The following is a 72,089-nucleotide window of genomic DNA, read 5'->3' on the forward strand; positions in this document are numbered from 1 at the left end:
AATCTAAAAAAAAAAACATTAAGGACCTTTTGATTCAATAAGTGGAGGAAAGATATTTTTAAAACATTCCTAATAGGTTAAAAGACATTTTAGAGCATTTTTGAATAAAAAAAAAATTGAAATAAGTCATAATTTATCATAGAATTTTCTTGTTTAATATTATTCACATAGAAATACTTTATAGAAATTTGTAATATTAAATTCAAATTAAATTATTCAAATATTATGCTACTATATAGAAGTGTATAGAAGCAAGCATCCCTTCACGTACCTCTTTTAATTGAGTGTATTTATGAAGTTTTTGTATTTTCTTTATTTTAGCTTGTTTAATTTATTTTTTTTAGTCTTTTCTATATTTAAAAATCACATAAAAAATACTATAAATTATAATAATTAATAATTTAGAATATTTTTTAAATACATATAAAAAATTCGATTGACTTTTGAAATTTTATCTATACTATATAAATTAAAATAAAAAATAATATATATTATTTAAAAATTATATAAAAAATAATATAAATTTAAAAAATTAATATTTTAAAATTATATAAAAAATTGAATGACTCTTTAAATTTTATTTGCATCACAAAGAAAAATCGAGTAACATTGGGCCTCTCAAGAAACTTCTTCAACTTTTTAAAAATCTTTTTAAGCAAATAAATAAAGAAAAAAAAATTCAAATTAAAGAAAATACATGTTTTGGAAATTCGAAAACTTTTTCTTGTGTTTGGTTGAAAAGAAGTTGGGAAATTGTACATCATCAGGTCTTTCCAAAATACAAAGCACCTACCACCTTTAACCTCTCTATAATCGCTCCTCGAGCGACGAGCATAACAAATTCATTTCTTCCACCTTTCTGCGCCTCCACCTTCTCCTCTTCGCCACACCGATTTAGCACTCTTCTATTGATCTGTTAACAATGGCGGTATCTGCTTCTTCCGCTATCAATCTCTCCATCAAACCCTCACGCACCTCTCTCTCATGGAAAACTCACCTCTCTTCCACCTCCGCCTTCGCCGTTTCTCCTCTCTCTGGCCACCGTCAGTATCCGCGGTTCGTTATCTTCGCCATGGGCGCTAAACCGAAGGTCCTCGTAGCTGAAAAACTTGGCGAGGCCGGGGTCCATCTTCTTAAGGAATTTGCCGATGTTGATTGTTCCTATAACCTGACTCCTCAGGAGCTCTGCTCTAAGATCTCATTGTGTGATGCGTTGATTGTACGTAGTGGAACCAAGGTGAACAGAGAGGTATTCGAGTCATCCGGTGGACGGCTCAAAGTTGTTGGACGAGCTGGTGTTGGTATTGATAATGTCGATCTTGCAGCCGCGACTGAGCATGGATGCCTTGTTGTAAATGCCCCGACTGCTAACACTATTGCTGCTGCTGAGCATGGCATCGCCTTACTAACCGCTATGGCTCGAAATGTTGCTCAAGCCGATGCTTCCGTCAAAGCTGGTTAGTATATTCTACGCCTAATTTGGTTTATATCTATATAAATGACGGTGTATGTAGATTTTCCCTGAATATAATTTGTTTCATAAGTGCGAAACTCATGTAGTTTGAATGTGAGATTGTCTTTACGAGATTCTGATTAAAAAATCATTGCTATGGTCTTGTAGAGTAGATCAGATCTATGTTAAATTGGTCAAACTATTTAGTTCCTATTTTAATGAGAATATCCGCTGATCTGTTTTTCATAGTACTTGTGTTAATGGCTTGGTCAGGCGTACTCAAACTAGTACAGGCTTGCAACTCAACCTTGCTTAGGCGGGCTGTGCTTCATTTCTGAGCACTAAAATGCTTAGAGCATTTCACTGCGCATGAACTCTTATCTAGGAGAAGGAAACAGTAAATAGCTGGCAAAAATGGTGTAATTATTGCTGACAAAGTGATATATCAAACGAAGGAAATAATTTGACTAAATTTTGTTATTGTTAGAAATAGGAAATTGGCGATTTTAGATGAGTAAACTAGTCACTAAACCTTTATTAGATCCTCAGCTACATCTTTGATGTGAATAAAATATTCAGAATGGTTTTGGACTTATTACATGATCTTGTTTTCAAATATTTCACTAAATTGTAGTTTAATCAGTTCTTTCCATATAATATTTTTTCGTGCTTATAGCTATTCTTCTGAATCGTTGTATGTTTTTTTTTTAAAAATAAATAAATTCATTTCATCTTTCTTTACTCATGTTTTAATTTACACTTTTCTAGGCTTTTCATCTTTGACAACACTGTGTATCACTTGTTGCAGTTACTTTGTGTTAATACTGCCTTCTTAATCTCATTAACTTTTTTATTGGGAGACTGAAATGTTTAGTAAGTGTGGTAAATGATGAAGATTTATGTGGACATCATCACATTGCTACTGATAATGTGTCTTAAAGAAACAGGAAGGTCTGAGATAATCAGCAGCAACCTCTTTTTGGTCTCATTGTTGTTGTATCACATCTATGGCTGATTTTTCTTACACCATCCTTTTTCCTTTCTAGATGTACATCATATTTGGATTACAAAGGGTAACAAATCCTCAAGTTAGACTTGCTGGGTAGCTGCCTAGGCAAGACCATGCCACCAATTCTGTCTTTATCTTGCTACTTTGTTCATATGTTTATTGATGTAGGTTGATAATAGTGATTGCAATTATAACAGTTTTATGGCTGCTAATAGTTCCTCAATTATCCTAGTTGCTTTAGCATCTGAAGATCATAACCTTTGAAACTTTACCATGATTTGGTTTCCAGGGAAATGGCTGAGAAACAAATATGTTGGTGTCTCATTAGTTGGCAAAACACTTGCTGTGATGGGTTTTGGAAAGGTTGGATCAGAAGTTGCCAGGCGAGCTAAGGGGCTTGGCATGCATGTCATTGCTCATGATCCATATGCCCCTGCTGATCGTGCACGTGCCATTGGGGTGGAGCTCGTTAGCTTTGATAAAGCCATTACTTCTGCAGATTTTATCTCACTTCACATGCCCCTTACTCCTGCAACTAACAAGGTCCTAAATGATGAAACTTTTGCAAAGATGAAAAAGGGAGTACGGATTGTAAACGTTGCTCGTGGGGGAGTGATTGATGAAGATGCTTTGGTCAGGGCACTTGATGCAGGAATTGTGGCACAGGTTACATGATGCACTAATTTTTCAAACTGCTTCTTTCTGTGTGTTTTGCTGATATTCATGTCTGTCTAACAGTTGGGAGTCTAAAATCAATATTTACTTTCTTTCATTCCTGGATTAAAATATAAAATAGGCTTTCTCCATAGCTTATCTGTATTGATGTAAAAATAGATTTGCAGGCGGCACTTGATGTTTTCACTGTGGAGCCACCAAAGGATAGTAAGTTGGTTCAACATGAGAATGTAACTGCAACTCCTCATCTTGGTGCTAGTACTATGGAAGCTCAGGTCTGTGCTTGATGTCCGCTTTTGTTTCACACTTTTTGTACCAGTTTATACATGTCTTAGTACTGTCTGAACTTCTTGTTCAGGAAGGGGTGGCCATAGAGATAGCAGAAGCTGTTGTTGGAGCTTTGAGTGGAGAGCTTGCAGCTACTGCTGTCAATGCTCCAATGGTGCCTGCTGAGGTAAATCTGCAGAATATTTGTTGGTTATAATCCCTTTTTTTTTTATATTTGTTCAAATAAGGAAGGCTCAATACAGTGCCTTCAACTAGATTAGACTGCTCACTTAGTTAATTGTTGCCTGTTTCAATTTAACCAGTTATTTGTAATTGAAGAAGAGTCTCCTCCCAAAGTGTTGATAAAATGCATTGTTCTTTTTCATTTGTTTTTTGAGGAAGGGGGCTTGGAAGATTAGTTTGGAGTTGTGGTTAAAGGAAATATCATTTCTGCCTCTCCATAATGCAGGTGCTTTCTGAGCTGAAGCCTTTTGTTGCACTGGCTGAAAAACTTGGTAGACTTGCTGTCCAACTAGTAGCAGGTGGAAGTGGTGTGAAATCAGTGAAAGTAACTTATGGTTCAGCTAGAGCACCTGATGATCTTGACACAAGATTGCTTCGGGCCATGATAACTAAGGGATTGATTGAGCCTATTTCCAGTGCTTTTGTGAACTTGGTAAATGCAGATTTCACTGCTAAACAGAGGGGTCTGAGAATAACTGAAGAAAAATGTCTTCTAAATGGTTCTCCAGAAAGTCCACTCGAATTCATTCAGGTTCAGATTTCTAGTGTGGAGTCCATGTTTGCCAGTGCTCTTTCTGACTCTGGAGAGATAAGAGTGGAGGGCAGGGTTAAAGATGGAATCCCTCATTTGACAAAGGTTGGATCTTTTGAAGTCGATGTGAGCTTGGAGGGCAGCATCATTCTGTGCAGACAGGTTGATCAGCCAGGAATGATTGGAAAGGTGGGTAGCATCTTGTCTGAGGGGAATGTAAACGTAAGCTTCATGAGTGTTGGAAGGGTTGCTCCAAGGAAGCATGCTGTTATGGCTATTGGGGTGGATGACCAACCAAGCAAGGAGACATTGAAGAGGATTGGGGAAATTCCTGCTGTTGAGGAGTTTGTTTACCTCAAGATATAGGCACTATCAGATTTTCTGTCTGAATTATCTATGAAGCCAATTTTGGTATTGTTGTTTTGTCTACAAGTAGGATAATGTGGGATAGAAAAATAATTTGGATGTGAAATTATAAGTTTACTACGTTGAGTTTGTCAATTTGACAGTTTTTTGGGCTTCACGGGTGTTGAGCATTGGATTTTTCCTGTGTCAAACTTGTCTTTGGTGATTTGTTTTATCAGTTATTAGATACTCTAGGGCACCATATTTGTTCTAGGGGAATTTGATATGAACACAATTTGAAATCTTATGGAAATACTTGAACACGAACACGAATACTATAGGAAAATCACGAAAGCTTGAGACATGTCAAGAGTCAGACAATGTGCTAAGGATATTTCATTCGGTATAGGTGTGTCCTTTATTTTAGGATTTAGCAAGTTCTTCTAGCGTAAAACTAGGAATCAGAATTTAAGAAAGATTAAATATAGAAGAAAATCCAGCACAATATATATCAGAGAAAGAATTAGTTTTCCAGCTTTCCTAAGTAAAAGAAAGGACGTGAGTATATATAGAAATGGACATTTGGTTGTATGCTACCTAACGTTCAAATATGAAGATACTGGCAAAAGTCATTTCATTCTATTGAAAAACTATTAAGGATATTTAATAGTCAGTTATCATTTGTCAAATATAATGATTTGAAACCATCAATATATTCTCGTAAGGAAGGTTATTAAGGCTAATCAAAGGCTACATCATTGAATGAGAAGAAATATTATTATTGGTTACAAATTCTTTGAATATTGATCTCTATTTCGTAACTTCTCTTGACAATTTGAGTATCCATTTTTGGTTATTCATTTGCAAAAAAAATGAAGTCATCCATTCTTATATTTGAGAAGACATTTTGTAAACTATAAATCGATGATTATTATTTAGTGAAAGACGCAATTCAAAATACAAAAGAAAGCAACAAGAATTACATTCTCTCTGATATCTTTTGTCTTCATCGCTTGTTCAATAATTGTGTATTTTTCTCCCATTTGATGCCACATTATTAGCACAATTGAGTTATATACATCTACAAATTTGTTCTACATCAAATTAGTAGGTTTCCATTTTTTGGTACAGACATCAAGTGAGAAATAAAGATCATAAATGATGAATGACAAAGTTTTGCAATGATTAGGTCAAAGCTGCAACGAATGGAGGTCAATTACTATCCTGATTAAGTACATGAAAAAGGGCTAGTTGTTCTAAGGCCTAAGAATATATATAAACTAATCAAGAAAAACGATATGAGAGATATCACTGCGAGGTTTTATAAAGTCATACAACAGTAGATCTTGATAAATATTTTCAAGATCACCAAATACATATTAAGCGATGACACCAACATGCAACAATTTGCATTATGGTAGGTTTTCTAATTAAAATGGGATCTTTCTTTTTCTCGAGATCCATGGTGGATTGGTGGTATAATAAGATTTATGAAATAATAATTTGTATATCCATTTGATGCCGTCACATCTCATTTATATTGTAAGGAAAATTAATATGTTACTTTTGTAACTCATGTGAAAACGCAAGTAGTCATTAAAGTAACTTTTTAGCAAATCTACAAATAACTACATAAACGTTGGTTTACAAAGACAAGCAGATGTTTGCGATAATATTTATGGTTTCCTCATTCAATTCAAAAACCACAGCTTTAACCTCTTTCAAAGAAGGAATTTTATTAATCTTCTCATTAAACTCGACAAAAAATGTTATTCCTACTGTATTAAGATTAGTAAATCAGAAACTATAAAGATGAAAATAAAAAAATAGTATCCGAGTCCACAGAATTCATTGTGTGTCCTTAAGAAATTTAATCCCTCACTGTACCCAAGTTTATGGATTATTTTCTCCAAAGATAAAACGGATAAACTATTAAAGAAGTAGAGTTGTTCCTCAAACTTCAATAATTTCAGCGAACTCAAAAGCCAGCAACAAAATCACACAAAGACTCAACTTTGTTTGTAAGAAAATATATGCAGAAGAGGGAGAAATTCAATGTTTAAAAATGAGAGGAAAATCCTCTATTTATAGACAACAAAGGTAGTGTGAACAGATGCTTATTGTAGCTTATCAGAAAAGTCACAACCCTTCATAAAAGTCACAACCTTTCAGAATGGTCACAACACTTTAAAAGGTCACAACCTTTCATTTCTCATTCATATCTTTAAAACCCAACAAAAATCCTATTAGGAATATGATCCAGGAGTGTCAACTCCACCCTATCCCTACTGTCTGAAAACTGATCATGAAAGAAATGCACATCCTCTGCTGCAACCAGCTCAGAACCCTCCACCCACATGCCATCATATTCCTGGGTTTTTTTTACCTGTAGCCTTCTTCTTCTTCTTCTGTCATTTACAAGATTGTGAAAAAACCTTGTATTTCTTTCTCCTTCAACAAACCATTGGATCCCAACTTTCTTCCTCTAAAACACTTCCTCATAATGAACATATAATTTCAATTCTGCCTGAGCCCTTTGAAGTACCATTCTATTACTGGCAGAAGGGTCTTCTTCAAATAACTATTTCTTCAACCTGAATATTTCTCCCCTAATAGAGAGTTGGAAAATGTCTCCAAACCTTTTTCTACTCCATTTAGATAGAGCAGTCTTAGTCTTCTTCAATTTCTGCTTCAAATTAATGAACACATCACTCTCTGCTGACACCTAATTGCTCCTTACCACATCCAAAAAGTCCTTCATTTCTGTCCAAAATTTTATGAATCTGAAAGATTTTTTGACCACCATATTTAGAGCACCACAAGAAAGGAGAAGTTGAGCATGATCAGACACAAATTTGGATAAATGTTCCACCTCAGTCACCCAAAGCTACTAAGAAAATAAGCATTTACCAAATATCTATGCAGCCTCTTGAAATACATTCTTGGTTAATTCTACCATTTCACCAAGTACAAGGACTTCCTTTAAAATTGATATCTAGAAGATTACAAGAGTTCACACAAAAAGAAAAATCCTCATATTCTTGAGGATATACAAGTAGACCTCCAATCTTTTCCTCCTCATGCAATATAACATTAAAATCACCACCAACCAACCAACGGAGGGTCATAGATGAACTGTAAGCCCCCAGAAGTTGAAAAGTCAGAAAATGGAATTTGAAAAGGAAAACCATGGAAATTGGATCTTTTTGGGCACCAGGTGTCACTATCTGAATCGGGGTCATGATGGAACCTACTATAAACCCCGAGTAGGCAAGCTAGACCAACCCAAAAAGCAAAAATCAAACATCAATTCAAATAAATAAGTAATAACATAAAAAGGTGGAAGCAGAAATTATATAACAAAAGAGATCGAGCCATAGTATAAATGTGTAAATACGATACAAAATATACAGAAAGGCCTGAAAGTGATCGAAATAACAAACTGATGCTACACCAAACTTCGGACCTGGTGTCACCTATACAAAAGCTGCTAAGTACAAAAGCAGACAAAATATACAATACAAAACTGACTATCCAAAAGTACAAGTGCAAGTTAGTACAAAAGAAGAAAAACAGCAAGTCTCTGAACGCTCACCACTATCCAAATCTAGAATAGTAACGGATGATCAGACGCACGTTGAGGGTGACTCGAACTGGGAGCTGCATCAAAAAATGTAGAAGTGCAGTATGAGTACCAAAACATGGGGTACTCAGTAGACATCATAGTCCGATCGAGCTCATGAACTACAACTATGGTTGCATTGGGGTAAAGGGGGAACATACAAGGCCAAATAACCCAACAACAACAGATAATCACAATAATTGGCTTAGCTCACAGAATACTGGAAGAGTATGTAAGATATAACATAGTCAAAATGTAACAATAATTCTGAAAATATTACGGAACACTTGGAATAACCCTCAAGCTCAACAATATCAAGGTAATAACCCAGAATGCATATCAACGGGCAGTTTGAAATTCACACCTCGAACTTATCAACAGTGTATATAGCTATGTAGCCCAAAGTCAATAAAAGGGGCCGTCCAGAATTATACCTCGAGCTCATCAAAAATATGAAGTGCTATAAATAATGGGATTACCCGTATTTTTAGATCCTTATATTTATTCATTTACCAAAATCCCAGTCCTTTCATTTATTCATCCATTTAAATGATTTTAAACATCGGTGAAGCAACCAAGGCAAGTAGCATATCAATAATTATGTATCACTCAAAAATGGGAAAAACTCCCACCAAGGGCATCAATTTACTAACGTGGAAATCCAGTGTACCAAAAGCATGGTCTCGAACCCAATGTTTCAATAACACAAGCAAGCAAAACATAATTATAACCCGAATTCACACCAAAACGGAAACCAAAATCAAACAAGTCAAATGAGTGGCATCTTAAGTTCAAGTCACCTAGAAGCAATTTCTAAGGATACTAAGCGATGCAAACAAATTAAGAAAGAACCTAAACTAAGGCTTCAACGGCTAAAGATCCAAACTAGAACCAACGATGGCCATCGACCTCTAATTTACTCAAAATGGCTACCAAAACCTAGACCAACCTAATTAGGAAATACTACTCATAATATATCAATTCTAACCGAGTCAAGTCTAAAGAGAAGAAATCATAACCTACGTCAAGGCCGAAATAACACACGAACAGCTAAATCAAAGTTTTTCCTTTTCGAGCCACCTCCGAATGATCCCAATCTACCAAATTATCGAAGAACAAATCAAAACAAAGCCAATGATACCCATATTACTAAAAATAAAAAATGGAACCAAAATCAGGTCAAAATTTGACATTGGAACCCATGCACAAAATTGAAAAACTAACTCCTTCACAAGGTCCAAAATAGCTCAAGGAACATGTGTCCCAAAAATGAGCACATTTCGAGCACCGAAAGGGCCTAAATTAGTCCCACCAAAATCAAGTCCTAAGAATTGGCGAATACAACCAACTATCATTAAGAATTTCACCTTTGGACCCAAAACACTGACTTCATAATGGCACCAGTCAATTAACCATTACTGGTGAAAAGATCCAGATGGTAAAAATGGAAGATTTCAACTAAATTACCCAAGACATACAAGATTTTTGAGACGAGAAAGGGTTTCGGAATGTTCCTGTAAGAGTTTCCAACACAATGCAATAAAAATTATCGAAAAAGGCGAAGAATTGCTTACCTTTCATGATCGCAACACTCATCCTCGCGATCGTGATGACCAATGACCTTGTCCTTCATGACCGCGTCTCCTGGCTCGCGAATGTGAAGAGTAAAGTGGCCTGTACCAGCAGTTTAATAGGTGCTGAACTTTGAGGGATTGAGATTTCCCCTAATACAAACACTATGATACCCAATTGAAAATGATATTACAGACTCAAATAAAATTGATGAAATGACCAACGGAGATCGTCTCATCAAAATATTGACCAAAGTCAACATTTTCAAAGAAAATACATAAGACACCCCCAAACAGCCAAAAGCTCATTTTGAGCACCTCGAGAATCGAATCAAAGGTTGTTCTAGACCAAACATAGCATTTTAAAACTAACTGCGCTGACGGAATTTTCATCCAAGTGCGTTTACTCAAAATATTGACCGAAGTCAAACTTGGCCAAAACCTTAAAGTTATAATGGTAAATCGCACAAACTCAAAATGAAGGCTCCAAAATCTGAATCAACCTTCATTCTAGACCAAAAAGGACCTTCCGGAGCTTTTGGAATTGTCAAAATTTCCATACGATGACCGAATCTCCAAATATTGACTAAATTCAACTCTTTTCACTTTAAACCTCTAAAAGGGGAAAACTAGCACCAAGCTCACCCAACCACTTTGAGGAGCATGTCACCCATCCCAAATCACACAAAGACTATAAAGAATCTATGAAAATGGCTAAAATGGTAAAAATATACAAAAGAACTTAAATGACCTTGGAGGTCATTATTCAAGGTGAACTTCATGGAGTCCTTCACGGGTCGTGAAGGGGCGGTGTGGTCTAGCCCTGGTGCATTTAGAAATTTGGGTGAGTACCATGAGGGGGACTACGAATCGTGGTGCCCTCTGTGGGAGCCACCCCTCAAACCTAAGTCCAAATCCCCTCACCACGACCACCACCAAGGCCTTCACGGGCTGTGCCGACCCTTTCATCCAGGCGACTTTGTTTAGTTAAGTTATGGGTGTTTTGGTCTTTTCTCCATTATTACATTAATGTATTTGGACATTTTTGCAGATTGATTCCTAGCCTATAATAATTCCTAACCCTCCAAACTCTCTCATTCTCACCCCAACACGCAAATCGCAAAATCTTCTCTCTAAAGCTCTCCCTCTCAAGGATTTTCTTCTTCCTCAAGCAAATTCCAAGAAAAATAAAGGTCAAGACTGCAATTCATTGTAATTTAAGGTTTCTAAGGATTAAGGTATGTGAGAATTCATACATGGGTTCTTTCACCCATGGAGTCCCAAGGCTCTTCTCAAATTCTCTTTATGATTTCTTCTTCTAAAGCCCTAGTTTTCATGAAATTTCATTGAGTCTTCTTAATTATGATTTATCTTATGGTTATTGATTATATTATGCATAAATTTCATTACATTGCATGATTTCAAGTTGAATTTGTCGCGCGCCCCATATTTCTCAAAACGAGATTGCAACAACGTGACAACTCTTTTTAGGATTTAAAAAGAGAAGAGTCGCCACCTAATAAATTAAAGGTGTGTTAGGGCCCCATTCTATTCTATACAAAAATAAATAAGATTAAAAGGGTCAAACGCAATCAAAGATCGGGTAAGAGTTTAAATTACCTCAAAGGAAGGTGTTAGGCACCTTTCGAGGTCCACAAAGGTGGTTTCGGCCAAATTTTATAAATTATGTGGGGGTTAAAAATATAGCAAATAAAATTCTCTATTTATTTAATTAACTAATAAAGGAATAAGGTGATAAATAAAGTGTCAAGAAAAAAATAGAATTAATTATTTAACTAAATATAATAGACAAGCAAGAAGATAGAATTTGCACACTTAAATATTTAATAAGATAACATTATGTTATTAAATTACCCCAACTAAAACATACAACAATGAAAGAAAAAGGAAAAGACCTATTAAAACTAATTAAACTATTACTTGAATCAACGCTCAACTCATTAATCGGAAGATAAATCAAAGTTTATTATTTTTCTGTTCGGGTCAACTTACATCATTTTCGAGGGGCCTATCTACTCCTACCCCTCCTAAGTTTATTTATTATTATGATTCTAAAGCAATCTAAAAAGAAATAATAACTAACGTCCTAGAGGTGCCTATCGTCCAACTTAGTATCCAAGAGGTATTGTATTTACTAATTAGGTAGATTCTAGACCAAAAGAAATTATGGGGCTCTTAATTAGAAACATCATCAAACAAAATGAATAGGACAACGTTTAGCATATAAAGTCTCAAATAAGCCTCTAATTTAATTATTAGCATGCTTGAAAACACATACAAATTATGAAGGTCATGCAAAATTATTGTGTGTGTACACAATCAGAAACATATCATAATACAAAACTTGACTAACATGGATACAAAGTTTTATTATTTAGGCATATGAGAGGAATTTTAATTATTAGGCTAATTGAAATAAAGGAAGAGCATATTTTTTATCAGCTTTAACATGCTGAAATATTTATAACATTTTATGGGCATGATTTCTAATTAAAACAATATGTTGAAATTTATTAAAATTACTAGGAATGTTTTTCTATATAAAATGATATGCTGAAAATTTATTAAACCCTATAGGCATGGTCACTACATAAAAATAACATCATGAAAGTATTTATTACATCCAAACAACATGCTAAAAGTATTAATAAGGCCTATGAACATGATGCTAAATATTTAACATGTTGGAATTACTATATTAGTACCTATAAACATGATTTCTACATATAGTATCATGCCAAATTATTAAATTAAATACTATGAAGATGATATCTAAATGATTAACATGCCGAGACTATTATCTAAAAATCTATAGACTTGACTTTCTATATAGAATGACCTATTGCAAATATATATAAAGGCCTAAGAACATGATTTCTACTTAATTATCATACTAGAAATTATTTATGAGGACTTATGAACAAAAAATCACAGATATACCAGAATATTTATGTCACGATCAGACCTAAGACCTAGTCGTAATACGATAATAGGAATCCCAAAGGACCCCAACCAAGCCTCTTAGCAAACATTCATGAGCATACATAAGGTAAATAAGCATAAAACTAATTTAAGATATGGAAGCAAAATCTCAAATAGAGCATAAGTCTCAAAACGAGAAAATGACAACAAAGACCCTTTACTATCTATCATGCCTCTAATAACTCGATTGGGGAATAAGACAAGCTCCTAGCTCACCCAAATAGACAACATAAGAGAACTGAAGTATCAACTGTCAAAGATGAAATAAGTGTCATGTCCACGAACTGTGAGGACTCACCAACAATAAACTAATAGCAAGTACTAGCCATGAGCGGGAGAAGGATGAGCGTGATCGTCGTTCTCTATATTATGATATAATGTAGGCAAAAGTATGCGTAGTTTATGGAATGCACTAAGTACGTGAGAAGATGCTTGAACAATAAACATAGGGCATAATCAATATGAATCATGGGATGCAAGACCAATATCTTTAAAACATGAATAAAACCATGAAAACATTAAAACAGTTATCTCATTGGTCAATGCATCAAAATCTCATAACTATCATAAGAACTCATAACTCAACTAAAAATATTGTGGGATAGGACCTTTAACTGACATATAAGACTATGCGAGCTAATAAATGGAATCTGATGACTCCCGCATCGAGATGGGGAGGCTACCTTGCCAGGGCATACTCCATTAATAACTAATCTAACTGTGCTATGTAGATCCACTAGCTTCGATCTATTGACATCTGTAAAACTATGCAGGCAATGTAATTGTGGGACAATAGGATCTTACTACGGATCTCTTTCCTCAACTACGGGAAAGAAAGTCTATCGCAAGGTCCACTCAGTCTTAGTCAATATTTCAATGAAACTTTCATAAAACATGATCATAAACATCATAGCAAAGATAATACTAAATTTCAATCCATCTTTATAAAATCACATAAGAATAGCTTATCTATCAACATCATAGTAAAATCATAGGATTAATTCATCTATCATATAAGTCATGTAATGTGGGTGTAGACCTTCCATCGTTACATATTTTTACTCATAAAAATATGTTTAGGGTCTAACTTGCCCTATTATTAACTTGCTTAAAACATCATTCATAAGCTTCTTTGCATAAAGCATCTTTAAACTCATTCAAAAAGCTTTCATTGAAATAACTTGAAAATCATGATCATATCTCACAAATCATACTTGAAACTAGCATATAACTTGGGTCATTGAAATTTATCTTGATATCATGTAATATGATGTGAATTATGCATAACTAGGATAATAACATTGATACATAACATAATCATGAATACCCAATGAAGATCATGAAATTAGGGATTTTAATTGAAGAAATCATAAGAGAATTTGAGAAGAAATATTTGGGATTCCATGGATGAAAGGTACCCATGGATGAAGTTCCACATACCTTGACCTCTTTGAACCCTAAATTCAAGAGAATGAAAGCTTTAACTTGAAGAAATCCTTTGAATTGCTTGAGGGAGAAGAAGACTCTTGAGAAAAAACTTGGGAGAGAAGATTTTATGATTTTGGGAATTAAGATAACAATGAGAGGGTTAAGAGAATTTATGTTAGTTAATAAATAAGAATCTAGTCTCAAAAACTGTCCACATTCATTAATGAAATATAGGGAAATGACCAAAATAACCCCAACTTAAAACTAAATCTAGAACCCAGGACCGACCATCACCACAGACCGTTATGGACAATACGGTCCATGATACCCTTCGTGGTGAGGGACTTAGAATTTTGGAAAAATGGGTTTTGAAAGGTTGCCCAACACGATACCTACCACGATCCATTATGGGCTCTATGGTTCATGCTAGTCGTTCGTGATGCTGGACATGGGCTAAAGTCTTAGGGTCTCTAGGGAGGTGTCCACCACAAAGGGCACTACAACTCATTGTGACTACCACGACCCATAGTCTCTATCGTGGACCCTTCCCTGTAGGGTCTAATTTTCTGAATCTTTACCATGGCAGCACACCACGAATCGTGGTGAGGAACACGACTGGTGATGGCCTTTATGGTCATCATCTGGTGCCAAAAGCTATATTTTTTGAGAATTCATCTTTTGAACCTCATGTTAGGACTTTTCAACTTTTGGGGTCTTATAATATCTCCCCTTTGAGAATATTCGTCCTTAAATGGGACTCAAGCTAGCATAAATAGAATAGGAAAGGAACATAGCAGCCCAACATGAATGCGAAACATCTTGAAAATGCATAGATCATGAAATCTTTAATCTCAAGCTAAAACATGACTTTAAAACTCATTTCATGAACATGAATGCATATGAAATCATTAGAACAACTGAAACACATGATTTGAGTTGATTGGACTATAAAGAAACTAAATACCTCGACTAGGAATGAAAGGAAAGAGATGAGGATATCAGGACATTATATTGGCTTCGACTTTCCATGTAGCACCCTCAATATCTTGGATCCTACATAACACTTTAACTGAATCTACTTCCTTGTTCCTCAACTTTCTAACTTGCCAGTCTAAGGTCTCAACTGGAACCTCCTCATAAGAGAGACTCTCATTTACCTCAATATTTCTCTAATGAGTCTAACCTTCTCCATAGACTCAAATACCAACTCGGGTCCTATCAACGCAACTTCACCGACCTCGAATCAATCGATAGGAAATACACACCTCCTACCATACAAAGCCTCAAAGAGAGCCATCTCAATACTAGAGTGACAACTGTTATTATAGGCAAACTCGATCAATGGTAAATGATCATCCCAATTTCTTTTAAAATCAATAACACATGCTTTCAACATGTCCTCTAATGTTTGAATAGTACGCTCGACCTGACTATCCATATATGGGTGAAAAGTTGTACTAAGCTTCACTTGAGTATCAAGACCCTTTTGGAAAGATCTCCAAAATTGAGATGTAAACTGAGTACATCAATCCGAGATAATAGATAATGGAACTCCATGAAGCTTGACCATCCATTGGATATACAATCTAGCATAGTCCTCGACTGAATATAAAGTCTTAACAAGGAAAAAATGATTTGATTTAGTCATTAGGTCAACAATCACCCAAATACAATAATAACAACAACCCAGTGAAATCCCATAACGTGGGGTTTGAGGAGGGTAAAGTGTACGTAGACCTTACTTTTACCAAGGCAGGACGGCTATTTTCGAGAGACCCTCAGCTTAATAGAAGCATAAAAAGAGGTCAGATAAGGCTAAGAAGTACAAGAAGTTCAAAGCGTTATATGAAAGCAAATAAAGCAAAGAAAATAACGAAAGCATAACAAATAAAATAGAGTAATTAAAGTACAAAGAGTCAACAATCACCCCAATAGAATCATATTTCCTACGAGTATGAGGGAAACCAGTAACGAGGTTCATATTTAAAGCTTCCCACTTCCAAGTAGGAATCTCAATGTCTTGAGTCAAATCTTCCAATTTTTGATTCTCAATCTTCACTTGTTGACAATTTGAAAACTTAGCTACAAATTCCTCATATCTCTTTTCATGCCTTCCACCAATACACTGCCCTTAAATCTCGATACATCTTTGTGGAATGGAATGTATAGAATACCGCGAACTATGAGCTACGGACAATATCACCTATTTTAAGCCATCAATATTCGGAATACACAATCGGCCTTGATATCTCAAAACATCATCTCCCCCTTAGGAGAAAGCCTCAATGGCTTTTTCGGCAACCACTTACTTCAATTCAACCAAAGAGGGATCACTATCTTGTTTTGCCTTTACATTCGCCACAAGAGATGATTCAAAACTTTTTTACACAATAACACCACCATCTTCAAAATCAACCAATCGAACACCCAAATGGGCTAATCTGTGCACATCCTGAACTAGCTCTTTCTTCTTATTCTCTATATGGGAAACACTGTTCATGGAAAACCTACTAAGAGCATTAGCAACCATATTTGCCTTACCCGGATGTATAGCACACTCATATAATAATCTTTCAACAACTCAAGCCATCTCCTTTGCCGAAGGTTCAAGTCATTTTGAGTGAACATATATTGCAAACTCTTGTGGTCGGTGAAAACATCTACATGGAGACCATAGAAATAGTGTCTCCACAACTTCAAAGCAAATACCATCGCCGCCAACTCCAAGTCGTGAGTTGGGTAATTCTTATCATGTTCCTTGAGTTGCCTTGAAGCATAAGCTATCATTTTACCATTTTGCATAACCAAGACCAAGTCATGAAGCATCACAATAGACAATAACCCCATCAAAACCTTCCAATAAAGTCAACACTGGTGCGGAGGTAAGCCTATCCTTCAACTCTTGGAAGCTTTTCTCACATACCTTGGACCATTGGAACTTCACCTTCTTTTGATTCAAAGTAGTCAAGGGTGATGCAATGGAAAACAAACCTTCCATAAACCATTTATAATAACATGCTAAGCCCAAGAAACTCCAAATATCAAAGGAGTCAATGGTCTAGGTCAATTCTTAACTACATCGGTCTTCTTTGGATCAACCATAATTCCTTCACTGGAGACGATGTGGCCAAGGAAAGCAACTGACATTTACACTTACTAAAATTTGCACACAACTGAAAACCCTTGAGAATTTGCAACACAATCCTTAAATGATCGGCATGCTCTTCCTCACTCCGAAAGTATTTCAAAATATCATCAATGAATAGAACCACAAACATATCCAAGTATGCATTGAACACCCTGTTCATCAAATTCATAAAAGCTACAAGGGCATTCGTTAGTCCAAAATACATAACCATGAATTCAAAATGACCATACCGAGTTCTAAAAGCCATCTTCAGAATGTCACATTCCCTTACTCAAAGTTGAAGATAACTCGATCGAAGATCAATCTTTGAAAAGTAATTTTCTCCTTGAAGTTGATCAAATAAGTCATCAATCCTTTGGATGGAATACTTATTTTTAATTGTGACCTTTTTCAATTGACGATAGTCAATACACATACGAAGAGAACTATCCTTTTTTCTGACAAAGAGAACTGGAGCACCACATGAAGTGATACTCTGCCTAATGAAATCATTATCTAGCAAATCCTTCAACTGATCCTTTAACTCTTTCAATTCTGTCGAAGTCATTCGATAAGGAAGAATAGAGATAGACTGAGTATTAGAAAGGAGATAAATATCAAAGTCTATTTCCTTTTGATAGGAATTCCTGGCAGATCATTAGGGAACAGTTTCAAAAAATCATTAACAACTGAAACTGACTCAAGAGTAGGAGTTTCGAAATTAATATATCTAACCCAAACTAGATGATAGATGCAATCTTTGGAAATTATTTTCTGAGCTTTAAGGCATGAAATGAATTGATCCTTAAATAGACAATTACTGCATTTTCACTCTAGGATCGGCTTATTAGAAAACTAAAACTTAACCACATGGGTTCTACAACATATAGAGGCATAACACGCATGAAGCTAATTCATACCGAGAATAATATCAAAATTGGTCATATCGAGCTCTACAAGATCAACTGAGGTAATTTTATGAAAAACTAAAAGTAGACAATTTCTATAAACTCTTTTAGCCACAACTGAATCACCAACAAGAGTATAGACCGAAAAAAGCTCTAGCAAGATCTTAGGACTAATAATGAATCTCATAGCAAAATAGGAGTAACAAATGATAGGGTAGCACCCGGATCTAATAATGCATGAACATCAAAGTCAAAGACTTTCAACATACCAGTCACAACATCGGGAGAATCTCTAAATCCTGACTAGTCTGAAGAGCATAAAATCTGTTTTGGAGTTGACCACCACCCAAAGTAGTAGCACACTGATCCGAATGATTGGTAGCCTGAGTCTGAACTTGGGGTCTAGTCCCACCCCTACACTCTTTTGCATGATGACCCAACTTTCCATACTTTTAGCTAACATCTAATCCCGCTAAACATTCTCTCCTATGATTTCTCCCACACTTTTTGCATGGAGGGATGCCTTGATCACCTACAGCTCCTCCTTGTGTCTCAGAATTTGGCACACTTTCCTTCTCAAATTTCAGAGCCGGAGTGTTTTAAGAACCTTAGCCTTGAAACTTTTGACCCTATCGAAAATGACTATTACTACCACCAGATTTGTTATGAGAAAACCCATATTCAAATTGAGCCCTCTTAGACTCTCTTACATTCCTCTCCTTAAGCTTCTCCTCTTCAATTTGCTCAGCATAAGTCATAAGTCTAGAGATATCCATCTCCTTGATAAGTATAGCGGTTCGGCATTCTTTCATAACCAAGTTCGACACTCCCAAAATAAACTTGTTTATTTAGACATGAGAGTCGGCTACCAAAGAAGGAGCATACTTGAATAACTTTGTGAACTTGCGGGTATATTCCCTCACACTCACGTTTCCTTGCTTAAGATTGATAAATTCCAACACTTTCGCCTCACTTAAATCAAGTGGGAAGAAGTGATCAAGAAATGCAACTTTGAACTTTTTCCAACCTTTGGGACCCTCTTCAACCCTTTTGGCTATCCATTGATTATATCATACTTGAGCGACACCTTTGAGTTGATAGGTCGTCAATTTCACTTTCTCTTCTAAATACACTCCCATAATACCAACAATTTTCAACAATTCATCAACAAAGTCTTGGGGATCCTCATCAACCTTTGATTCATGAAACTCAAGAGGGTTCATCCTCGTGAAGTCTCTAACCCTTGAAGCCGGAGTAGATACATTGGGAGGAACAACTATGCCTTGGTTCACTTGAGTAGTCACAAATTAGGATAGCATCTAAAGAGTGGCTTGAACTCCAAATTAGTTACTTGTTCATTCAAAAGAAAATTCGGAGCTTGTGGCTCCTCTTCCACGTTCCTTCGAATGGGAGCTCTTCGTGAAGGCATGATTTTGTTATCGCAAAGAGAAAGCATTAAAGGAGGAAACCTTAGAGTTTCACTCTATAGAACGATGAGATCATGAAAGAAATGAAGTGTTTTCTAAGATGCCTTATAGTCTCCTATTCATAGATATGGAGAATTTCACACCGACAACCAAGACTCTACTTAACGCAACATGTTAGACTCCCTAAGACACTTGAACCTTATGATCTGATACCAAGTTTGTCACGACCCGACCTAGGGCCTAGTCGTAACACGATGATTAGAATCTCGAAGGACCCTAATGAAGCCACTTAGAATAACATTCATGAGCATACATAAGGTAAATAGGCAATAAAAATAATTCAAGATACGAAAAAAAATCTCAAATGGAACATAAGTCTCAAAATGAGAAAATGACAACATAGATCCTTTACTATCTAACATGTCTTTAATAACTTAATGAGGGAATAAGACAAGCTCCTAGCTCAACCAAATAGACAATATAAAAGAAATGTAGAATCAACTTTCAAATATGAAACAAGTGTCATGTCCTCGAGTTGTGAGGACTTACCAATAATAAGCTAATAGCAAGCACTAGCCACGAGCAGCAGGAGGAAGAGCGTGATCATCGATCCCTATATTATGACACAATGTAAACAAAAGTATACGTTAGTACATGAAATGCACGAAGTATGTGAGAAGATGATGAATAATAAACATAAGTCATAATCAATATAAATCATGGGATGCAAGACCAATATCTTTAAAACATGAATAAAAACATAAAAATATTAAAACATTTATCTCATTGGTAAATGAATCAAAATTTCATAACTATCATAAGAACTCATAACTCAACTGAAACTGTTGTGGAATAGGACCTTTAACTGACATATAAGATCATCGAGCTAATACATAGAATTCGATGACTCCCGCATCGAGATTGAGGAGGCTACCTTGCTAGGGAATACTCCATTAATAACTCATCTAACTGTGCTATGTGGATCCACTAGCTTCACCATATTGGCATCTATAAACCTATGCAGGCAACATAGTTATGGGACAATGGGCTTACTATGGGTCTCTTGCCTCAACTACGAAAGAGAATGCCTATTCCATGGTCCACTCGGTGCTTAGTCAATATTTTAATGGAACTTTCATAAAACATGATCATAAATATCATAGGAAAGGTAATAATAAATATCAAACCATCTTTATAAAATTACATAAGAATAGCTCATCTATCAACATCATAGTAAAATCATAGGATTGGCTCATCTATCATATAACTCATGTAATGTGGGTGTATACCTTCCATCATTGCATATCTTTACTCATAAAAATATCATTAGGGTCTAACTTTACCTATCATTAACTTGTTTGCGACATCATAAAATCATCATTCATAAACTTCTTTACATAAAACATCTTTACACTCATTCATAAAGCTTTCATTGAAATAACTTAAAACTCATGATCACATCTCATAAATCATACTCGAATCTAGCATATAGCTTGGGTCATTGAAATTCAACTTGAAATCATGAAATATAATGTGAATTGTGCATAATTAGGCTAATAGTATTGATACATAACATAATCATGAAGACCCAGTGAAGATCATGAAATTAGGGGTTTTAATTGAAGAAATCATAAGAAAATTTGAGAAAAGAATCTTTGGGATTCCATGGGTAAAAAGTAACCATGGATGAAGTCCCACATACCTTGACCTTTTTGAGCCCTAAATTGAAGAGAATAGAAGATTTACCTTGAAAAGAAATCCTTTGAATTGCTTGATGAAGAAGAAGACTCTTGAGAGAAAACTTGGGAGTGAAAATTTTGTGATTTTGGGAATTATGGTGAGAATGAGAGGATTAGGGAATTAAGCTTAGTTAATAGGTAAGAATCTAGTCTCAAACACCGTCCACATTCATTAATGAAATATAGAAATGACCAAAATAACCCCCACTTAAAACTGAATCCGAAACTTAGGACGAACCATCACCACAGACCGTTATGGACAATACGATCCATGATACCCTCCGTGGTGAGGGACATAGCATTTTGAAAAAAGAGGTTTTGAAAGGTTTCCCACCATGATCTGTTATGGACAATACAACCCGTGGTGATCGTCCGTGATGTTGGACATGGGCTAAAGTCTGAAGGTCTCTGGGGAGGTGTCCACCACGAAGGGCACTACAGCTCGTGGTGCCCAACACGGCCCATAGTACCTATCATAGACCCTTCCCTACAGGGTCTAAATTTCTAAATCTTCACCACGGCAACATGCCACGAACCTTGGTGAGGAATACGATCTGTGATGGCCGTCATGGTCATCACCTGGTGCCAGAAATTACATTTTTCTGAGAATTCATCTTTTGAACCTCGTGTTAGCTTACAATTTATTTCTAAACCTATGTACATAGTTTCTATACCCCATATTGCATTCCTCAAGGATGAAATAACATGCTGGAACGTATTATATTGATTTTAACATGCTAAAACTATAACACCTATAGACATGATTTCTATTAATATGGTATGTTGAATAATATATCAATCATATAAGCATGATTTCTGATTAAAGAACATTTTGAAATATTTGTTAAAAAACTGTAAGCATGATTCCTAACTGAATAACATGCTGAATTATTAAAAAATCATATGAACTTGTTTACTGTAATTTTTTTTTGATATGCTGAATATATTAAAGTAAGTAAATCTTATAGACATGACCCTTTATTAATGTATTAAAAATATTTATCAAGCTTATGTACGTAATACTGAGTGATTAACAATCTATATCTATATATCTATCTATATATATATAGAGAGAGAATAACTGATCATTTTAAATTAGTAACATAATTAGATTTTAGCAAGACAAATATGAACACATAAAAAGTTAGGCAGATTATTAACAACTATTTAAGCCACTAAAAAGAATTAGATTTACCCCTTTTAAAGAATGCATGACAATGATAGATGATCAGTCGAATACTTATGAACTAGGCCTATTAAATCACACTTAAATTATTATTTAAGCCTAATTTCGAGTGCGAAGATAAAGGCATGATTTTAATAACTAGGATTAGTTAACTCTTATAAGCGTATTTATCTAGCACACACACATAAATTACATCAAAATAAAAAAAAATACAAGTAGCACGTACGTTTTCCTCGCTTCTAGTCAGTTCCCAAGTTATTTATTATATATATAACAAAGTTTGTATACGGATTATTAGAAAAACCAAAAGAGGCAAGTAAATAAAAGTATACATAAGATTTTCAGAAATCCAAAATGAAACTAAATGAATCCAGAAAGCCCCCTCCCCAGCAAACTCTTCTCATCTTGAATTTCATGGTCAAAACCTGACAAACATAAAGAAAACATAGACGAGCCCTATACGAGATAACAAGACATAGATATATACTATGATATTTAGAAGAAAAGAGAGAAGAGAATACAAACAACTATCACATATAGAGGGAGATTGAGAATTGACCTGGACGCTTCTATATAACAATTAAAGTAAGAATGTATGCATGAACTAAAATTAATATGTTAAGTAACACTAGCCAGTCAGCAGAAGTTTATTAATAAGAAATCCATATGTAGTAGTGAGCGAAGTTAGCAGTGATGCACAAAATCCAGTAGCAAAGCAAAGTAGACAGGAGGCAGAAAAATAGAACTCAAGAGTGTAAAGGTTGTGTCCAGTGATCAAGTATGTATAAAATGTCCCAATAATGACTAAGAAACCTTTCTTATATAGGAATGAATAGAAGGCATTGTAAGAGGGAATAGAATCAATTAAGCATGATTCATGGGAAGTCTTTTTCCTTAATCCCATAAAGAAAATCAATTAGGCAGAAATTAAGCAACATTTACTATAGTGGGAACAAGTAAGAAATCAAAGAAATCAAAATTAGAGTTGTAACAAATATCAATTATATATGCTTTGAAAAGAAAAATTGATCAAGGAATATTACATCTTTCCATAATTATTTTCGGAATCATGTAATCAATTAATAAATTAAATTATACATAGAATTAGGCCAAACACATCAGTTGCTCTAATTCAAAAGAATAGTAGGATCAATTAAGAGCATGAAATATGCAGAAATCAATGGATGATCAATATCATACTACAATTACTCAACATATTGCAGTAGCAACAAGGTCCATTTGGTCTTAAAACCAATCAGGCCCATAAATAAACTAATAATGCTAAAAACTATTTACAGGTATGTTCCTAATCTTTGGGATGATATCCTGCCTGGCTACTTATTTATTTTCTTGTTAATAAGCTCTGTCTCCCTAAAAACTATTTTGCACCAAATGATATAAACCTTATTATTGCTCGCCCTTTTGTTTGTCAGCTGAAGTTATGAGGTCATTGAACATACCTCGGGGAGTGAAACGTGTTCTTTTGCGAACATTAAACACAGACAGGTGCTTGTTGTGTGTCCATTGAAGGCATTAACTTGTTTCAAGCCTGCTAAAACTACGTACATAAGTTGTTTATTATGTCATGTCATTTGGTGTTGAATGTATATTGTGAACATAAACAGGAGGCTCATGTACAAGAAAGAATTTGATTCCTCCTATGCTGCATTAACCTCAGATGGAGCAGAGTATTTGGTCCAGAATACTGACATCAAACTCGTCGGTGTTGATTACTTATCTGTTGCCATTAATCCGAAGGATGAGCTCGTTAAAGTTCATCAATTACTTCTGGATCCTAAAGTAAGTCCATATGCCTAATTTGATTGAGTTTTAAGTTTTGTGCACCTCCACGAGATAGTTTTAAGGGCTATGTACACTCTACCCTCCCTAAACCACACTTGTGAGATTTTACAGGGTATGTTATTGCGCTGGTCGTAATAGATCGACTTTCATGCTAGTTCTTGCTCCAGCATGAAAGTTCCATTTCAGGGCTGTTGTTGTTGTTGTTATTAAGTATATATAAATTCATTTTATATTATCAGTTTAAGTTGACCTATATAAAAATAACTCTATATAGCAAACCTAATCTATAATTTGGAAAATTGAGTAATATCCTATTTGAGTGTCTGTTAGTAGGAGTGTACAAAAATTGAACCGACCAATAAATCTAACCGAAAAAAATGCTATTGAGTTATTGGGTTCTTGATGGTTTTATGAAAAAAAATTATCAAGTTATCGGTTCATTATTGGTTTTAGTATTCGATTATTGGGTAAATCGATAATCCATTAAGACATTAGTATTGTACTACTTTACTCTTCATAAATATTAAATATTACTAATAATTTAACATAATAGTATGCTACAGTCTTCACAGTACTTCTACTTCACACTAGACCGCTTTAGTCTTTACACAAAACCTAAAGATTAAAGTAAGAACTAAGATTGTTCAAGATTGTCTTGTTTGACTGCTTGGTTTTAGTTTTAGTTTTACTTTATAATTGTAGCTTTTGCAAGTTCGTGAACGTATATAATTTGGTTAACATTAGAAATTCCATATTATGTTTTGGTCGTAAACTGTAATTGTAGCCTTCGTACTACATATGCTCTTATTGATGCAATTTCTTATTATCTTTTTTGTTTCAGTATATCAAAGCATTTACAGGCTTACCGGAAACTATTAGAGAAGTGTGAACTCATATATTTATTTTATGAGCATTTTTTTATTGGGTAAACCAAAAATCGAACCGTTAACGATCAAAAACTGATAAAAAATATCTTATTGATTTAGCGTATTTAAAAACCGAAAATAGATAAATCGAACCGATAATATATAAAACCGAACCGATCGATGCACACCCTATTGTCTGTAGTCGGTTAAATTGAACAGATGGAGTGAAAATCTTTTACATTTTTGGTGTATAAAACCTAAAAGTTGATGTGGTTACCTGTAAGATTCAAAACCCATTTGTTAAAGATTGTCAATAAGTTGCTTGTTAGTACCAGCTGCATATTATCTACTAAGTTAACTTGCTACATTTCCTTGAGCACCAACTCTTACTTTCTTAGAATTCTTAATGGGGACTTCCTTTGTTGTGTTTGTTTATCTATGTTCTTACTTGGTCACTAACTGTAAGGATTCTTTAAATATGCATCAGGATATTATTCCAGTGGAAGGCCTCAAGCTCGATGATGCAGTCCCGGGAGTTTACACAAGTCACTGTCTACCCTTTAGGCTGGTTCATGGAGATGGTTCACCTACCAGGTGCATCCTCTTCCAGTGATGATGTCAAGACAACTGATAGTTTCATCGAAAAAGGAAAATTCCAAAAATTTCGACCGGTTACGTTAACTTAGAATTTCCAAGAAACTGCTAAGGGGAATTCGATTCCTTTAGCTTGTCTACCCATGGGCTTATGTAAATTTCTTTCAGGGTACTAACAAAAATGAATGAAGAGATGGTTCTGATGTTTATTCACATTACATGGCTGCACTGCTAGAGTGGATTCACAAAAAGTTATGGATTTACTTCTACAAGAGTGACATTCACAAATAGTGTAAGTAGTACTATTTTGGCTTAGCAGCATTTTAAGTCATAATAAAGCTGAGAATGCGGAGTCAATCTCTTCCTCACTTGGCGTGGATTTTGCACATTCTAAAATTTATGAGGATAAGAGAAAGGGCACTAACAGCAAGAATCGAATCCAAAAATATAGTGGAAATAAGCAATAAATGAAAAAGTATAAGAGATTAGAAGGGGAGAAGAAGGACAATTTTATTATTAATCCTAGTAGCACCATATTTCCAATATCAGAATTTAAAACTGTTCTTAAAATTAAAAAATGAGGTGCTAAAATTGTGTGAGAGAGGCTCGAACTCTCGACCTCAGGATTACTATGCATGCATACATACATACATACATACATACATACTTGCCTATCAAATTAACCAACAAAAACTTACAGCTATTAGCTAACAGAGCCTTTTGCCTTTTAATATGTGATGGTAACCTAAATAGTCTTACTGTTAATTGCTTTTGTAAATTGCGACAAGTGAGAATGGCAATGTAGGGTTGTTGAAAATCGAATCGAAATTAATAATTTAAATCGAAAAAAGTTTTAGTTATTGGCTATGGATTATTGATGTAGCAATTTTGATAATGATTTTGATTTTTTTGTATACTGGGTTATCGGTTCTTAATAATTTGAGGTTTTTCATAAGGGGTTCACTGATAATCCGATAGTAATATTTATACCAATTCGGTATATAAAGTCCTTGACTTAGGGTTTCGTTTCATACTTTTTTTTTCTGATTGTCTCAAATTCTCGGTTATTCTACAAGGTGACATTGTTTTCTTTTGAGCAAGATGCAATCTATCGACTGATTTGCATGATTCATTTGGTTTTTCACTTTGTTTCTAAGTGATTTTCAATGATTTTTTTTAATTTTCAAATCTTAATGGTTAAATTGATAACCAAATTGATAATGATCAATAAACGATAGTCAATATCTTAATGGTTCTATAATGGTTTAGCATGTCTACAAACTAATAATCGATAAGTTAAATCGATAAACTTCAAAATCAAAACAAACCGATCGATACACAACCTTATGCCAATGTAGTCATATTTTGGAGTGACAAATGGGCATGTTAAGTTGGATATGGGCTGATCGAAAATGAGTCAAGTGAAAATGGATAAATTTATGTTTTAAAACTGCCTTTGATAAAAGTGATTAACCTATAAACTTATGTTTTAAAACTGCCATTTTTAAATAGTGATTAACCTATAAACTTATGTTTTAAAACTGCCTTTTTGAAACAGTGATTAACCAATGCAAAAAAAAGAAGAAGGAATTTTTAATGGAAAAAAAAAACAGTTTAATCGAAATATTGACTTTCCTTGTAAGAGGTGTACAACAGGACTTTAGGGACGTTTGGTTTGAAAATAAATTATATTGGGATAAGTAATGATGAAATAAGTTATGATGAGATTAATTATAATGAATTTATTTTTTTTATTAGTTGTTTGGTTTGTCATATTGAAATAATATGCATGACATAATTTTTAAGAATAAGTCAGAAATAACTCTGTACAAGGCAAAGAGCCAGTAAAAAAAAGAAAAGAAGATATTACATGAACATATCTGAGATGAACGTGTATCTTCAATCAAGGAAACATTACAAATCTTTGATTGACAGGAAATCCCTTGAGTTTTCCTTTTAGAGTTGATATGGCGACCGCATCCATTGCCATATATACAGTCATCCTCATTTAGAGGCCGTTTGAATTGGTTTATAAGTTGCTTATAAGCTGTTTTCAGCTTTTTTTGAGTGTTTGACTGGCCAACTTTATTTTGTGCTTAAAATAAACTCCAATAAATAGTTGGGTTTATTTGAATGAACTTATTTTAAACAGTTTATAAGTTGAAAATAGCTTATAAGTAAAAAAAAAAAATTGGCCTGCATCTACTTTTTTAAAAAAACTTATAAACACTTTTCAACTTATAAGCTGCTTAAAAATAAGTCAATCCAAACAGGCTACTAGTTAGATAGTCACCCACTTCACTTGAACTTGTACTATTGTTTTTCTCTCATCTTTCAAAAAGTCTTATTTTCTTTCAAAGTCTACAATTGTAATAGTAAACAGAAAGAACTATCTCGGTGACGACGTGTCAAGAAGTCTGATTTGCATATTAGACAAGGTTCAAATAGTTTCATCATAGTTGTATCCCTAAGAATTCCAACAAGCTCTAAAGAAAACCCTTGTAACCCAAGAGGACTGGACTAGGCACCATATCGGTGATTCGAACCAGAATAAAATATCTGTCTCTTTTACTTCCCTGCATTATATATTATTCTTGCAGGCAATCAGTTCTCAATCTTGAATAGTTGACTAAGGAATTAAATTTCAATTTACCCCCTCGACTAGTGAGAAAAAATGTTTGGCCGAAGCCAAAAAGAGGGTGACCTACTTTATTCGCCAAACGAATGATTTTCTTTGACTTTCAGTTTTAAAGGGTGCAATTCTCTTGTAAATCTTTGTTAAAGCACAACATAAATCATTCTGACCCGACCTATTGGAAAGAAGTATCTTCTTTCATGACTAGTCTCCGCATATCCCCATTCCTCACTGTCCATGGTAAAAAAACCCAGCAGCTCTGTGTTGTTTCCGGCCATGGGTACCGATCCCAGTCAACTTCCCAAAGAAAACACATGGAAACAATGTGGTGAGATTTATAATATCAAAAAGAAAACTTTGGAGCTCATTGATGTCGATTACAACGATATTCATAGCCACAATACTTTCAATGAAATTGCTCCAGATGTTGACACGCCAACAAAAAATGTGCTTTATTCCTTGAGGCACGGTTCTATCGTGATCTGGACCTAACTAATAATTCCAAAGGTCTTGATTATACCTTCCTCGATTTGATTTGTTGAAGCACTACCTTCATCCAAAGGTTTCATAGATATTGAAGAACTTTCTATGCTAAAAGTTGTTGCCACCAATGCACTGCACTGTGTTGACTGACGGGACATTCTATTGGAGCACCCATGTTGACTTACACTTGTATGGATATGATACTAACGAAGAAAAATGACTCCGCTCACCCTATCATAAAGATCATTTCCCCAAAACAGATTTCGACAACGAGGCTCCTCAATACCCCATATTGCTCCGTTTGGGAAATGGAAAGTTCGTGTTGGTTCTTGCTATCGGGTTGGACGTTCAATAATTGCCTTAATCACAGTAGTCAAAAGAGTGGACAAAAGAGGAAACTCCTTTAAGTGTGTCTGTGGATCAATTCATATGTATACTTTGATGAGGCTGCTTTCTTCTCTTCGATGTCAAGTCAATGTGAGTGCTCTTTCCATTCCCTTCCCTTATCTATTTATGGTTAACTCCTTTTTGTTAGCTTTGCTAGTCGCTTTTTGTTGAAAGTTTCAAGATAAGTTATGAAATGTTTTTTTTTGTCCCATATTTGCTGCAACTACTTTATTCCGGGATTGTGGTATACCACAACTATGTTCTTATTTTTATACATTACTAATGTTGGATTTAAGTGAATTGCGAATGAGAAAGAATAAGAGAAAAGAATTAAAAAATATAGAAGAATCAAATAAAGGAAAAATGAAAAGTCATTTCTCTCTCATTGGTTGAAGAAAGAAAATGTTTTATTCTTATATAAGGAAACACTTCCTTTAACTCATAAAAGGGTTAAGTAGAGGGTTCCCCTCACGCCGTCGTCGGCTTCGGCTTTAGCTTTGGAAAATGATATGATTGATTGATAATTTTTTAGACAAAATTTATTTATCAATCTCATTAATTAATTTTCTTTTTCTTTAATATTAATCCATTGATTATTTATTTATTAATTAATTCATAGAATTAATTTGAATTAATTATATAGTGAAATTAATAATGGAATTAACTAATTCATGAAATGGTATTAATTTGAAATCGCGGATTCAAAAAGGACCTGTTCCTTTCGAACAAATATTTTCCTTCGCAAAAAGGATCTGTTCCTTCTGAACAGACACTTTCCTTCCTAAAAGAAACTTTGCACCCTTGTTGGCTATAAATAGAGAAGTCTCCTCTCAGTTTTGAACATCGAAATTTCTCTCTCTTCTGCATATATTTTCTTACAAACAAAGTTGTGTATTTTTGTGATTACTTTACTGCTTTCTGAGTTTGCTGAAATTGAAGAAGTTTGCGGTACCCCTACTTCTTTAATGTTCTATCTGTTTTATCGTAGGAGGAAATAATCCATAACCTTGGGTACAGGGAGGGGATTAAATTCTTTAAGGACATACACTGAATTCTGTGGACTTGGATACTGTTTTTCCTTTACATCGTTACTGTTTTTGGTTACTAACTTTAATAGAAGAGATAACAAGCTTAAGGAATTTAAATATTTTTTCTTGTATCTAACGGTTCTAGAGATTAAAACTTTAATGGTTTTCTACTTTGTCTGACGATATCTACTGTTTTTTGGTGCTTTGATTATACTATTGTTTGGAACTCTTCTGTTATCTACTTTCCTACTTTTAATATTCTTATCTGACCTTTTTTCTATGCTTCTATTGAGTCGAGGATCTTTCGGAAACAGCCATCCTACATTGGTAGGAGTCATGTCTGCGTACACTTTACCCTCCCCAGACCCCACGATGTGGGATTTTACTGGGTTGTTGTTGTTGTTGTACTTTGTCTGAATCTAATACTGATTTGAAGAATATAAAAACTTCATCAGTATTCAAGATTCATTTGGTTAACGATTGGAAGAATATAAAAACTTCATCGTTAAACTAAAAAAAAGTTGTATATCTCTGCTTCATCTTATATTCTGTTTGGGGGCTGAGAATAAAATCGAAAGAATTTCTACTCCAGTGATTAACTTGGTTCAAAGAAATAAAATCGTCATCAAGTTAATTAAGTTTTTATTTTTCTCGGTTTGAAGAATATGAAAACATCATCTAGTTAAAAAAAAATTCATATTTGGTTATTCTATTATTTAACACTACTTTTATTTTATCAAACGAATGAGAGATACAAATATATCAAGTTTTGAAGCAAACACAATGTCTTCAACTAGTAGAACACCAGATTCTACAGCTATGGCTACTGCAGAAAAGGCTGAAAAGTTTACTGGTATTGACTTCAAATGTTGGCAGCAGAAGATGTTCTACTATCTGATTACACTCGGTCTATAACGGTTTATCAATAAAAATGTTCCTATGGTAGAGGAGGGAAATCCTGAAAATGAAAAGTTTATTGTGACTGAGGCATGGACACATTCTGATTTTCTTTGCAAGAACTACATACTCAATGGATTGAAAGATAACTTGTATAACGTCTTTAGTGTTTGTAAAACCTCTAAAGAACTTGGTATGCTCTTGAGAAGAAATACAAAACTGAAGATGCAGGCTTAAAGAAGTTTGTGGATGGAAAATTTTTGGACTATAAGATAGATGATAGCAAGACTGTCATGTCTCAAGTCCAAGAACTACAAGTCATTATTCACGATCTCTTGGCAGAAGGTATAATCAAATTCAATAGTTTTATTATTAAAATTATTGAATGTGTTATTGATTTTAAATTATTCATTATAGGTATGATCATAAACGGAATATTTCAAGTAACGGCATTAATCGAGAAACTGTCTCCTTTATGGAAAGACTTTAAAAATTATTTGAAGCACAAGCGAAAAGAGATGACTCTTGAAGACTTGATTGTTCGTCTCAGAATCAAGGAAGACAACAAGGCTGCCGAGAAGAAGGCTAGAGGAAACTCAACAATTATGGGAGCAAATATTATTGAGGATGGTCCACATAAATCAAAAAAGAGGAAGAAACCTTTTGGACCGAAGAACTATCCTAGTAAAAAGAAGTTCAAAAGAGACTGTCACAACTGTGGAAAAACTGAACATAAGGCTGTGGAATGTTGTGCTCCAAAGAAGGAAAAGAAGAAAGGTCAAGCCAATATGGTTGATACAAATGGAGATGTGGAAAACTTGTGTGCCATGCTGACTGATGCAAACTGGTAGGAAATTCTAAAGAATGGTAGCTTGATTCAGGAGCCATGTTACATATTTGTGCGGTCCGAGAAGCCTTCTCTACTTATTCCCCTATTGCTTATGATGAGACTATTTATATGAGATATTCTGCAACGCTAAGGTTGAAGGATATGGTAGAGTATTCCTGAAAATGACATCCGACAAGGTAGTGATGCTGAATAAAGTTTGTCACATTCCAGAAATAAGAAAGAACTTGGTTTTGGCCGATCTTCTAATCAAAAATGGATTCGAGTGCGTTCTAATTTCAAACAAAGTAGTAATTAATAAGAATGAAATGTATTTAGGAAAAGGCTACCTTACTGAGGACCTTTTCAAATTGAATGTAATGGTTGTTGATAATAATAAGTTCAAACTTCTTCTTACTTACATGAGTCAAATAATTTATGGCATTCACGCTTAGGACATGTCAATTATAAAACCTTGTGAAAACTGATTAACTTAAATGTATTGCCTAACTTTGAGTGCAATAAATCAAAATATCAAGTGTGTGTTGAATCTAAGTATGCTAAGCATTCTTATAAATCTAGTGAAAAGAATTTTAGTCCCTTAGAGTTTGTTCACACAGACATTTTCACTACTAAAAAACTGTTAAAAACGATGCAAAAATGTGACGAATTGTGTTGATTTTTGGGTCAAACTCGACAAAAAAGCGACGCAGTTATTTTCGTCACTTTTTTGCTCGACGTTTTTTAAAAAGCGATGGATAGGGTCGCAAAATGTGATGGACTGCATCGCCCCTAATATTTTTTAATTAAAAAAATATAAATAAAAAAATGATGGACTCCATCGGTTTAATTTATAAAAAAATTATTTAATATAAAGCGACGGACTGTGTTGTTTTTTTGTTAAATTTTTAAGTTTTTTAAAAAAATCGATGGATAAATGGTTTCCGTCCGCCGCTTTTGTTCTTGATGTTCTTAAAAATTTCTAGAACAGCAACGGACATAGAGTCCCTGTCCGTCGTTTGTCTGGAAATTTTTGACAGCAGAAACGGCACCTGCAATATTTTTGACAGCAAAAACCTACAATTTCTATTGCCCACTTGCAATCAAAATTTAATTCACTTCATATTAACCCATTCCAACACAACTAATAACAAATAAAATATGCAAAATTCATAAAACAAACACAATTAAACACTTAAAACGAATAAAGTCATTATTTAGAACAATTTAAAGTCTTTCAAAGTTAACAAAAAAATTCAAAATTTTCATAAACTAACATAGGGAACCTAAGGACTATTTGCTATGCATTCATCACTATCGTCGGAGTCATCCGGAGTGAACCCTCTTGAATAACGGAGCGGAGGATGATGGAAAAGGTTGAACACTTGTTCTTTGATCTTCTCAACTTGTTTATTCATAATTTTTTGCCCCTCAACCATTTTTGCCTCAGATTTTGCCAATGCGCATGTATGTTCTGCAATTTACTGAGACATAACATCTATCTGAACTCTGTCAACGGCCTTGGCTTGAGGTGATGATTCAATACCTTCTAAACTTGATTGGAGTTATCGTACATCATTCCTTGAGCCCATTCCATATATTTGGCCCTTATGTCTCCCTCCAACTACTTTTTTTGTCCCAATTTGAGTGGACTGTTCAGGCGTTAGCTGGATCGAATCTCCCATCTAACTTATGTGCCGCTCATAATCTTACTGCATATTAGAAAAATAAATGTTATAGTCAATATATATATATATATATATATATATAAGTTGGAATCAAAATATATTATACATTATGTTAAATAACTTACATAGGCTCGTTCGGCTCTTTCCACCATCAACTCATCTGGATCCGACGAATTAGTCTTTTTTTCACATGAAAGACTTCATGACGATAGGAAATGAGTCCCAATTCTTTTTTTTTATAAATAAAAATACAATTAATGAAATATTTTGTCAAATAATTTATTTAAGAAAATAAATTTAAACTTAAAATTTAGAAACCTTACCATCTCCCTTTGAATCATACCAACACTCTTTGCACCTCCGGTGTGCAACGAGACACCCTTTAGGCTGACTCTCGCTTTTTTTCCTTGATCGGACAAAGCTTTGAATTCTTTGGTATTCCAATACCGGCATAATTCTTCAAATGTATGAGGCAGCATCCAAATCGAAGGTGCCCGGTCATTCTTAACTTTCTTTAGCCAGCTAAACATTCTGATGCTCGCTTTTTTTTCAAAAGTGGTCACAATGACCATATTGTACCTTAGTTTCAGGTACATAAAGTCTGAAAAAAATGAGTAGAGTTAAGTAATTAGTTAAGTAAAATATAGTAAAAATATTAAACTTAACTTAAAAAAAATAGATTTAAACATATATATACTTTGAATTCATTAAACATTGCCTGTCGGATACTGTTTGAAATCTCCCGCCAAGAGTGATAGGGCTCAGTATATAGCCTTCTAACACTCTCCTGAACAGCCCTAGCAGCCTCTTTCGAAGGATACCACCTACAAGACACATAATAAACATATAATTAGTTTATGAATAATTTATTAATGTAGAATAAATAAATAAATAAATAAAATATTAAACTTACGAGAATCCATCAGGCTCAATCATGACTCTCTCAAGTCTGTCTCTCTACCCAGGAACTAACCCAAGCACATCATGTGCTGCCTCTGGTCTAGCAGCAGAAGAAGGTGAAGCTGATGCTTTAGAAGTGTCAGTCTCAACATTAGAATCTCTAAGTCTCACAGTAGATATGTGAGAAGACTGAGATCCGAGAGATGGAATTATGGGAGATGGAGTAGACGAAGATTCTACTCTCGGAGGTCAAGAAATAACCTCTGTGAGTAGCTGATAGGTCTGATCATATAAAGTATATCTGACCTGTGAAGGAGAACAAGCGTCACGTGGTTGGTGGAATTGACTATGGTAAGTCACTACGCCTTCAAACCACAGTTGTTTAAGCTCATCTATCAATGGATGTAGATAGACATCAATCAAACTTTTAGGATTACGAGGATCCGAAATAACACAGCTTAGAAAAATATACGGACTTGTCATGTACATTTCAAGAGGAAGATTGTACGGGGCAACAAAATACAGGTCAACAAAAATAAGGTGAGGCAGCCATTAACACAACAATGAATTGTATCATACGGCAATTCTAACTTGGAAACCAATATTTTTGCCTGATAGAAGTTTTGAGGTATGTTAAACTCAGGATTAACTAGTTCACCCAAAAGATCAACCATTGAGTCCATAGCCGCATGTGAAATAGTCCAATCTGATTCAATATTCATTAACCTAACTGCAACTGATAAAGCAGAAAGCAGACTTCCTTCACATAGTGGACGATTAGCCTCTTCTAATATTTGATAGAAGCGTCTTGCTTCTTCATTAGGAGTTTCATCAAAATATTATTCGGGTTCCATCCCACCTTGACCCCCGAAAGCATCATTGACCATTTCATGAACTCTATCATGTTGAAATGTATCATGTTGAACTCTATCATGTAGAACCCTATCATGTTCAACCCTAATTTGACCATGTGATGCAAGCATATTATATTCATCCACGGGCAGTAAATTATAAAATATATTATTCAATCCATCTCTTTCTCCATGATCAATTCATACAAAATATCTAGGCTTAAATCCATTACCATACAAATGAACCATAACTATATCTGGATTAAAAAAAATTTCAAGCACCTACATTCACGACAATGACACCTAACCAATCCATTTCTCTTTAAAAAATTAAGTGTCATTGCATGATCGATGAAAATTCTTACACCGTCAATAAATTCAGGTTTTAAACCACCACCAACTTCATAATGCATGTTATACATCCACAAATGATAATCCATCTACAAAATTATATATATTCAAGCTTAATTAGTTCATAAACACTACAATTCATCGAGACTACAAGTGTCATTAATTCAAGTTATAATTAATTAATTTATATAATAATTAAGTTTAAGTTATAATTAATTAATTCATATAATAATTAAGTTCAAATTATAATTAATTCATATAATAATTAATTCAAGTTATAATTAAATTCAAGTTCTAATTAATTCAAGTTATAATTAAGTTTAAGTCCTAATTAATTCAAATTATAATTAAGTTCAAGTTCAAATTAATTTCAAGTTATAATTAAGTTCATATTCTAATTAATTCAAGTTATAATTAATTTCATGTTCTAATTAATTCAAGTTATAATTAATTTCAATTTCTAATTAATTCAAGTTATAATTAAGTTAATGTTCTAATTAATTCAAGTAAAAATTAAGTTCAAAGCTCATGACATTCAAGTTGAAGTTCTAAATTCAAATATCCTAAAATTCAAGTATCTAAGTTATTAAAATTAGTTATAAAGTCTAAAGAGTTCAAAATTTATACAAACCTAAAAAATTTTAAGTTTAAATTCAAAAGTCCTAAAGTTCAACTTCATGACTTTAAATATCTAACTCTACTTAGCTTAATTAGTTCTAAAGTCTAAAGATTTCAAAAATTATACAAACCTAAAGTTCAAAATTAGTATCCAAGTTATTCTAATTATAAGTTCTAAATTAAAGTCCTATAATTCAAGTATCCAATTTTCAATATTTTTCTAAGTTTCAAACTTCAAAATTTCCTATATTCAAGTATCTAAGTTATTCTAAAGTTCAACATTAGCTTAATTAGTTCAAAAGGAAGCTTAACTTCAACAAGTTTCTAAAAGTTAACAAAAAATTCAACTTCAAAGTTCTAATTAAATTCAATATCTAAATTTCAGTATCTTAAAATTCAAGTATCTAAATTATTCTAATTATAAGTTCTAAAGTCCTAAACCTCAAGCCTCTAAGTTCCAATATTTTTCTCTAAGTTTCAAACTTCAAAACTTCTAATCCAATATACAAAAAAACTACAACAAACTAAATGGAATAAATTAATTAACTAACTAATAAACCATAAATTACTATCCAATTTACAATCCAATTCAAAAATCCCAAATCTAACTTAAAGCTTAAAATCAAAACTATAACTAGATTCACTAATTTTACAATCCAATATACAAATAAACTATAATAAACTAAATGGCATAAACTAATTAACTAACATCACAAATTACTAAAATATTTACAAGCTAATTCAACAACTCAAAAATCTAACTTAAGCCCTAAAATCAAAACTCTAACTACATTCACTAATTTCACAATCCAATATACAAATGAACTACAACAAACTAAATGTAATCAACTAATTAACTAACTAACAAATGCTTGAATTTTTTTTATAAGATTTAAGCCCTAACCTCTTAAAGATGAATAAACACTCCTAAAGCACCACTGGACGGCGGCGACACAGCGGTGGAGGCGGGGGACTGACAGGGGACAACGATGGGGGTGGGGGAAGGGCGGTGGGATGAGGGCCGGCGACTGAGGTGGTAGATTTGTAGAGAGAAGGGAGAGAGAAAAGAGAGTTTAGAGAGAGACAAAATAGAAAAAAATACAATTTGCCTCCCAAATATTTTAATAAATGCGACGGACAGCGTCTCTAAGTCTGTCGCTTTTTTAAAAAATAATTGACAGCCATTTTGACCAAAAAGCGACGGACAAAGCGACCCAGTCCGCCACTATTTTAAATTGGTTGACCAACTCTTTTGACTAATAGCGACGGACTTAGCGACCTTGTCTGTTGCTATTTAAAAAAAATTAATAAATAAAAATTAACTACTTACGACGGAGGGCGTCGTATATTTAATTTATAAATAATTATTTTTATCAAAATATATAAAATATTTATATAAAAATAATATTTATTTTTGACGCAAAGAACCGCCAAAATAAGCAATGGACTAAGCCTCCCGTCCTTCTCTTTTAATTAAAAAAAATAAAAATAAATAAAAACGATGGACAACGTTATTTTATCCGTCATAGTTTTATTGCGACTCTATCCATCGCTTTTGTTTCTGTCGCTTTTTGACCTCTCTTTAGTAGTGAATTTTGATATGACGTCAACACCAACTCTTGGTAGGAAAAAGTATTTTATAACTTTTATTAACGATTGCACTAGATACTATTATGTCTATTTGTTGAATAGTAGGGATGAAGCAATAGAAACATTTAGATAATACAAAACTGAAGTTGAGAATCAGTTGGATTAAAAGATAAAAATGATAAGAAGTGATAGAGGTGGAGAGTATGAATCTCGTTTTGCAGAAATATGTTTGGAAAATGGAATCATCCATCAGACTACTGCCCCTTACTCACCTCAATCTAACAGAATGGCAGAAAGGAAAAAACGAACTTTAAAGGAAATGATGAATGTTTTATTTATAAGTTCAGGTTTACCACAAAACTTATGGGGGGAAACCATCCTTACAGCAAATCGAATACTCAATAGAGTTCCCCATAGCAAAACACAGTCTATTCCATATAAGAAATGGAAAGAAAGAAAACCAAATTTGAAATATTTTAAAGTGTGGCGGTGTCTAGCCAAAATCTAAGTTGCTAAACCTAAAAGGATAACAATAGGACCTAAGACTATGGACTGTGTTTTCATTGGATATGCTACAAATAGTAAATTATGTCGATTTTTGGTTCACAAATTCGAACATCCCGATATTCATGATAATACGGTAATAGAATCAGATAACGCTAAGTTCTTTGAATATATCTATTCATATAAAACTAGACTTGAATTGTCTAGTGAAGGGTCTAAACGACCTCGAAAAGAATCAAAGGAGAATTTACCTAATAATGATAATCCAACACGTTGTAAACGCCAAATGACATCTACTTCATTTGGAACTAATTTTGTAACATTTCTTCCTGAAGAAGAGCCTCAAAACATTCAAAGAAGCTATGTCTGCTGCGGACTCATCTTTTTGGAAAGAGGCTGTCAATAGTGAAAATTGATTCAATCTTGAGTAACCATAATTGAGAATTGGTTGATCTTCCTCCAGGAAACAAATCTTTGGGTTCAAAATGAATTTTTAAAATGAAAGCTGATGGAACTATTGACAAATACAAGGCAAGACTTGTCGTCAAAGGATTTAGACAAAAAGAAGGCCTTGATTATTTTGATACATACTCACCTTTAACTAGGATTACATCCATTCGAATATTAATTGCACTAGCTATGGTATATGATCTTGAAATCCATCAAATGGATATAAAAAAAGCTTTCTTAAATGAAGAATTAGAGGAAGAAATTTATATGGAATAACCCGAGGGTTTTGTGGTTCCTGGTAAAGAAACAAAGTGTGCAAACTTGTTAAGTCACTATATGAACTAAAATAAGTTTCCAAATAATGGTATGCGAAATTTGATCAAACCATGTTAGCAAATGGATTTAAGATTAATGAGTGATAAATATGTTTACATTAAAGAAACTCTAAACAAAGTTGTTATTGTTTGTTTATATGTGGATGATATGCTAATAATGAGTAACGACATTGCAAACATATTATGCTTTATAGTAAATTTAATATGAAAGATCTAGGAGTTTCCATTTTGATATTGGGAATTAAGATTCACAAAACTCCTCAAGGTCTAGCATTATCTCAAACTCATTATATCCAAAAGGTACTTGAAAAATAGAAATACTTAAACTTCAAAAGTGCAAAAACACCAATTGATGTGAACCTTGATCTTCCTAAGAATAAAGGTGAAAGATAGGCTCAATTATATTATACAAGAGTGTTGGAAAGTTTGATGTACATCATGAGCTGTACACAGCCAGACATAGCTTGTGTTATAAGTAAATTGAGTCGATACACAAGTAATCACAACCAAAATTATTGCATGGCAATGAAATGAGTTTTGGGTATTTAGAACACACTCAAAACTTTGCTTTGCATTATAATAAGTATCCATCAGTTGTTGAAAGATATAGTGATGCAAATTGGATTACTGGTCAACTGAAACTAAGTCCACAAGTGGATACGTTTTCACCATTTGAGGAGGAGCGACATCTTGGAAATATCCAAACAAACATGTATAACACGTGGAGTTCATTGCCTTAGACAATGCCGGTGAAGAAGCTGAATGACTTCGAAATTTCTTAAAATATATTCCATTGTGGCCTAAACCAATGGCTCCTCTATGCATACATTGTGATAGTTAAGTTCCAATAGGAAGAGCTGGGAGAGTTATGTATAAAGGTAAGTCTCGTCACATATGATAAAGATATAATACCGTTAGACAACTACTCTCTAGTGGAATTATCACAATTGACTATGTAAAGTCAAAGGATAATGTGTCGGATCCACTTAAAAAAGGCCTAACTAGAGAGGGAGTTAAGAGATCATCAAAGAGAATGAGACTATGGTTGAGAACAAATCATCATGGCAGTAACTCTACCTAGAAGACTGGAGATCCCAAGATCTAGGATTAAGTAGATCAAACAAAGTCATTGATGGCGATTCAACATTGTCAAAATAATTTTTTATGATCCATTCTCATGACGCGACAATGTTCAGTAAAAAGGATAAGACATTAGGACCTTTTAATGATATCTAAATTTGATACAGGGCATATCAAATGGTGTTTCTATGGGATAACACATTTAGATATTACCTATGTAATTGTGAAGTGTAAGCTGCTTCAAGGAAAATCCGGTAAGACTAGTTTTCTACGCACTTATGAACCAGGAAGTGTTCATGGCTGAAACGAACAAAACAATGAGAAACAGAAACAGTTAAAGGGTTAATTGTGTGACTTATGTTGTCTAAATATACACCAAAGCTCGATGGTTCAAAGATATTGAATCTACTGATTGACCAAGTATATCCAATATACGTTCACTATGGAAAGTTCAAAGAAAAACCTACTTATCCAAATGTAATTAATCCTTAGTTACGAATAACGTAGTTTTCATGCATATGTTTTTAACAATATTCATTCCCCATTCATGTGGGGGATTGTTCGGTTTAAGTAAAGAGTGAATGAGAAAGAATGAGAAAGAAAAATTGGAAAATGTAGGGGAACCAAATGAAGGGAAAATGAAAAGTCATTTCTCCCTCATTGGTTGAAGAAAGGAAATGTTTTGTCCTTATATTAGAAAACACTTCCTTTAACTCATAAAGGGTTAAGTAGAGGGTGCACCCTTGTGCCATCTTCGTCGGCTTCGGTTTCAACTTTGGCTTTGGCAAATGATGTGATTGATTGATAATTTTTTAGACAAAATTTATTTATCAATCTCATTAATTAATTTTCTTTTTCTTCAATATTAATCTGAGGACATGACCTTAGATAGAAAGGTGTGAAGGACCCATATTAGGGTAGAAGGCTAGTTCATAGTATCATTGTTCTTCCTTTTTAGTAGGCGTATTAGCGTACTATAATTTCTTGTGGTCTGATTTCTATTATTATCTATTACTTTCTGTACTATGATTGCTTTATTTTATCTGGGTTGCTTTCATTATTTTCTTTGCCATATCGCTTTAAACTTCTTATTCTTATCTGACTTCTTTTATAATTTTACTGAGTCGAGGGTCTTTTGGAAATAGCCATCCTACCTTGATAGGAGTTAGGTTTGCGTATATTTTACCCTCCCTAGAACCCACATTGTGAAATTTCACTGGGTTGTTGTTGTTTGTAATGACCCGTTAGGTCATTTTGAGAACGAGTCCTCCTCCTTTCATACGAGACTCTTTCCGTAAAATTTTAATGGGTTATTTGGACTATTCGGTAACTTTAGTTAATTAGTTGAGGGATAATTTTAGAGAATTCATTTAGTTAGTGGGCTAAAGTGTTAATTTATTTAATATTTATACCACTTTTCTTATATTTAATAAATTAGGTTAGTAGGGTTTGTCATTTTAGTACATAATTAATTTAGAAAAGAAAAAGAAGGGAATAAATAATAATAATAATAATTATAATAAATTATATATATATATATACAATCTGATAGCCATCAGATGTGCGGCGGCAAACAAGAAAAAAAAACCCCGCAGAAACAAGAAAAAAAAATACGGAGGAAGAAAGAAAAGAAAGGGGAAAAGAAAAATAAAGGAGAAGAGAAAAATAGAGATTTTCATTCCAAAGCATCAAGGTAATTATTCTCATCCTTTCCATTAAATTTTCATGTGATTATGAATATATTTTTACGGTATATTGGTGGAGAAACAATGTTGAAATAAGAAAATATGACCCTAGGGTTCTTCATATAAAATCTTGACTTGGGGGTCGAATAACGATCCGTTTTAGCTGAAATTTGACATGTGAGTTTATTTTATCATGAGTGAACATAATCGAAAAGAAAATTTTATATTTGACTTCAAAGACATAGAATGAGTTAGTTCCTAAATTTTGATATATTAAAATAGATAATTAAATATTAGGTATATTATATTTTATGAATTACATTAAATTTATGATATTAGGGAAATTAGAACCTAACCCTAGGCTTAAAATTTGGAAATATGAGAGTTGACATGTTATTTGACGTCAACATTAAGAACTTGATTATAGATTTGGGTAGGTTTTGGATCTAGGCTAGACATATAATAATATGGGTGTTGTTAGATTCGAAATTTTATTGTGGTTATTTATTTGACTAGATTACATTGATTTGGAGACCCAATGAAAAGGGAAGGCTCAAGTACCGATGTAATTGCTTGATTAATTAAGGCAAGTGAATTTCTAAACCTTAGTTTAAGCTTATAGATGCTTGTATTTCTGTGTTATGTGTATTAGGAAGTAATGAGAATTAGACTGGATTATTGACTATATGATTGACCTTAAAAAAATAGAGATGAGGGGTAGAAAATGGTGATCTAATGACATGTATTGGTGGAATTGATATGTTATGATTGTGGATTTATTTTGGACATGTGAAATGACTATATTGATGTGAGATAGGAAAAATTATGGTTGTTGTCATATTATTATCGTGAATTATATGAACATGAATTGATTGCATTGGTTCTGACATATTGTGTTGAGATTAAAAATGATATGAAACAAAAGGGGTCGGGCCACACGCTCCGTGGCAGGTATTATGAAATAAAGAGGTCGGGCCACACGCTTCGTGACAGGTATTATGAAATAAAGGGGTCGGGGCACACACTCCGTAGCAGGATATATGTATTAAGGGGATGGGCCACACGCTCCGTGGCAGGTTATATGGACAGAAATGTCCCCCATGGGTTCCGGACTGTGATTCAGCGGATGTGTACCGATAGGACAGACATGCATCATTTCATTGCACTGCATTGCACCTTTCTGATATTTGTGACTTTGTGTTTACCCCCATATTGCTCTGTGTGCTGAACTTGACTTGGTATGATTCATTGACGAGACTATTGATGAGTATTTGTGGACTGTATTACTATTGTTATTGTACAAGTGTAGAGTTGGGCTGATTTTATGCAGGTTGTAGTTAAGGAGGTTCGGTTGGGAGGACAAGAGTACTTGTATCTATTAAGCTTTTCTTAGTTTTAGCTATCCACTTGCTGAATACCGTGTTGTTTGGTACTCACCCCTTGCTTCCACACTTGTGTAGATTGTGAGCCCGGACCTGCTTGATCTTCTACTATTTTCCACTACAATCGAGGTTATCAATTCCGAGTGTTGAGGTAGCTATTACATCTATCTAACAAACACCTCTTACTCTTTTATTATGTTTTAGTCCTATTCTAGAGACGAAGACATTGTGACTGTATTTCTTTTCGTACTTCGATAATACATTAGTGGCTTGTATATGTGACAACCAGTCTTGGGGGATTTTGAGATTATTTATTTATTTTTGACTAAGTTAAACCTTGCTTTATCTCAATTACTTCCGTATTTACTTTCCATTGAGTTTTAGGCTGACTTATCTCGGTGGGTTGAGATGAGTGCCATCACACCCGAATTTGGGTCGTGACAAAATGGTGTCAGAGCCCTAGGTTCATAGGTCTCACGTGTATACAAGCCGAGTCTAAGTAGAGTCTTGAGGATCGGTACGAAGACGTTTGTACTTATCTTCGAGAGGCTATGAGGACTTTTAGGAAATATCTTCACCTTTTGATTCTCTATCATGTGTCCTTGATCCGATCTATTTTCTATTGCCTCACTCCGTTCTCTCACATATAGTGGTGACTCTTGCCTGATTTTATGTGCGTGTAGTTGAAATGTCATCACGTGGTTTAGATCTAATTTGGAGGTAGAAGTAATAAACTTATGAAAAGGGTGTATGGTGAGATTTGTAATGCACGGCGATTTTAAAAGAGTAAGTAAGGTTATGGTTCAATAATGTAATTTGAGGATATGGTATAGAAAGAGGAACAATGGTATGGAGGATTATATGAGTGTTATATTTCTGGATAGTGGTTAAGAATTGAGAATGATGCTTGTTTGGCCTACCTGATATTTGAAGTGGTTCTACAATTGAGAATGGTATAATTAGGGGAATGACTATGTTGTGAGCATTGCCCTCAGAGACTACAGACTGTGAAGTTCGTCGTGAAAGAATGAGTTACATAGTGAGTGATGAGAATGATTTTGCGCTAATCGAGATCAGAATTTCTACAGTGATTTGATAGGATGGATGTATATCAGGAAGGATTATTATAAGTCTACTACCTCGGTACTTGTGATTATTTGGTTAGGGTTACAGGTTGTGTTGCTTCTGCTATTGATCTTACCTACTGAAGGGTGATATCGATTTTGACTAGAGACTGAAATGTGTTGGTAATGTATGATAGTTACGTAATGGATAGAAATGTGTAGACTATCTAGGTATGATCTTTACAGTGGGTATGATGTATTCTAGTGGTGGATCTATCAAGCTTTCACGGTGTAACACTATTGGTATACAAAAACTAATACATCGATTATCAAGTGTGATTACTAACTACTTAAGGAGTTATCAATTGTATCATCTTCTCATATGATGAGATTTGATGTTGCATTCACATTTGAAAATCCAATTAGTGTGTTACTACATACGCTAGGGTAAGCATTGTTTATAAGAAAGATCTTAGTGGTGGATTTTGGTATGATTAATGCGTTTAGGTTGTGAAGTGTATCCCTAAAATTCTAAGTGAGGACTTGTAATTTAACCGTAAACTCCAAAGGAGTGGATCGATAACAGAATGATAAGCTTATGGATAAAGAAAGTAGCAGTGAGTATACTTGTGTGAAGGCAATTAAATTTTTTAGTGAGAGTGTGTATAAATTGGGTTATTACATTAGATTTGGTTGGTATAACTGGGTTTAAGGTGTCTTGTCAATTGAAAAGGTTGACTTCGAGATGATGACAATGGTTATTGAGCATAACGGTAATAAGATTTTGTGATGGATTATGATACGGACACAACCATACTTTAAAGATTTTTGGTTAAATAGATTCAATATGATAATAATAACTTGCATGTATCTAAATTATGGTTTTCTACTATTTGGTAAGTGGCGTGGTGGTATGGAAAGTCGTAGAATGTGTTGAGACACTGCTCGGATAGAACTAAAAGAATCTAGATTCATAAATGAAAATAATTAGTGAAATGTAGTTTAGCCATCGAAATAAGGTGAGAACAATTATATTTACTCTGGTTGTAAGGGCTGAATGTATCTTCAGAGAGAGTGGAAAATTAAATTTAGTAACACATGGTTCTATTTATTTTGCTCTATTTATGGTGGCAGTGTTATGTGTTATTCATATGGGTTAACGATTATTGGATAAGATTTGAGAAATAACTCTATAGGCATTTGACTCGAGTGTGGTAATAAGTTCTTTTGTGGTTTCAAATTTGGTAACTGGTATAATTAAATTTTAACGAAGGATACAATAAGGTCAATGGAGAGGTGATCAATGATAGCTAAGATACGTGAATTCATAAAGGTCTTCAATGTATGAACTAATATTGATAGATAATGGAATTGGGTTACATGGATGAAATTCGAAATTCAAGTGGTTCATTTTAAGTCTACATTATGGCGGTAGGTTTCGTCAAAGTATAGATCGGCAAGATGAAAATTGATCGATCACATGGGGTATTGAGCAATTGAAAGAACTTGTGCAGGATTTGGATTGCAGAGTTTATTGCTTTTGATCATTAAAAGTCCTAAGAAAGGGCTTCACTTAAAGTTTTGATTCAAAAGAATAAGGTTGGTAAATGAGTTAGCAAAAGGAATAAGAGTCTGGTATATTAAATAGTTCAAGGTATTTAGAATTTGCTTCATGGGAAACATCTAAGAAATGATAAGTAATAAGACACCGTGTGTAGATCCTTAGTTCAAAGTTGAAGATTGTACGAATTTTCGCCCTTGTTTTCAGATATGACTATACAATGTCGATTGGTTCGACACAGACTTATGAGGGATGTAACAACAACTTTTCTGAAGGTTTGGTTTTGGTTTAAATGAAAAATAATGAGGTGTCAAAGATTATGTGTTTTATGTAAGGTTAGACTCTCAAATTATGGTAGGTGACTTATGGATGCACTACAAGATGGGATATAGTTCTTCATGGTTATTAAGTATATCGAATTGGATTGATACTACTCTGTTGATGGGTTATACAAACTATTGTGATGCGTTACATAGGCACTAGAGGATAAATAGAGGCTATGTGCTCATAGTATATAAAATTATTCAGGTGACCAATAATTTCTCTAAGTTTTGATATGGGGAACATACTGATCGATTGTGGGTAGAAAAAAAATAAAATCAAAGTGATGGAGTTAGATGAATGAAAATGTTTGATATAAGCACTATGAGAGAAGTATCCTGTGTTATTCGATCTTGATTTCGTACATTCTTATGTAACTATCTATTTTGTTTCGGACATGAGTTGAAGTATGATTTGCTGTCTATGCCCACACGTGTTTCTACTTCGGTGGATGGATCCCTAGTGGTTGATCGGTGTACCGATCCTGCGATATCCTTTTGGTAGGGTAGGATGCTTTTACAAACTTGGTTATTTCAGTTGTGATAGATTTGGTGTTGTTAGGTATTGTTGAAGTATAATAATGTGAATTTACATGCACAATTCTTTTTATAAGAATTTGTAGAAGAGCTACCATGAATACTTACAGTTGTCTGACAGTCTTAAAATTCAACTCTCATCGGGGTCTCGTTCTGGCTAGGTATGGTAGAATGTAGGGGGCCAATGGGTCTAGTGTTACCGCTCTTAAGGGTTGTTTACAATCACAACTACTGATCTACCATTTTCGATAGTGTTATTAGAAGTTTTGTATGCTTGGGTGTATCGCTCGCTAGGAGGGTATTCAATCATTTCATTCTTTGGGTTAGATAAATCATATTCTCCAGTAATAAGTACCTAATGCTTAAAGATCAGATTCGTATAGCTTAAGATCGTGGGAAGCTTTGGTAGTGAGAATGGAATCTTAACAAGATCTGTGGAAGTCTGTGCATTATGAGTGTGGTGATTGACTAAGGTTGACTTCTGGTTGTAGCCGGTATTAGTCTAAAATTTTCTCGTGGTTATGTGATGAAAGATTGACCTGATGGTTATGATGAGGTTTAGAGGGTTTCGGTTAAGGTTTGGTTAATGGGTTAATCTGTGACGTCTAAACTATCCCTAATTTATAGATTTGCCAAAGTTTGATTCGAAAGTTCAGTTCTTAGAAGTTGATCTTGATTGAATAGTCTTAATGAGGAGCTCACTTGAAGGAATAAAAAACCGACTTTTGAAAATTATAACTTAGGCTTTTGATAACGTTGGTTATTCTCCCTTCTCCTTCTTTATGTTCGAGGACGAACATGATTTTTAGTGGTGGATAATGTAATGACCCGTTAGGTCAGTTTGAGAACGAGTCCTCCTCCTTTCATACGAGACTCTTTCCGTAAAATTTTAATGGGTTATTTGGACTATTCGGTAACTTTAGTTAATTAGTTGAGGGATAATTTTAGAGAATTCATTTAGTTAGTGGGCTAAAGTGTTAATTTATTTAATACTTATACCACTTTTCTTATATTTAATAAATTAGGTTAGTAGGGTTTGTCATTTTAGTACATAATTAATTTAGAAAAGAAAAAAAGGGAATAAATAATAATAATAATAATAATAATAATAAATTATATATATATACACAATCTGATAGCCATCAGATGTGCGGCGGCAAACAAGAAAAAAAAACCCGTAGAAACAAGAAAAAAAAATACGGAGGAAGAAAGAAAAGAAAGGGAAAAAGAAAAATAAAGGAGAAGAGAAAAATAGGGATTTTCATTCCAAAGCGTCAAGGTAATTATTCTCATCCTTTCCATTAAATTTTCATGTGATTATGAATATATTTTTAGGGTATATTGGTGGAGAAACAATGTTGAAATAAGAAAATATGACCCTAGGGTTCTTCATATAAAATCTTGACTTGGGGGTCGAATAACGATCCGTTTTAGCTGAAATTTGACATGTGAGTTTATTTTATCATGAGTGAACATAATCGAAAAGAAAATTTCAGATTTGACTTCAAAGACATAGAATGAGTTAGTTCCTGAATTTTGATATATTAAAATAGATAATTAAATATTAGGTATATTATATTTTATGAATTACATTAAATTTATGATATTAGGGAAATTAGAACCTAATCCTAGGCTTAAAATTTGGAAATATGAGAGTTGACATGTTATTTGACGTCAACATTAAGAACTTGATTATAGATTTGGGTAGGTTTTGAATCTAGGCTAAACATATAATAATATGGGTGTTGTTAGATTCGAAATCTTATTGAGGTTATTTATTTGACTAGATTATATTGATTTGGAGACCCAACGAAAAGGGAAGGCTCAAGTACCGGTGTAATTGCTTGATTAATTAAGGCAAGTGAATTTTTAAACCTCAGTTTAAGCTTATAGATGCTTGTATTTCTGTGTTATGTGTATTAGGAAGTAATGAGAATTAGACTGAATTATTGACTATATGATTGACCTTAAAAAAATAGAGATAAGGGGTAGAAAATGGTGATCTAATGACATGTATTGGTGGAATTGATATGTTATGATTGTGGATTTACTTTGGACATGTGAAATGACTATGTTGATGTGAGATAGGAAAAATTATGGTTGTTGTCATATTATTATCGTGAATTATATGAACATGAATTGATTGCATTGGTTCTGACATATTGTGTTGAGATTAAAAATGATATGAAACAAAAGGGGTCGGGCCACACGCTCCGTGGCAGGTATTATGAAATAAAGGGGTCGGGCCACACGCTCCGTGGCAGGTATTATGAAATAAAGGGGTCGGGCCACACGCTCCGTGGCAGGATATATGTATTGAGGGGATGGGCCACACGCTCCGTGGCAGGTTACATGGACAGAAATGTCCCCCATGGGTTCCGGACTGTGATTCAGCGGATGTGTACCGATAGGACAGACATGCATCATTTCATTGCACTGCATTGCACCTTTCTGATATTTGTGACTTTGTGTTTACCCCCATATTGCTCTGTGTGCTGAACTTGACTTGGTATGATTCATTGACGAGACTATTGATGAGTATTTGTAGACTGTATTACTATTGTTATTGTACAAGTGTAGAGTTGGGCTGATTTTATGCAGGTTGTAGTTAAGGAGGTTCGGTTGGGAGGACAAGAGTACTTGTATCTATTAAGCTTTTCTTAGTTTTAGCTATCCACTTGCTGAATACCGTGTTGTTTGGTACTCACCCCTTGCTTCCACACTTGTGTAGATTGTGAGCCCGGACCTGCTTGATCTTCTACTATTTTCCACTACAATCGAGGTTATCAATTCCGAGTGTTGAGGTAGCTATTACATCTATCTAACAAACACCTCTTACTCTTTTATTATGTTTTAGTCCTATTCTAGAGACGAAGACATTGTGACTGTATTTCTTTTCGTACTTCGATAATACATTAGTGGCTTGTATATGTGACAACCAGTCTTGGGGGATTTTGAGATTATTTATTTATTTTTGACTAAGTTAAACCTTGCTTTATCTCAATTACTTCCGCATTTACTTTCCATTGAGTTTTAGGATGACTTATCTCGGTGGGTTGAGATGAGTGCTATCGCACCCGAATTTGGGTCGTGACATTGTTGTTGTATTAATCTATTGATTATTTATTAATTAATTAATTCATAGAATTAATTTGAATTAATTAAATAACGAAATTAATAACAGAATTAACTAATTGGCGAAACGGTACTAATTTGAAATCGCAGATTTGGAAAGGATTTGTTCCTTTTGAATATATATTTTCCTTCGAAGAAAGGACATGTTCCTTCCGAACAAACACTTCATTTCCTAAAAGAAACTTCACACCCTTGTTGGCCATAAATAAAGAGGCCTCCTCTCAGTTTTGAACATTGAATTTTTTTCCTCTTCTATATATATTTTCTCACAAATAAAGTTGTATCGTTGTGTGATTACGGTGCTGCTTTCTGAGTTTGCTGAAATTAAAAACTTTTTAGGTACCGCTACTTCTTTAATGTTCTATCAATTTTATCCTAGAAGAAAATAATCCATAACCTTGAGTATAGTGAGGGGATTAAATTTTTAAGAACACACAGTGAATTCTATGGACTCAAATACTATTTTTCCTTTACATCTTTACTGTTTGTGGTTTACTAACTTTAATACGGGAGATAACAAGTAATTCACTGATTAAACAACAAAGTGGCATGGCCTTCTAATGGATTCTTTTCGTCGCAGTCTTTAAAAATCCAAGCTTAAAACTGGAAAGAAAATTTTGTCCCTATTAGAAAGTTAGTGGATGTTTTTTTTATATAATTGGGTCCCACTGATAAGTGGGCAACCCACTGGTTTTCTCTCTTTCTAGCCTATCTTTTGCCTATATATTGCAGGCATGTAAATGAAGTGAAAGAGGTATCGAAATACAAAACATTTGCATATTCTGCTCTTCTGTTCTGCTTCATTTCTCCTATTATCTTTGTTCTCCTCTTTACCTTCTATTTATTGTTTTGCCAATTTAATTCACGACAAGTTTTTTCCAATTTAATTCACAACACGTTATCAGCACGAGACTCTAGCTATTTTTAGAAGGTAACAAAAAGTGGTAAGTGTTTTATTTAAATTTATTTTCATAAAATGGCAAATATTTCAAAAATTGAATTTACTGCTCTTGATATCTCTGGAAAAGGCTACTCATCATGGGCACTTGATGCCGAAATTCATTTAGAATCAATGGGTTTGGCAGACACCATTAAAGATGACAATACGGCATCCAGTCAAGACCGTGCAAAAACTATGATTTTTCTCCGCCACCATCTTGACGAGGGGCTAAAATTACAATATCTTACATTAAAGGATCCCCTGAAATTATGGAAACATTTAAAAGAAAGATATGACCACCTGAAGTTGGTCATGCTTCCACAAACACATCATGACTGGTTAAATCTGAGACTAATGGACTTTAAAAATATAATTGAATATAATTCTGTCCTATTTAGAATTATAGCTCAGTTAAATTTATATGGAGACGAAATCACTGAGCAAGATAAACTGGAAAAAATATACTCTACATTTCCACCCGCAAATATGCTCCTGCAGCAACAATATCACAAAAAAAGGTTTAACAAAATATTTTGAATTATTATCCCACCTTCTTATTGCTGAAAGACACAATGAATTATTAATAAAAAATCATGATAGTCGTCCCGTTGGTTCTTTGCCACTCCCTGAAGTGAATTAGGCAAATTATAACCAACGAAAAAGAGGCCATGACCCTAGTCGTGGTTGTGGTTGTGGTCATGGTCAAAGAAGAAATTTTAATCATGATACTCGGCTGGCACCGAGAAATAATCAGCAATATAAAAGGCTGGGTAAAAAGCCAGAAGCTTTACCGAAGAAAAATTCAGAAAGTATATGCCATAAATGTAGAGGTGTGGGGCACTGATCGCGGACTTGTCGGTCATCAAAACGTTTGGTTCAACTATATCAGGCATCTTTGAAAAGGGCAGAAAATAATTCAGAGATAAATTTTATCTCTGAAGATAATATTGAGCCCATGCATTTGGATGTAGCTGATTTCTTTAATTTTTCAGACGAAAATATGAATATTGTTAAGACTAATAATATGTAACTATTTTTCTTTTTATCTGTATTAAATATGATGTTTGTATTTTCCTAGTCAATTTAAATAAATAAAATTTGTATAATATACCATTTGTTAATACTTATTTTATTTTTTATTGAAACAAATATGGAAATGCCTCAAATCTTATTTGGATCAATGATAAATCAAGAGGATATTTATGTAATTGATAGTGGAATAACTCATGCTATTTTTAAAGACGAGAAATATTTTTCCAATTTGCTTAGAAGAAAAGCTAATGTTACTACAATATCTGGTAATTCAAAAATGATAGAAGGCTCCGGAAGAGCTACTATAATTCTGCCTAAGGGGACAAAAATTGTTATAGAAGATGCACTATTTTCTTCTAAATCCCCAAGAAACTTGTTAAGTTTTAAAAATATCCGCAGAAATGGATATCATATTGAGACACTAAATGAAATGAATATTGAATATCTTGATATAACCAAGAGTGTCTCAGGCCAGAAATATATTTTGGAAAAATTACCAACTTTGTCTTCTGGCCTATATTATGCAAAAATTAGTGCAATTGAAGCACATATGATCGTAAACCAGAAGTTTACCGATCCAAATACATTTGTGCTATGGCATGATCGAATAGGTCATCCTGGATCAATAATAATGAGACGAATTCTTGAAAATTCAACTGGACATCCGTTAAAGAACCAGAAGATTCTTACAAATGATGAATTTTCATGTGCTGCTTGTTATCAAGGCAAATTAATTGCTAGACCATCGACCCTGAAGGTTGGCATCGAATCTCCTGACTTTTTAGAGCGTATTCATGGAGATATATGTGGACCTATTCATCCACCTAGTGGATTGTTTAGATATTTTATGATCCTAATAAATGCATCATCTAGATGATCTCATGTGTGCTTATTATCATCTCGCAACCTAGCATTTGCGAAGTTGTTAGCACAAATAATAAGATTAAGAGCGCAATTCCTAGATTATCCAATTAAGACCATTCACCTTGATAATGCTGGAGAATTTATATCTCAAGCTTTTAATGATTATCGCTTATCAATTTGGATAAAAATTGAACATCCTGTTGCTCATGTTCATACTCAAAATGGCCTTGCAGAGTTATTTATAAAGCGCCTACAATTGATAGCAAGACCTCTATTAATGAAAACAAAATTGTCAATTACTGTTTGGGGTCATGCTATCTTACATGCAACAACACTTGTACGTCTCAGACCGACACATTTTAATAAATACTCTCCCCCAAAATTAGTATTTGGTCATGAACCAAATATAGCCCATTTAAGAATTTTTGATTGTGCGGTATACGTGCCTATAGCACCACCACAACGTACAAAAATGGGCCCTCAACGAAGGTTGGGCATATATGTTGGGTTTGAATCACCCTCCATAATTCGATACCTTGAACTATTGACTGAAGATTTATTGTCACGCTCCGAGAGGGTACCCTAAACGTAATCGGCACTCAGAAACCATTTCTGGCTCCCAAGCGAACCACATAGCCTGATCAGACATCCGTTCATCCATTCAATCAACGGAAGACTTAAAATAAAGAGAATATTTGGCGGGCAACTCAAATCGTCAGTCTAACTCAAAGAATAAAGGTCATGGGCCAACAAATCAACTCCGATATTTGTCATTTAAAAATAGTTTGACAAGAATATTATCTAATCCAATCCAATCACATATCCAACCAAATCATGTACAATTCAATCACAATTCATCTAACCCAATCCGATCATATACCATCAACTCAACAATCAACTCGAAGGACTCAACTCAATAAATATGCAAATTAAACTATGCAATATTTTACAATTCAACTCAAACATCTACAGTCACAATCAAGCCAATCATATCAAGCACAATCCATTCAGTTGGGAGTTTCTCTAACCGACAACTATCACCATATGAGCGAGTGATAGTACAACAATTCGATGTTGTTGCCACGTCCGTCCATACCTTGCCAGGGTATGAACGCTCAACCAATCATGTATCCAATCCAACCAAGTCCTATAATGTCAGAACAATAAAATGGGAAACATCTGACTTTAACGGTTCGATCCCATAGAAAGCATCCGACTTTAACGGTTCCATCCCCTTCTATGTTTGGCGAAGTAGTTTATTGGTTCGAGTATGGACGATACTCTTACCCAATTCGGTGCTCGATACTCCTCCCAAGACTCAATATGCTCATATCTATCAAGTGAGTAAGATACTCAAAATACTCATTTAGTCTCATTGGACTCTTTTCAAAACTCAACTCAAATCTGGCCTCATTGGACCTTCTTTTAAATCGACTCATCTCAAATCATCAAACCTTTCTCTTTAAAATTTATGCAATCTCAACTCAATCTCAAAAAATTCGACATTTTAAAGTAAAAATACTTAACTCACTTATACTTAAAATACTCGTGTTCAAAAATAATTAAAAGACTTCTCAAACTCAACTCATGCTTAAACTCTTTTTAAATCATAGATGAAAATAATTACTCTTTAAACTCAAAATAGTGTATAAATAATTAATGCAAAAATGTTTCAAAAATAATTTATTTTCAAAATATTCATAAGCCTCCAACCACATCAAATTTGGTAAATCACATATCACATAATCACATTAGACTCCAATTCATTTCGTCATACAACCTCCTCGTCAACATAATCTCTTCATCAATCATTCTACATATATTAAATAATCACCATTAACATCATCATTCACACCATCATCAAAACATCATCATTCGCATCATTATCAACATCATCATCCACATTATTATCAATTATTATCATCACCTCATTGTCAAATATCATCATCACATCAATATCAAACGTCTACTCCACAGTCTTTATTTTACTCTTATGTTCAATTTTTAGAAGCAAAAAGGACATTCTTAACTATTTATTCTTTTCATTCCAATCAATACACATATACACAAAACCATCCATCTCAACCTCAAGACATTTATGACAAGAAATCTCATCTTGAGTTCATGTGAATGAAACATAAATCCATACTCTCAACAAAACTCAACTCAAGAATATCGTCAACATCTATAAATTTATATACAAAGATACATTTGTAGTCAATAATATGAAAGTTGAATACTTAAGAATCAAGTCATGAAATCATCCATCAATTTCTAGTATATAAAGATATTCTAGGGTTTAGGAAAAGTTTCAAGAAAACCATCCTAAAAGGTTCAAATCTTTCACAACTTCTATCCAACACATACATGGGCATATGGAAGAACTCAATCCATATTTTAGGTTAGCCTTACATACCTTTCTTGAAGACTTTGAAGAAATCTTGATGTTAGGTCTTCAATGGAAGGCTTGAATCCTTGAAACTCTTGAAGGCACCCTTTATTGGAGAAGGATTTGGAGAAGAAGAAGAAGAAGAAGAGAGGGAAAATATTAGGGCTTTTAGAGAGAGAGAGGGACTGAAAAATGGTCCCAAAACGTCCAAGGATGGTGTATATATAATTTGGGGAAATACCCAAATTGCCCTTTCTCAAAAATCTGGAAAACAGGCTAAAATGCTCCTAGCACAATAGTGGCGCGTCGTGCCATTGCAGCGCCAAGTCAAATAGGCTTAAAAAATCCTGCAACCCAATAGTGGCGCGTCGCGCCCTTACAGCGCCAAGCCCAAGTTTTCTGGGTTCAGGAAAATGGCTTGAAAACCCTGCACATCTTGTAGTGGCACGCCGCACCAGGGACCAAACTACTGAGGCTTGTTCCTGGTGCGATTGTGGCGCATCGCGCCACTCTGACGCCAAGCCCAGATTTCCAGTAGTTGCAACCCAGGCCTGAAATTCCTACAGTACCCGTCTGTCTTAGGATCGTCATATCTTTTTACTCCGAACTCTAAAAATTACACTCTTAGTGACGTTGGAAAGAAGACTCGACGACCTTTAATTTAATAGGTCGTGGGCCACCCAGATCGTCACATTTCAAATGATATGGTCGTTAGAAGTCGACCCTTATACAAACTCCTTTGACAACTTACCCAAGACGAATTCTTTTGGACTTAGCTTGGTTCTAAGGATCCCTTATGACCCCACATCACCTCTAACACTCTTTAATTACTTAGAAACTCATCCTAACTCATGCACACGCTTCACAATAATTGAGTTCAACCCTACACGAATACAAAAAAGGTCTGAATCTTAGGGAAATTTTTTGGGGGGTGTTACATTTATTCACTGCTCGATTTGCAAATTATCAGTTTGATGAAGCACTTTTCCCGTCATTAGGGGGAGAGAAAAAGGAACCCAAAAAATTAAAAGAAATTGCGTGGAAAATTTCATCACTATCACATTTTGATCCACATACCTGCACATGTGAGCAGGAGGTCCAGAAGATCATCCACTTAAAGAAAATAGCAAATCAAATGCAGATGCATTTACTGATTTGAAATGGATAACTAAGTCATATATCCCTGCAGTTAATGTGCCTATCCGAATTGATTTCCCAAAAGGATCATTTCAAGTATCATAGCTTCTGAATCCTAAACATGCCAGAAGCGTGGTAGACCACTGGGTTCAAAGGATAAAAATCCTAGAAAGAGAAGCGTGAAAAATAATAAAGATGATATTACACAAGAACTTCCTGAAGAAGGTCAACATTTGAGTAATCCTGATATTCCTGAAGAAATCAGTGAATCCGAGACTCAAGTGAATGAAGAACTTTCAATAAGTTCTACCGGTGATGAGATAAATCTAGATCGATCAAAAATTATGGTGGATAATATTTTTGCATATAATATTACAATTAACCTCATGCAAGATAGTGAAAGTCTTGAGCCTAAATCCATTGAAGAATGTCAACGTAGATGTGATTGGCCAGAATGGCAAAAGGCAATTCAATCAGAATTAGACTCACTTACTAAACGTGAGATTTTTGGACCTGTAGTCCAAACCCCTGAAGGTATAAAATCAGTTGGCTACAAATGAGTTTTTGTGAGAAAACTAAATGAGAGAAATGAAATTGTAATATACAAGGAACGTCTTGTTGCACAAGGATTCTCTCAAAGACCTGGAGTCAGCTATGAAGAAACATATTCACCTGTTCTGGATGAAATAACTTTTTGATATCTCATCAGTTTAGCTGTACATAAAAATTTTGAAATACACCTAATGGATGTAGTTACAGCTTACCTTTATGGTTCACTTGATAATGAAATTTATATGAAAATCCCAGAAGGATTAAAATTGCCTGAAGCATGTAATACGTTTCGGGAGATGTACTCAATAAAACTGCAAAGATCATTATACGGTCTGAAACAATCAGGGCGTATGTAGTATAATCGCCTTAGTGAGTACTTAATAAATGAAGGCTATATAAATGATGTTATTTGTCCATGTGTTTTTATTAAGAAAACGGAATCAGAGTTTTTTATACTCGCCATTTATGTTGATGACATAAATCTCATTGGAACCCCTAAAGAGGTCCAAAAGGCAATTGAATATCTAAAGAAAGAATTTGAAATGAAAGACCTTGGAAAGACAAAACTTTGTATAGGTCTGCAAATTGAATATTTAACAGACGGAGTTTTAGTCCATCAATCTGCCTACACTGAGAAAATCTTAAAAAGATTTTACATGGACAAAACACATCCATTAAGTACTCCAATGGTTGTTCAATCACTTGAAGTGGAAAAAGATCAATTTCGACCTCTAGAACAGGATGAAGAAATTCTTGGTCCTGAAGTACCATATCTCAATGCTATTGGTGCACTTATGTATCTTGCTAACGCAACTAGACCTGATATAATATTTTCTGTTAATTTTCTAGCAAGGTATAGTTCATCCCCAACGCGAAGGCATTAGAACGGTATCAAACATATTTTGCGATACCTAAAGGGTACTATTGATATGAGTTTGTTTTATACTAACAAAGATTGCGTAGACCTTATTGGTTATGCAGATGCAGGTTATTTATCAGACCCATATAAAGCTCGATCTCAGACAGTCTATCTATTTACACATGGAAGAACTGCTATATCATGGCGATCTACAAAACAGTCCATTGTTGCTACTTCTTCAAATCATGCTGAAATAATAGCAATTCATAAAGCAAGTAGAGAATGTGTGTGGTTGAGATCGATGATACAGTACATCAAAGAAAGATGTGGTCTGGAAAATGATGTTAAAGTACCCATAGTTATATTCGAAGACAATGCCGCGTGAATAGCTCAGTTGAAAGGTGGCTTTATAAAAGGAGATCGAACAAAACATATTTCACCAAAATTATTCTTCACACATGATCTATAGAAGAATGGTGATATTGATGTACAACAAGTTCGTTCAAGTGATAATCTTGCAGATTTATTCACAAAGGCGTTACCAACATCAACTTTTGAGAAATTAAGATATAAAGTTGAAATGCGTCGTCTCCAAAATATCAAATGAAGTTTGCATCAGGGGGAGTAAAATACGCGCTGCACTCTTTTTTCCTTAACCAAGGTTTTTGTCCCACTGGGTTTTTCTGATAAGATTTTTAATGAGGCAGCACTCAAAGCGTATTACCAAATATGTATATTATTTCTTATAGAGTTTTTAAGGAGACATATTATACATAGACATCCAATGGGGAGTGTTAGAAAGTTAGTGGATGTTTTTTTTATATAAGTGGGGCCCACTGATAAGTGGGCAACCCACTGGTTTTCTCTCTTTCTAGCCTATCTTTTGCCTATATATTGCAGGCATGTAAATGAAGTGAAAGAGGTATCGAAATACAAAACATTTGCATATTCTGCTCTTCTGTTCTGCTTCATTTCTCCTATTATCTTTGTTCTCCTCTTTACCTTCTATTTATTGTTTTGTCAATTTAATTCACAACAAACTTTTGCCAATTTAATTCACAACAATTCCAACTTAATTATCTAGTCTAAAATCAAATGAATGTTTTATATTGTCTCATATAATCCATTTCTAGTCTGAAAAATCAAACATCTATATATACACTAAATAATCTAAGTCATTTTTCACTCCCCGATTTACTGTCTGCCTTGTCACTTCAATGTTTGCGGTTTAATTCTGCTCTTATTTCTTGAGGAGAGAAGGGGTGAGGAAGAGGTTGAGATTTTTTTTTTTTTTTTTTGTCTTTAGAAAAGAAGTACTGAAATTTCATTTGCGCAGCTTGTCAAATAACACTCTCTTAATGAATCTTTTCTTTAAAAAATGATGAAATTCTACCAAGTAGTAGAGGCATTTGTCAAATACTACGATGGGAGCCCCAAAACCATAAATCTAACCGATCATTAGCGTATCATGTCATCATATATTAAAAATGGATAGTTCCTATCTCCAAAGTCGGATTATGATTTTTCCTCTACACTAATTATAAAACATCTAACTAATTAAATATTAATTCTAATAAAAATAAACAAAACAGAAGTTTAATCAGTAAATCTAAATGTGAGAGTTAAGATTTCAATTACTTTTTTTTTTTTGTAATTGCATTTTTACTTTGGTGTAGTTAAGATTTCAGTTACTCCACTAATGCTATGTTAATGCTATTAAAACATGGCCTTTATAAACAAAATGGCGTTCATACATTGGAAAAGTGATTACTATTGTGTAATTATTGCATCTTTTATTATGAAATCAAATCATTCATATAATTTGACCAATATGCATTGTGAATTTGAAAAGGCAAAAACATGAATATTTAAAACTATATATATTATGGTGTTGAAGAAATGAATATGTTGGGCAACCAATATTTTTCCTTTAAAGGCATTTCTTTGTAATTTCTTTGTAGTTACCAGGAAATATTTTGTATGATTATTACCTATGGTTAAAATTTTGAGTTTATCAAATTTAGTGTAAATATTTTATGTGATACACTTATACTTATACAACTTAATTATGTGTAATTTTTTTGGTCAAATTTGTAGATGACAGAACTAATAATTTTTAATCGGGTGAAGGAGACGAGGGTACATATATGTATAATTATGATTTATATTCATCAATTAAATATTTCAATAGTTATTATTTCTATCACAAAGAAATACTACTTTTGTGTAGGTGTTCACTACAAAATTGATAATGATCTACTAGCCATCCTAAGGAAGGCATATATTGATCGAATTTCTATACAACTTGTACAAAACGCTACTCCCATTTGACAACAACTTCTTGATGTGTATGTATGTGTAAAAATTGGAGCCCACAATTTTTTAGAAAGAAAGGCAAAAACTTACCTGGAACATTTTGCAACCAAGGTGCCGAGATCTAAATTTTGTGTTGTGATATATTAAAAAAAGAACTCTTGTCATGTTGATACTTGAGATATTATAAGACTTATATAATTGAAGACATTCGAATATTACTTTTGAAATTCATTTGATACCCAATATTTGAGTATGATGTGTCTTGCAATGATAATAATATCGATTGAATAGGCTCATCATCTATCTATCTAAGCTTGTATTTTTTTCATTTCAATTTCTATGCACCTCATTGTAACACTAATTATAATATTTCTTAAGTATTTATACTAATATAATTATCATGGGAAACACGTGAAACACACGTGTTCGAAAAATAGTATTATTAAAAATGGGAAGCTCCAAAATGTAAAGTTGATTTACCATTTTACCCTTAAACTAAATTAAAATAATATTAAAAATCTAACTAAATTAAAATATTAAATAGTAAATTTTTTGTAATACTTTTGTTTTAAAAAGTAAAAACACGTCTTAATGAATTGAGTCTTTTCTACTCCTAACATCACATATTATATTGAGACTTTTCTACTACTCATAACATCTCAGTTATAATAATTTATTTAGATAAGAAATTATCACGAAACCCCTAATTGAAGGCCCTCCGCCATTAAAAGAATTACCCCTATTAACTGATAAATAAAATAATATTCATGTTATGACTTTCTGATTTCTAATCACTTTATGTAAGCTACGGTTTTTATCTGAATTGCTCCTTTGAGATTCAAATATCAATGTCAAAATTTACAGCCTTTTCACATACATTATATTTTACGTTTAATGTATTTCTTCGAAAAGAATAAAAATACATGTATCGTCTGCAACAAATGTACATAATGGTCATTATTGTATAGCAAATAATCTCTTCCAATAATAGCTAATGAAATGTTTATCCATTTTCTTCTTTATAATAACTTTGTATTTTGTTAACATCCCCATGTGAATGTTATCACTCAGAAAGATTAAACCGTGCGTTTTCTTATATTATGCGATGTCTGCTTCAATTTTGAAAAGATAAAGAATCAAAAACACATCTAAACTATCTTTTTTTGATTTTTATATTTGAACTATTGAAAGTGTGAGTTTCATACCTAAACTATTACTTATTAATTTGAGAAATACACCTCAGTGGTTTGTGTAATACACTCTCTCTATTTTTTGAAAAAATCTTGCCACATGACATTCCTCATTGATAAAATATTACAGACAAAAATTAAATAATTTATTAATATTAGTAAAGTCAAAGACTAAAGTAATTCTATCCTCCAAAAAATAATTATTTTTTTAAAAAAATAAAAATATTTTTCTCACCCACTCCACCACCACCCCCGACAATACTCCGTCCTTTTATTTTTTTACATTTCTTTTATAAAATATTTTAAAAAAATTCATACTTCACCTCCTCCCTCCTCTCCTTCCTAAAAAATATTATTATTTTTATTTTTTAAATAATTAATTATACCACCTCATCTAACATTCAGCTCTTATTTATTTATTTATTTATTTTTTTTTTTTTATTATTATTATTATTATTATTCTCATTTTGTGTTAGATATGTACACATATTTTTAGGAAAATATCTTTTTCTACTTGTGTATCGAAATATAACAACAATAAAAGTCTTGCGGCAAGTCAAAAATATTTTTCTAAAATCATATGTATATATCTAACACAAAACAATAAATATTTTTGGAAGCGGAGGGTTATGTGGGGCGGGGTAGAATTTTTATTAAAAAAATTAAATAAATTATTATTTGAAAGGGGGGGGGGAGGGGATGAAGTAAGTTTTTTTTAAAAATTTTTTTATAAAAGAAATTTAAAAAATAAAAATAAAACTAAGAAAATTGGAGGGAGGGGTGATATGGTGAGAGAAAGTGGTGGAGTGGGAAACTAACAATACTGTATATTTTGTTTTATAATTTTTTTTGGGGAAAGGGAGATAGTAATACTTTAATTTTAATTTTAATTAATTCTAATAGTTTATTTAATTTGTTTTTCCATGTGGAGTGTGATGTCAAATTTTTTTTACATGAAAGAGAGAGTGTAGTACACACACCATGATGAGAGTGAAATAAAAGTGAGAGGTGTGTTTCTCAAACTAATAAGTGATATTTTAGGTATGAAACTCACACTTCCAATAATTTAGATATGACACTCAAAAGAGGATGATAATTTAAGTATGTTTTTGACACTTATCTCATTTTTGAATTATCATGACATAATTCATAAAAATAAATCTATAACAAACATTTTCTACTATTTCATTTGGTTAACGTATTCACAATTTCTTGAGTCTTCTTGATCTCCATCTTCAGCCTCAGTTACTTATCATCCCCTCCCCTTCCCTCCCCTCCCCTCCTCCTACCCCACACCCCTCTTTTTTTTAATATTCATATATTTGAATTGAAACAAGGTTATATGACTTCTAACAACATTTGAATTGACTATAATGTGATTCAACATATGCATCAGTTTTATTTTTATTATTCATGCATGATAGTTAATTTTAGGAGATAAATATTTATATTGTAGTATGTATCTATCTTTACATTAAAATAAGAAATATGTCACTAAAGTAGAAGCAAATTCACAAGATTTTCTAACCTCAATTTATTAGTTGTTGTCCCTTTGGGGACATTCGATAAAACTTATGAGTTATTTTTTTTTTATGTTTTAATTTTATAGCATGGAGAAAGTGCAATAATATATGTATTAGTTAATATTTGCAAAACAAATTTTGTATTAGATATTTTAAGAAAACGTGCAATACACACTCCTAAACATGAATTAGTTGCCAGTGAAATTTTCTTTCACCTGTCTTTATGTCCTTCCGTGTACCATTTTAGAACTGGTTTCTTGATATGAGTGTTGAAGGTTGAAGAATACAGGGTAAGGTAGCATACATTATTGTGTTGAATTCACAATAGAGATCTAATGCTGAGCAATTTTTATAATATTTTTTTTCTCAATCTGTTTTGAAAATTATTTTTAAAAAAAATTAAAAATCGTTATTTGATTATTGATGTGCAAAAAATTACAATTTGAGTTTCGCATCCCAAACTTTGTACATGTTCATTGAGATGAGACTAACAATCTGTTCCTACACAAAAAAAGGTAACAATGGATGGAGAGATCAGGGAGAATCGTATATGATGTTGGCAAGATTTGCCTGTTTAATCCTAAATGTTGGCATTTTTCCAAATGGACCAGACCTCTTATGTTACTGGGAAGTTCAGAGAAGAGATTGAAGATGTTGGCTCCTATAACTTTATGACTTAGCATTGTTAGAATATCTGACGGTCTATTAGCTTCTCTGAAACAATGGCTGATATTGAGTCATGATCTTCAATCATCTTATGAATCTCTTTTATTTGGTTATAGATTTTTGAAGGAGGTTTCCACTTTTTTCTGAAATAGTTGGCTAATTGCAGGGAATCAGTTTCACTTATATCCATATCAAAACCTTTGTCATCACGCCATTTCAATCCAAAGATCATAGTTTCAGCTTCTGCAATGTTGCTAGTTCCATCTCCTAGGGATATAGTGTAGACAAAGATGAAGTTCTCCTCTTGAACTCTAATGATTCCCCCTCCTCCACACTGCCCCTCTATGCAGATACAATAGCTATTGAGTTTGACTCTAAAAGGAGTAGGTTTGATCCATCCTACCGGAATACTTGTATTGTATTAGATAACCACATCACAAGCTTGACAAATACTTCTCATTTTGTCTCTGATTGTGACTATGTTAAATTGTTCCTGATAACCTGCACAATAAAATTAGTAATATTAGTACTAGTTCTACATAGTAAGGTCTTAGTCCCCTCAACTTTGTTGCTACTTCTCGACTTCCATAGCTCCCAACAAATAATAAGAGGTAGGTTCTTAGAAATGAAATTGGTGATGGGGTTGTTGGATTTTTGGTTCCACCAACTTAGCAAGATGATGTTGAGGTTGTCACTTCTAAAACCAATGCCCAAGGACCGTGCAAACTTTCTCCAGATCTTTTTAGGTAGGTCACCTTGATAGAACAAATGTTTCATATCTTCATGCTCAGTTCTTATGATAGAAAGATTGCAGCAGTAACATTGTGGGTAGAGAGTGATCCCAAGTATTTCAACTTTCTTGTTGTTCCATAGCTTGTTGATGATAGCTCTCCACAAAAGGAAGGACATCTTAAAAGGAATATCTTTTTTTCACAGGTTGTAATAAATAAGATTTGAATCTCTTTTCTGTCTGATAGACCTCCAAGTAGAATCAATGCTAAATTTTCCTGAATTAGATAGGCTCAGATGGTTTTGTCGTTGATATTTCTATCAAGTTTGATTTCCATGTAAGTGAGCACAATTTTGATGTTCTCCGAGAGGTGAATATCGATATAATTCCAGTTCCAAAAATTATGAATAAATATCTCATTAAGCTTAATATCATTTCATTGTTCCTCAGTTTCAAATATTTTATAGATGGGTCTAAGAGAGCACCAACTATCATGCTGCCCAGCGATGCTTGTTGCCATTATCTTGTAGGGGTAACAATGGCTCTTCCATGTTTCCTAGTGATGCCTGTTGCCATTATCTTGACCTGACCAAAAAAATCTAGCCACCAATTTCTCAATGAACTCTAAAGTGCCCTCTAGAGGATTAATAACAACAAGCAATTGAATCGAAAGAGCAAGCAAAACATGTCTAATGAAGATAGCCCTCGCACCAGTGGAGAGTAACTTGGTATGCCAACCTCTAATCCTTCCTACCACTTTTTTTACTATATTAGAATAAAACTCTATTTTCTTTCTACCAGTTGTCAAAGAAAACCCAAATACTTGATGGGGGGAATTATTGATATCTCATTCCTGTGATTCTTTCCATCTTGTTGATTGTGACTAATTGGGTCTTGGTATTCATAGCAAAACAACTCTTGTTTTAATTAATGAGATGTCCTGAGATCTTTTCGTAAGTAGCCAAAGTATTCAGGACCATTCTCATAGATCTCTTGTTTCCATTGCAGAAGAGGATGGTATCATCTGCAAAAGAAAGATGATTAACTTTAGGACAGTTGAATTTCATATAGAAACTATTGTAACCAACAATATTATGATGATTGTTCATCATTAGAGATAAAATTTCAGCACTAAGAATAAAGACAGAGGGGTAAAGAGGATCTCCCTATCTAAGACCCTTTTAGACTGAAAAGACCCATGTCTTCTTCCATTAACTAGACATAATACCAGTTGTGGAAAATATTGTTGTGGATGCGATTAACTCACTGGTCATTAAAACCTAGTTTCTTTATAATCTTCCTTAGAAAACTCCAAGAAACTCTATCATATGCTTTACTCATATCAAGCTTTATGACTACGCTGCCTTCCTTGTTGGGTTTGTTGATATAACTAATAATCTTCTAAGCTGGAAGAATATTATTAGAGATGAATCTCCCCTTTATGAAACTGCTTTGGTTTTTGAAGATGATTTTAGGAAGGATACTGGAAAATCTGGAGTTAATAATTTTGGAGATAAGTTTAGAGGAAACATTGCAGAGACTAATAGGTCTGAGGTATGAAAAGCTTCTAGGGTGGTCTATTTTTGGAGATCATGACAATGAAGGTGTGAATATAAAATTTGATGAAAATGGCTCCTCTAGAAAGGCTTTAACTGCATTGTGAACATCATTAGAGATAATATTCCAACATTTATGGTAAAACATACCACTTATCCCATCTGGCCTGGTGAGCTATTGACATCAATTGTAAAACCAGTGTCAATAACTTCTTGTAATATAGGAATATCATTTATCATATTGTTGTTATCATTCAAATACAATTCTCTATACAACTAAGAGCACTATAGTCACTGGTACTAGGTTCATGAGTAAACAAGTTATGATAGAAGTTTACGGCCCCTTCAATAGTAGCTTCATTACCCTCCAACCAATTATTATTCTCATCTTGTATCCTTCGAATAGTCAATATCCTTATCTTGTCTTTGATAGTGGCATGGAAATAGGCAGTGTCGACATCCCCCTCGTTGCACTATTTAATATAGCTTTTTGGCTCAAGATAGAATCTTGAATTTTGAGATATCTTATGAATTGTTCTTTGCATTTGAAGAGTTCACACCTATTCTCAGGAATATTATTAGTGAGGCAAGTATCCTCCAGATCCCTGATCAAGGTCTCCAATCTTTTTGGCTATTCATAAATATTTCCAAAATTATTTCTAGACCAGACACTAAGAGTTTTGGTAGTGTTTTTGATCTTTTGTTTGAGAATGTACATAGGGTTACCATGTATATGGACATCCTAACTATATGAACAGTCTATAAAATTTTTGGATGTTTAGTCCAAAAATTAGGGAACTATAAGTACTTGGTGCCTTGAATGTTTCATGGAGAAGATTTAATAAAAGATGGGCATGGTCAGAGCAAGATCTAGATAAATGAGTAACTGAGGTATTGTTAAGGGCATCAAACTATCTGGTGTTATAAACGAGTCTATAGAGTCTTTTCCAGATAGTGTGGGGAGGATCCCTGTTGTCATACCATGTCACTTTAGAAACTGTGATTCCAAAATCCTGTAGCCCGTATTCATTGAGTCATTCAATAAAATCTATACTCTCTTCCATCATATGAAGTCTCCCTCCAATTGTTTCTTCTCTATTGATGATCACATTGAAGTCACTAATAACTCTCCAAGGGTCTTGGAGATTTTCAGCCATAGTTCAGAAAGTCTGTCCATAATTCTTTCCTCAAATCATCTAAGCATTTAGCATACACAACAGTGAGAATGAAACAAGGAGAACTATTATGACTTACTTTGATGTGGACATGTTGTTCGTTGTCTTGAAGAATAATACTAATTTCTTGGTCCAATTATAAAAATCATGGTGAATTCCAAGCTTTATTTTGAATTTTTCAATTTTCCTACTGTCCACTATTAGTTCCTGTAGACAGATGAGAGACAAGTGATATTGATGTTTTAAAGTTTAGAGTCTCTCAAGAGATTGTTTTGATCATATACCTCTCATGTTCCAAGAAATTGTATTAACTATTGGAAACTTTCAGGGTAGAAGTTTGTAAGTTTTGAGCCTCCTCTAGGAAATCTTTGGTAGTTTTGTTGTAGAATTGACTATCATCAATGTTTTGATGATTCCTCAGAGATAAATTATTGAAGTTGGAAATACTATGTTGCTCCTTTTCCCCCATCTTCATAAGATCCTCTAGTTTGCATAATCAGTTGCCCCTATTGGATTCATCATCAGAGAATGATGTTGTCGGATCATCATCTTGGCAATTCATAAATATGTCCTGATTGTGTCCTCCAATGGCATAGTCTATTTCCTAAGAGTTATGCACCTAAAATGTTGTTATCTTATTATTAGAATCAGGAGAGTTTGGATTAGGGGTTCGAGCTAAATTTCTCACATCTGTCTCTCTCAAATTAGCCTTTTGATTATTGAGATATTGAGGGTGATCTATTTTAGTAAGGATTAGGTGAATCTATGATTTCTTGGATTCATTTCTCGATCCCTTTACACCTACTTCCAGATTAACTTTCTTAGGGATGTGAGCTTTGCCTTTGAACCTTTATTTTTTAGCTGGGAGGTCTTTGAGGATATTTGGTTCACTGATGTTAACTTCTTCTTAATTTCTTTGAACTTGCTTTTCTATGTTCTCCAGATAAGGTTGCACCTCTTTTCTAGATTTCCTTACTCTTAGATTGTGTTGGTGTCTCATTTCAAGACAAATGTCTTGCTTTGCTGGTCTTTGTCACATCTTGTTCTTTTGTTAACAAACAATGTGTTTTGTTCATTTTCTTCCTTGTGATCCTTCTTTTCATTCGCCTCATTATTCTTAATTATTAACTCTATCATCTCCTGTGCAACAAGGTGATACTACATTTTGTTGTTCTCAAGTTTGCTACTGTTTGTTTCCAAATTTCTTTTTCCTCCATCTTGTTTAGTTGTTGGTTCACCTAGGTGGTCTTATTCTTATTGTTTTTCCATATTTCTTTCTTCTCTTTCACATGTTTCCAGCCCTCTTCTATTTCACTAGTTGAGGCCTCTAGATCTACTTGGAAATTCATATTCATATCCATCTCTTTTTTTCTGAAGCAAACTCTGATTATCTAAGGATGTTTCCGCAATCATACCTGGATTTTGAGTGGTCCCTTCAATCCTATGCTTGTCATTGTTATTTTTTTGAATTCAACTCCTTTACTATTTGCTCTGTTGAAATTTTGTTTTTGTTGCTGATAAACTATATGGACTATCTTGCATTTCTCTTTTGTATTTCCTTGAATTTTGGAATGGGGGAAAAATGGTGGGATAGTTTCGTACTCAATTGTTTGATTGAAGACTTCCCTTTGTCCTTTCGAACTCTTTATTTTCACTTGGATTTATGTAATCAAAGGCTTTATGAAGTCGATTTCCACCCTCATCTTGGTCGTTATGGGTCTCTGTCATGATCCAACCCCATAAGCCGTGGCTAGTGCCTGAGATGGGCACTCATATACATATCTGTTAGACATCGTTAAACTACAACCAAACATAATATGTAGGCTTTGTGAAAACAGGACATCATCTCAAGTGTTACATACATGTATCAGGGTAACTACTCTCCTAGGGAATCAAAATCAAATTAACACATCATAATAAATGAGCCGACAAGGATATCACTACATACAATATCCCAAAATATGTACGTACACAAGCCGACAAGGCTACCACTATGAACGGGAACTTCCCAACATACAAGTCATATAGGAACAACCAAACACATATACACACAACCCACACATATGTCTATAGATCTCTAAGAGTATCATCAGTATCATATGAAGGGACAGAGCCCCGCTGTACCCCTGAATAAACATATATATATATATATATATATATATATATATATATATATATATATACCAAAAGGGTCTGTACCAAAAGTCTAGGCACTAGGACAAAGAAGCACTCCAAGACAGCTGAATAGAAGTCCTAAGATGGTGGATCACCGAAGCTGCATCTATACCTACAAGCATGAAACGCTGCCCCCCAAAGAAAGGGTGGTCAGTACGAGATGTGTACTGTGTATGTAAAGCATGAAATACAATTAGAAAGATCATAACTAAAGTAGAGAGTCCAGGAGACAAGTATGATAATCAAGAACTCACTGTACCTGTGCCTTACGAAATAAATCATGAATATTATTATTACATACCGTACCCGACCCATTATGGGACTCGGTACTAGAATCGTATCATTATATTATCATATCATCATATATATATACTTTATCTGGTCCTCTAGTAAGGGACTCGATGAACAAAGTCATGCGCACGTATACCGTACCTGGCCCGTCATGAGACTCGGTGCCATAACCATATCATTGCATCATTATATCATCATATAGCATACCCAGCTCCTTAGTGAGGGACTCGGTGGATAGTGTAGTAAAATGTGTGTGATAACATACCCGGCCCGAGACTCGATGAAAGATGTAATAATAGTATGCACGAGCATAGTAGTGAGTAACCATCTATATTTAGATCATCATTTGATACTTCCATAGATAAGTAGGCTAATTAATTTTTGAGTATCAGGGCGATAGTCATGTTCAGTATTCTTTGTATGTCATTATAAACTATATTAGATAAATCCTCAGGGATCATAGACAAGTATCAAGATAACGTGAGACAACTTATGAAAGTTAAGGACATTAATCATTATAGGGTCCTTAAGATTAGGGACTTTCATATACCAACCATTGTCCAACGTATGCCCAACTACTTTGAGTTTTAACATCAAGAAGTGAATACGAACCATGAATCATACTCAGAACCTATGAATGGAATTACCCCAAAGATCATATCATAAATCACTTATATTTAAGACATGCCAAAAGAAAGAATAAATAGCTTTACTTACCTTCAATGCTTATCCATAGCACAATACATATACGCTGCCCGCAGTGTCTCTACCTATATTGAGATGTCAAGAACTGTTGTTAAGCTACGGGAAGGTTTTAAAATGTACTCCAACGTTAGCAGCTCATTTTTAGAAAATTAGGCAATATTTCCCTTATATTCAAACCAACTACGTAACAACCAAGTGAACATCAACGACTACACGTTCAAGTGCTATATCAAAGTTAGCCAAGCCAAGATTCAAGAATGTTCCAAAATAATCTGCACAATATGACGTTCCATAATTTTTAGCATAAAGACAATGACGTAATCAAGTTACTCTTAATAATCTATAGCCACAACACTTCATCGAATGACCTTATAATAGTCCAACAATTACAACAACACTATAGCCTTAACTACTCTTAGTCCTTTAATTCAACAAGAATTTAGTCCTTCAATTCAACAAGAATAACAACACACCCAAAACAGTCCCTAACTAACAATGTAAAGAGATGCCTGATACTCTTACGAACACCTACGAACATGCCAAATGGACAATCTACGTTCATTATACATTACTTAATACATTCTTTCCATCTAAATTCATGAACTACACCAGCAACCACACGTTAATAACATCACCTTCTTATGTGCAAGAAAATTACATTAACATCATATAAACTTCTATAACAGCCCACACAACAATTATAACTTCCACTTTAAGCATTTAATTCCTTCATTCTCACTACATAACCCATGATGATATCAACCAAAATATTAATCCTATTTAACTCACCGACTTCAATTAAAATAGCCCTTACGGCTTCAACAATATTCCAAAACCCACATACATAATTTCAAACATCCAATTCACTTTTACACATTCACAACACGTCCAAATTCATCCTAAAACATATAGAAAATAATTAACTCTCACCTTAACAAGTTGGCTTATTAAGTTGGCTAAAACTTGTGGATTACACGTTAGGCCTTCTTGCTGCTCCAATGATTAGTTCACATTCTTAATCACTTCCAATTGATCAAAAACTACCATAGAAAATTTATGTGGGGACTAGAATTTCGGAGCTTTATTTGCTCAGCCATGGCCGTGAGTTGCCATGGCTTGGACTCTCCTTCTTTTTCTTTATCTTTCAAAGGTTGAAGATGAAAGAAATAAGCTTCTTAGTCATCAAATTAGATATATATAGGCTGCCTAGGCATTGGACACGTGTCCACCTTTATGACATGTGTCCATTGTTGACAATTGTCTCATTATCATCCACACACCAATCAGATTCTGCCACATGTCTTGGTTGGGCATACTTAGTGGTCTAATTAAGTTAATTAATCATAATTAATCATTAATATCCACTTAATTCCTTCCACAAGTTTATAAGTAGTTGCATCACCTACTTGCCCTTTTCATTTAAAATGTAGCCCACATATTCCAAGTAGGTGCATCACTTACTTGTTCTTTTCGTAGGTTAGAGATTAGTCTTACCTTAAGAAACTGTATGATCCTTGCTACTTAAGCTAGATGTGTAATCAAGTAGCTTAATTATGTAAGACATCCAAACCAGTAGCTTAAGAAAGTAAGTTGATTACTATTACAAATTATTTGGCCTCGAACCCTTTTCAAATCTTTCTAAACCTATTTCAAACCATCACTACTCACATAGAACTAGTCTATGCAAAATATGAGGCATTACATCCTCCCTTTCTTAGGATCGTTTTGATAACGTCATGGATAAAATAGATCACATGACAACTTTAGAGAAGCTTAAAATGTCCTAATGTACAAAAGTACAGGATATAATATCCTTTCCCTCTTTAGAACATTCCTCCCCGAATGTTAACTAGCCTCATAAGGTCTTACAAGGATTTCAGGAAG

At 33.9% G+C, this 72,089-nt stretch overlaps 3 protein-coding genes across 3 annotated transcripts; all 3 read left to right on the forward strand.

The window, feature by feature from the left end:
* The first annotated feature begins 750 nt into the window (after positions 1-750).
* On the forward strand, positions 751-4,735 carry LOC129877427 (D-3-phosphoglycerate dehydrogenase 1, chloroplastic-like). Its single transcript, XM_055952925.1, has 5 exons — positions 751-1,457; positions 2,752-3,128; positions 3,305-3,412; positions 3,496-3,591; positions 3,874-4,735. The coding sequence occupies exons 1-5, from the start codon at positions 923-925 to the stop codon at positions 4,543-4,545; spliced, it is 1,788 nt and encodes a 595-aa protein (XP_055808900.1). The 5' UTR covers positions 751-922; the 3' UTR covers positions 4,546-4,735.
* A 19,226-nt stretch (positions 4,736-23,961) lies between these two features.
* LOC129875707 (cyclase-like protein 3) lies at positions 23,962-25,817 on the forward strand (the record flags this gene model as incomplete). The annotated part of the gene is made up of 3 exons (XM_055950973.1): positions 23,962-24,041; positions 24,161-24,335; positions 25,692-25,817. Coding segments are annotated over 3 exons (381 nt in total), but the record flags the coding sequence as incomplete, so codon positions are not given.
* Positions 25,818-31,114: 5,297 nt separating this feature from the next.
* Positions 31,115-32,079, forward strand: LOC129875709 (uncharacterized). The gene is made up of 4 exons (XM_055950974.1): positions 31,115-31,184; positions 31,278-31,396; positions 31,438-31,573; positions 31,646-32,079. Exons 1-4 carry the CDS (start codon positions 31,115-31,117, stop codon positions 32,077-32,079), a joined length of 759 nt encoding a protein of 252 aa, XP_055806949.1.
* The last annotated feature ends 40,010 nt before the right edge of the window (positions 32,080-72,089 follow it).

The sequence above is a fragment of the Solanum dulcamara genome, chromosome 12 (genome assembly GCF_947179165.1).
Source record: "Solanum dulcamara chromosome 12, daSolDulc1.2, whole genome shotgun sequence".
In the NCBI taxonomy this organism is placed as follows: domain Eukaryota; kingdom Viridiplantae; phylum Streptophyta; class Magnoliopsida; order Solanales; family Solanaceae; genus Solanum; species Solanum dulcamara.

What these genes read in the sequence shown, in the direction of transcription:
- LOC129877427 (XM_055952925.1), top strand. Translation starts at nt 923, where the DNA reads ATGGCGGTATCTGCTTCTTCCGCTATCAATCTCTCCATCAAACCCTCA. An exon ending in ATGCAGGAATTGTGGCACAG is followed by an intron (nt 3,129 to 3,304) that starts GTTACATGATGC and finishes ATAGATTTGCAG; the next exon opens with GCGGCACTTGATGTTTTCAC. An exon ending in CTCCAATGGTGCCTGCTGAG is followed by an intron (nt 3,592 to 3,873) that starts GTAAATCTGCAG and finishes TCCATAATGCAG; the next exon opens with GTGCTTTCTGAGCTGAAGCC.
- LOC129875709 (XM_055950974.1), top strand. Translation starts at nt 31,115, where the DNA reads ATGTCTTCAACTAGTAGAACACCAGATTCTACAGCTATGGCTACTGCA. An exon ending in ACTTGTATAACGTCTTTAGT is followed by an intron (nt 31,397 to 31,437) that starts GTTTGTAAAACC and finishes GCTCTTGAGAAG; the next exon opens with AAATACAAAACTGAAGATGC. An exon ending in TCACGATCTCTTGGCAGAAG is followed by an intron (nt 31,574 to 31,645) that starts GTATAATCAAAT and finishes TATTCATTATAG; the next exon opens with GTATGATCATAAACGGAATA.